This window comes from Vigna umbellata, chromosome 1 (genome assembly GCF_029865625.1).
Source record: "Vigna umbellata cultivar VRB3 chromosome 1, Vumbellata_1.0, whole genome shotgun sequence".
NCBI classification, from domain to species: Eukaryota; Viridiplantae; Streptophyta; class Magnoliopsida; order Fabales; family Fabaceae; genus Vigna; species Vigna umbellata.
The window spans coordinates 93846426-93917297 of NC_142165.1; the positions used below are offsets into that span (position 1 = coordinate 93846426).

General features: G+C 31.0%; 7 protein-coding genes and 1 long non-coding RNA gene across 12 annotated transcripts in view; 4 read left to right on the forward strand and 4 right to left on the reverse strand.

Moving 5' to 3' along the window:
- Positions 1 to 4886: 4886 nt before the first annotated feature.
- Positions 4887 to 7061, forward strand: LOC124821907 (large ribosomal subunit protein eL15z). Its single transcript, XM_088104823.1, has 4 exons — positions 4887 to 5011; positions 5575 to 5741; positions 6332 to 6529; positions 6618 to 7061. Exons 1-4 carry the CDS (start codon positions 5008 to 5010, stop codon positions 6861 to 6863), a joined length of 615 nt encoding a protein of 204 aa, XP_087960949.1. The 5' UTR covers positions 4887 to 5007; the 3' UTR covers positions 6864 to 7061.
- A 1243-nt stretch (positions 7062 to 8304) lies between these two features.
- Positions 8305 to 11533, reverse strand: LOC124837862 (Oxidoreductase family protein). 2 transcript variants are annotated; one of them, XM_047313323.2, is made up of 7 exons: positions 11216 to 11533; positions 10573 to 10743; positions 10056 to 10220; positions 9813 to 9977; positions 9193 to 9327; positions 8985 to 9082; positions 8305 to 8879 (listed from the first exon to the last, which is right to left on the reverse strand). In XM_047313323.2, the coding sequence occupies exons 1-7, from the start codon at positions 11393 to 11395 to the stop codon at positions 8678 to 8680; spliced, it is 1116 nt and encodes a 371-aa protein (XP_047169279.1). In that variant the 5' UTR covers positions 11396 to 11533; the 3' UTR covers positions 8305 to 8677. The 2 variants fall into 2 exon arrangements, with proteins under 2 accessions (XP_047169279.1, XP_087960950.1); XM_088104824.1 differs by having other exon boundaries at positions 10573 to 10753; positions 11216 to 11431.
- A 5678-nt stretch (positions 11534 to 17211) lies between these two features.
- Positions 17212 to 18058, reverse strand: LOC124837858 (uncharacterized). Of its 3 annotated transcripts, XR_015783765.1 has the most exons (3): positions 17918 to 18058; positions 17671 to 17823; positions 17212 to 17550 (listed from the first exon to the last, which is right to left on the reverse strand). XR_015783765.1 is itself a non-coding variant. In XM_047313315.2 (2 exons), exons 1-2 carry the CDS (start codon positions 17827 to 17829, stop codon positions 17485 to 17487), a joined length of 174 nt encoding a protein of 57 aa, XP_047169271.1. In that variant the 3' UTR covers positions 17212 to 17484. The 3 variants fall into 3 exon arrangements, 2 of the variants coding, with proteins under 2 accessions (XP_047169271.1, XP_047169272.1); XM_047313315.2 differs by lacking the exon at positions 17918 to 18058 and having other exon boundaries at positions 17212 to 17503; positions 17675 to 17829; XM_047313316.2 differs by lacking the exon at positions 17918 to 18058 and having other exon boundaries at positions 17212 to 17503; positions 17671 to 17829.
- A 10578-nt stretch (positions 18059 to 28636) lies between these two features.
- Positions 28637 to 31814, forward strand: LOC124822047 (VAN3-binding protein-like). Of its 2 annotated transcripts, none has more exons than XM_088114987.1 (7): positions 28637 to 28966; positions 29166 to 29712; positions 30019 to 30397; positions 30665 to 30844; positions 30972 to 31021; positions 31123 to 31180; positions 31402 to 31814. In XM_088114987.1, exons 2-7 carry the CDS (start codon positions 29440 to 29442, stop codon positions 31638 to 31640), a joined length of 1179 nt encoding a protein of 392 aa, XP_087971113.1. In that variant the 5' UTR covers positions 28637 to 28966; positions 29166 to 29439; the 3' UTR covers positions 31641 to 31814. The 2 variants fall into 2 exon arrangements, with proteins under 2 accessions (XP_087971113.1, XP_087971117.1); XM_088114991.1 differs by having other exon boundaries at positions 28637 to 28945.
- Positions 31815 to 36665: 4851 nt separating this feature from the next.
- LOC124822048 (formyltetrahydrofolate deformylase 1, mitochondrial-like) lies at positions 36666 to 39907 on the reverse strand. Its single transcript, XM_047294008.2, has 8 exons — positions 39643 to 39907; positions 39429 to 39541; positions 38755 to 38905; positions 38577 to 38650; positions 38324 to 38483; positions 37984 to 38082; positions 37779 to 37865; positions 36666 to 37019 (listed from the first exon to the last, which is right to left on the reverse strand). Exons 1-8 carry the CDS (start codon positions 39763 to 39765, stop codon positions 36873 to 36875), a joined length of 954 nt encoding a protein of 317 aa, XP_047149964.2. The 5' UTR covers positions 39766 to 39907; the 3' UTR covers positions 36666 to 36872.
- A 6013-nt stretch (positions 39908 to 45920) lies between these two features.
- On the forward strand, positions 45921 to 48104 carry LOC148206837 (uncharacterized). Its single transcript, XR_015786946.1, has 3 exons — positions 45921 to 46089; positions 46239 to 46310; positions 47948 to 48104. It is a non-coding gene; the product is annotated as an uncharacterized LOC148206837 (long non-coding RNA).
- Positions 48105 to 50596: 2492 nt separating this feature from the next.
- On the forward strand, positions 50597 to 58073 carry LOC124824724 (uncharacterized). The gene is made up of 12 exons (XM_047297228.2): positions 50597 to 50847; positions 50913 to 51198; positions 51807 to 51882; positions 52043 to 52153; positions 52614 to 52730; positions 53707 to 54054; positions 55189 to 55511; positions 55821 to 55920; positions 56026 to 56085; positions 56424 to 56510; positions 57036 to 57176; positions 57485 to 58073. Exons 2-12 carry the CDS (start codon positions 51032 to 51034, stop codon positions 57812 to 57814), a joined length of 1860 nt encoding a protein of 619 aa, XP_047153184.2. The 5' UTR covers positions 50597 to 50847; positions 50913 to 51031; the 3' UTR covers positions 57815 to 58073.
- Positions 58074 to 69093: 11020 nt separating this feature from the next.
- LOC148206838 (uncharacterized) overlaps positions 69094 to 70872 on the reverse strand; it is a 2735-nt gene continuing 956 nt past the window's right edge. Inside the window, exons 1-4 of the mRNA XM_088108916.1 lie at positions 70670 to 70872; positions 70098 to 70555; positions 69438 to 69497; positions 69094 to 69312 (exon numbers count right to left, since the gene is read on the reverse strand). The exon at positions 70670 to 70872 is cut by the window's right edge and continues 956 nt beyond it. Of these exons, the coding sequence (XP_087965042.1) occupies positions 69094 to 69312; positions 69438 to 69497; positions 70098 to 70555; positions 70670 to 70872 (940 nt within the window). The remainder of the gene's footprint in view (positions 69313 to 69437; positions 69498 to 70097; positions 70556 to 70669) is intronic.

A 70872-nucleotide genomic window follows, 5' to 3' on the forward strand; every position in this document is an offset into this window, starting at 1 on the left:
GAAAGACAAAAAGGTTCCCAAGTAGTAAGTAGAAAAAGAAAACAAAAGCAAAGAAAACCTAAAACTTGCCTTTAAGCTCGCCATAGCACTGACCTGATGTAGTTCTTTCAAAGTTATTCATCTATTTAAATTGTCGCCACCCAGATGCAGCTCCCAGCTTGGTTTATGTTTTTCTTTTTATTCAGAACTCCATACCAAATTGTTGCTTTTCCTTTGTCAGATACACTTGATGAGCCAACACTGCCAGTGTCCCGGGGAAGTCAAAGAAATCCAATTTTTGAAATCTTCAAGATTCTGGTAAGCATATTAACAAAAGCCGAGACATATTCTATGGAGTTTCAGTCATGGATGCATTTAAAAAGGATACACAATTCAAAACCTGAAAAAAATTCTAAACTCAAGATTCAATCAAAATATCATAACAATTTCAAGAAGTTTAGAACAAAAACTGTGGGGTTGGGAACAAAATGCGAGTGGACTCGTCTTGACAAAATGAATTATGTATATGAATGTGAGATAAGAAATGTTATTGAGATAAGAAATGCACCGCTCAGTCTCGATCATGCACCGCTCGGTCTCGGTCATGCCTCCGCTCGGTTGCCAGGACTCAATCCATCCACCGCTTCACCGACCACTCGGTCTCGATCATGCCTTCGCTCGGTCTCGATCATGCCTCACTTGAAATGCATCCTAATAGTAAAAGCTTCATTTAGGATGAACAACTCAATGCAATTGAAGTTTTCAAAATCAATAAGACAACAGGTAGTCTCACTGAACTGAACCCAGACCCTCTTCCACAAACCCCTAATAAACAAATCTCAAAGAAGAAAAATAGCGGCACCAAGAGACCCCTAATTGTTGAAGTTGCTGGTGCAGTTTCTGGTGTCGTTTTCCTCTCCCTTATCACCGTTTTATTCCTCATCAAACGTAAAAAGAACGTCTCTGTCAAAAGGACCTGCCGAGAAACCTCCAATTAACCTCCAATGGAAGTCCCGTTCACCATCTCATCGAATAGGTTTCTTCCTTCTCCTCCCGTTTTTCCTCGCTTTATTCCCTCACCGTTTCTTGATCTGTTAATTGCGTCAGTTGGTTGTTATTGCGAATGTATCACTCCATTGATTACTGGCTCTGGGCGGATCTCATCGCAAGAACCTCAATCTCGAAGAGGCTCTTGAACAGTGTCATCAGGATTCACCAAGAGGAGGCAATCACTTTTCCCTAATTAAAGAATAAAATAAATTAAAAACCCTAATATGATTTCAGAAACCAAAACGTCATTGCATAGTAACTTGCATCAAACATGGCTCGCCGTTTGCCACGTCAAAGAAAATTTAATGTCGTTCAATTTTAAGGACTAAATATAAGAGTTTCAAAACTAAGAGGACTAAAAGGAACAAAACTTTCGAATAGAGACTAAACCCAAAATCGCGTGATAGTTTAAGGACTAAAAACATATTTAGCCCTTTGAATTAATCATTCTTTTTTCACATTAAAGGGCATTTTGGTATTTTATTAAAGTTTGTAAATATCATAAAATAAAGATAGTTTTACTTACTTAAAAAGGGTTACATCTCCTAAAAGATAGAGCAAAAGTTAAGTTTTTGAAAAGATAGAAAAATAGTGTAATTAACGGCACGAGACTTTCTAATTGATAATTTTCATATCAATAAAAAGTCATTTAAAATAATAGAAAACATTGATTAAGAGAACTTTTAATGAATCCAAATAAATTTTTTTCCTTCATCATTATGATAATCATAAAATTTAAGATTATGTATGTTTTCATTTAATTGAAATTATAGAAATTTCTTACAAGTGTTATCAAGTTTCTAAGTTTTATGATTTTTCACTAATAGTGTTTTTTCCAAATTACATAAACCCTAATTTGAACTTATGGTATTTAGGGTTCTTCATTTTTGGAATTTAATTGATTTCCGTTGCACTATGTGAATTGTAATATGCAATATTTTAATATCGTATGCCTTAGATTTCTTATGTGCATTGAATTAAAGTTTTCATAGTTAAACTTGGCACAATTGGGTTGGCTAGACAATTCCCCTTGTTATGACATTCATGGATGAAATTGAATTTTTGGATCCACAACGAGAAAGTACACCCTTTACTAAACACAATTTCTTCAATCTATAAATACTCACAAACACAACACGTATACTTTCGTTTTCATATAAAAAATAGTTATTAGTAAGTAATAGGAAGCACGAAAAGAAGAGCATAGTGCATGATATTTATGTTTTATATTAGTGTTACGAGTGCTTTGAAGATAATTAATTTGAAATTCTTTTAGTGTGTCTGGACAATGTGTATTATAATGTGGTATAATTCCAAAGTGAAGTTGTATCATGGCAATTACTCATAATAATATAAAGACGTTAAATAATGAATATATTAATTAGTTTATGGGTTAATTTAAAGTTATTTTTATAAAGTTTTTATGAATTACTTAAAGGTGAAGTATTGCTTATAATTAATGATATTAAAGTGAAATTTATGATATATTTAGTAAATAAGTTTATATATTCAAAGATAACATAAATATAAACTTAAGCATCACTATAAATTGTATGAACTTTGTAAGTTTAAACATTACTTAAAGGTGAACTTAAATGAGTAACTTATATAATTATCTATCCGTTTAAGTAAGGTGAACTTAAATGCATGACTAATGTAGTTATTTTGTTTGAATCCATTGATTTTATCAAAACATTAATGTATGAGATTATATATTGTTTCCAATTTTCATGAATTTATTATGTTTGAGCAACAACGTGGTCAGATTTAATGGCCCAAATTATATTAGTTAAAACAAATTTAGTTCCAATTGGGTGTGTTAGACTTGGATATGACTATTATTATGGTTGAAATACCCGCAACCATTACAAAGACCTGTACAAGTGATGAAAATTCACTTTATGAGGCTTGACATAAGTCTAATAAGTTGACCTTAAACTTGATGTGGATGTCCATAGCAGAGAATATAAAGCCTTCTATGCCTAAAACGGAAAATGGAAAGAAATTCATAAAAATGATTAAGGAGTACTCACACTCAAACATAACTAAAAAGTCTATTATAGGAACTTTTATGAGTAAGCTGAAAACTAAAAAGTTTGACGGGTCACAACCCATCAATGATCTTGTAACTGAAATAGCTAATATAATGGCAACGTTGAAGTCAATGTGAATGGAAGTGAATGAGTCTTTTCTAGTACATTTTATCATGAACTCTATTCTTCCTGAATTTGACAAGTTTTAGGTGAATTATCACACTCTTAAGGATAAATGAAACTTTCAAGAAATCAAAACCATGTTGGTATAAAAGGAAGGGAGGTTGAAGAAAATGAAAGATCATTCTATCCATTTCACAACTTATGAAGGTGCTAGCTTCAGCAAAACAATTCACGAAAAAAGAACAAGAAGGACAAAGCCCCAATAAAAGTGTATAAGGACAATATCCAAAAGGACCATAAATGTTTATTTTACAAGAAAGTGTGTCACTTCAAGAAAGATTGTCCGAAAATAAAATCTTGATTCGAAAAGATATTTAGGATTGAAAACAATATTTTTCATTTCTACAAACTTCCATACTATTGTGGTTTTGGTACTTTATTGGATGATTTATATTGTTTAAATCTTGATGTTAATTTTTCTAAATTCTTATTTAATGTTAAACATGTTATCGGTAGTAAATGTAGTGTATAAAATGAATATTTTACTTTGTTATGATATAAAAAATTGGGATACCAAAGTTAAGTAAGTCATTCAGTGAAATTTTTCTTCTATTTTTGTTTACTTCATTTCATATTCTACTTTATTGTATTTATTTTATCGTTAGGATTCGCTTTCCATTCTTCTTATTTATCTACGAAAACAAGTGAAATGCAAAGTGTTGATAAAAAAATGTGCAAATTTTTTGAAGCTCACAAGGAAACAAGCAAAAAAGAATACCCTATTTTCTCTTTTTGTTAAATTCATCATCCCATTCACAATTTGTGATTTTGAATATGCATCGTTCTAAAATAAACAACCCTACACTCTCATAATCATTGTGGATTTTTAAATTTTGGTGTGGTTGCAAAAGATGATTTCCCAACATTAGGAAACATTTTACGCTGATGTTTCTAAGGAATTTCTACATATAAAAAAATTCACTTATAAAAATACACAAATATAATCATAGTATCCAAAGCTACAATAAGTTGTGAGAGGATGAGAGTCATGTTAAAGTAAAAAAGTACGAGAACACATTGATAATAGTTAAACAATAGAACGTAAATTAAAAATACAAGGAATAATGTTAAAAAGGATTCAACATAAGAGAAAATACAGATAACACTAAAATAATAATTTGTAATGTTGTAAAAGTGGTGAAATAAAGCCTATGTAAATTGCATAAATTATTCAACCATTTGATCGTTTTTAATTATAAATTTTTTAATTAAATTTAAATTTTCTTTGCATACATAATATATATAGAAATTTATATTTATTTAAAATTGTTTGATTACTTATTTAAGTAAACGAAATATATTTTTTCAAGATATATTATAATATGAATCACTCAATTATATTTTTTTTAATACAATTTGACATACAATCAATATATTGTTAAAATTCAACGTTTATATTAATTTAAATGACATTCTACATAAAGTTATTGAATAATGTAATAATAGATATGGTTTATATTAATAATTTTTTAAAAAATATTACACAATTCAGTGATTATTTAATATATTAGAATAATAATATTTTTCAGAATATATATTAAAATATGAATCTTCATAAAGAAAAAGGGGGTGAGGAAAGAAAAAACTGGATGATAGAAGCCCTTTTAAGTGGTTTAATTTTACGGGCTCGACCCGTTCTAATGCACTTAGGTCATAGATATTTAACGGACGGCTGAGATCTGTCTCATTGGCTTAAGGAGGTGGTGTCTATAAAAGTTATACGAGGAACCCAAACCCTAGCACTTTGCTACTGCGCGCTTCGATGGGTATTTTTTTCTTCCTATCTGTTTTCTCCCTTTGTTACCACCATTCGGATTGGTTTCCTGATGAATGTGTCCGTTCGATGTGCTGTTTTCAATGTGAATCTCTGTTCATAGTTTTCACTGTGACGGTCGTGTATGGGAAAGTGAAAATGGCCCTTGTCTCATTCCTTCTTGGAAGTTTTGCGGATATGATAGGAATGCGCTATTTTTTTTGGGGTTACGAATGCTTGTGTTTCCTTTTCATTTTTGGTTTGGTTTGGTGTTGATATAATTTTGATTAATTGGACTGACTAGATTTTATATTCTATGATGCTATACATTGGTGATAATTGACAATTTTAGACTTAACTTTTCCGTTATCGACCTCGATGGAATGAATGATTAATAATGTGTGTTTGGTTCATGTTTTTGTGTGGAGATTTGCTTTCTGTTCTTATTTGGTTCTTTAAGGCTTATGTTTGTGGGTTATGCTGGATTAGCTTGTTCTCATAGCATTTGGTAGACAGGTGCGTTTCCGCTTTTGGCGTGTTCCAATTGTTGAGTTGTGTTCTTTTATGTTGCAATAGGTGCCTACAAGTATGTCTCCGAGCTTTGGCGCAAGAAGCAGTCTGATGTTATGAGATTCTTGCAGCGGGTGAGGTGTTGGGAATACCGCCAACAACCATCAATTGTGCGTCTGACAAGGCCTACTCGCCCAGACAAGGCTCGCCGCTTGGGTTATAAGGCCAAGCAGGTGGGGAAATCTGTATATGTTTTCTTTCCGTTCATTTTTTCATTGGGAAACTTGGAATCGTTTATCAATAAATAAACGACATTTTTAACTGGATGGATACAAAATTGTGGAACTTCTTTGTAATTCCTTTAGGTCGTTTTCTTATTTAGATGTTCTTGGAAAATGTGAATAGCATAGTTATGTGTAGTTAGGTTAGTTATATTTCGAACTACGATGAAACAACATTTTGAATAATAGATAGCGTAGTTTGGTAAATTTCGAAGAAGTTATAGAACACGATGTGCCTATATTGAAAAGTTTGTCTGGATGAATTTATATTTTTTGTTGTTGAACTGCCATATTTACCAATGATCTGATGCATATTTACCAATGCCATATTTTTTTGGTCATCTGACGCTGTTGTTTTTCTTCTTGCCAATTGTAGTTTTCGTTTTTTACATTAATTGTTACTTAAATAGTACATAGATTTTTTCTACCGTGCGGCACAAACCTTTTTCATTACTATCATCTAGGCCAGTCCATTTAGTGGAGCTGCCTCAGCATGCTTCGCTTGAATTGTGATTGTGATTATAGTATTGGTGTTATTCCAGGGTTATGTGGTTTACCGTGTGCGTGTTAGGAGGGGTGGCAGGAAGAGACCAGTTCCCAAAGGTATTGTTTACGGTAAGCCAACCAACCAAGGTGTTACTCAATTGAAGTTTCAACGCAGCAAGAGGTCCGTTGCTGAAGAGCGAGCTGGAAGGAAGTTGGGTGGCCTCAGGGTCCTCAATTCTTACTGGGTGAATGAGGTTAGTTAACATATTATTCCATTCGTGTAAAGTGGAAGCTGCTTATAGGTTGCTGATTGGTTATTGTGATGTTGTTCCTGTGTTACAGGACTCAACCTACAAATATTTTGAGATCATTCTGGTGGATGTTGCCCACAGTGCTGTAAGAAATGATCCAAGAATTAACTGGCTCTGCAATCCAGTCCATAAGCACAGGGAACTTCGTGGCCTCACTTCTGCTGGGAAAAGTAACAGGGGTTTACGTGGCAGAGGACATCTATACCACAAGAACCGTCCATCACGCAGGGCAACCTGGAAGCGAAACAACACCCTTTCTCTTCGTCGTTACCGCTGATTTTATTACTGTATTGTTATCTTGCTTCATTTTCTGAAAATTTGGAGTGCATTATAAGACTATAGGAAATTATCAGTTTTGAACGCCTCATCCTTTTTTCAACCCCGAATCCCGTTTTAGTAGCTAAACTGGAGAGATTAATGATGTCAGATTTTTGCTATTTGTTGGTATTGTTTGTTATTGATTTTGTGGTACCTACATCTTTGCAGTTCTCGTGCTGTGATTACTTTTGGAGTTCGTTTATGTTTTTGTTTGGTGTTGGCAATTTTACCGTGAGCTATGACCGAGATGAAAAAAAATAAAATCATAACCGTGGAACGCTTTTTTTTCTGAGTTGGAAAATCTTATGTTTTAACGTATTTGTCTGCTATTGATTCCTGTACTCTTGCAATAGTTATAACCTGTAAATGCGCTATTTTTTAAAGCATACTTTTTTGAGTTATTAATTATTAATAATAGTGTCATTGATAGGATATAGCTTCGGAATATATTTAATACAAATTTTAATTTTGATAGGATTGTCTATAATCCATGTAATTTCAGTTTATATACTTTGTATCTTTACTCCGATTTTAATGTTTTAGATTTTTATGAAACGATTGTGTTGAGTTTATCTGTGTATGCTAAATTTTCATTACGGTATTATTTATATGTTTATATTTTCAATAGATAGTCATATTTCTAAATAATTTAAAAGATTATACCTTATGTTTTTCGAGTTCTATTCATTTTTCTTATTTTATTCGAAATAAATTTTAATTTTCTTAAAAGATTAGATTTATATTTGTGCTTTAGTTTTTCAATTATTTACTCTTTCTTTTTATGATTTTTGTAAATTACATGTCTTTTTTGTACTCCTGTAAAATGATATTTATTTCTTATTTAAAAATATCATGTTTACAATAATATAAAAAAAAATTACGAAATAAGAAAATGAAATTTAAAGTAAATATTTTTCTATAAATAAAACTAAGAAAATAATTTATAAATAATATAAACATCTTTAATGTGATTTTATTACAACTATAAAAAAGGCGAGGCTTTTAAAAAAATTAGGAGTATATGTTATTTAGTATGTAATATAGTAATTATTGACGCATTTATTGATATATAATTTAACAATATTCTTAATATTATATTACACTCTCAAGTGAATATGATTTATTTTATTATTATATTATTATAGGTGGAGTGTTTCATGGAGTATGATTTAAAACAAAGTGTGGTCAATTTTGGTCTCCATTTTGGAAGATGTTTAGTACTACCGTCAAGGAGCTGCACTTGATTACTAACAGTGTGAGTTTTGCAAGTGTTGGATATGATTTTTTGGAAGAAACCCGATGTGGATCCCCAATGTCTTTTTACAAATACCTCTTCACAGTTTGCACACATTTAAGAGAGAACATCAAATTGGATTTTCTTTACTACATGGACAATGAAATGATCATTACCGAATAAGATTTAATTGCTCTTTTCTTCATACCGACAGAAAATGCACTTGTTTAGTTAATACATCAGAGTGTCGGTTTAAACATGTAATGTAGTGCATCACATCTCCTTCCTATGGAAAGATTCCAGCATGTTTATTTGGCTAAAACTTTGAGCTTTCACTCATTACATTCTACTGTTTCACTTCACAGAAAATGAGCTGTAGAAAGAAAAAAAGTTGAAGACACCAATTGGCTAAGATGGAAGCAATATAACTTCCACAAACCACTTAGCACTTTTTCATGAGATAGTGATAACAGATACATCATCCCTATATCAGAACACAACAGCAGAGACGCCATTACTTCACTTCCAAGTGTTCCAACTTAAATTCTGAGTTCATTCATAACTTCCTCAATAGTAACAAATCGACCATATTCTATAGAGAGCTGTGCTGCAACTCCAATAGCAACAGATACTAATCCATCTTGGAGATCTACACTTGGAGCCTTTTCTCCTTTGGCTCTGATTGCAGAAAAGAAGTTAAGGTGTTCCAGATAGCTAGATCCATGGTGTAACCCATCATACCTGTAGAGTCCACAAGGATTTCATAAAACAAGAGCCACTTTCATTTCATTTCACCATCTCAAAGCTTAGCTAATTGATGACATTTAACAGAGAGAAGCTACCTACTTTATTCGATGATCCTCAGCTTTCAAAGTCTGGACACCATTTCTCCCCCCCTCTCGTGTACCAAACCGCACAACACTCTCAGGAACAAAGGCTTCTCCCTGTGTGCCGAATGATTTGTTAAGTTGAGATGCTAACATCTTGACAACATATACTCAGGAAAGAAACTCATGCAACAAAGTTTTAAAACAAAGTTTTATCATGGTTTTACCTTTCCAATATCACCTACAACAGATATTTCTTGCTCATTTTTACTTCCTTCGGCAAACATACAAAGGTCAAGCATTCCTCGAGAACCATTGTCAAATTCAACAATAACATACGCATTGTCAATGATATCGGGCACCTGCCGAAGTAACCAGTGAATAGCAATAACAATACCAAAGCTTAGAGAAAAATTTTGCGCCAATTAAGGCTGCTACACAGAAGAACATATATGATTTATTCCACTTAGAACTGGCAGAATACGAACTCAAAGTCCTTAATTTTGAACATTGAAAAACAGAATAGACCATAATTTTCAGATATGAAAAAGTCATAATCTTTATTTCTTCATCAGACAAGGACAAACACCAGTGAGTCTCGACTATCTCTTACCTAATATTGCAAACAATCACATGAAATTCTAAAATTCTTCCTAGCCCCGGAAACAAGTAGCCGTTTAAACTTTATTGGACACACGAAACCAAAATACGTGCATGTTTCCTTTCTTGGATTAAGGAACACCATACGCAGATTATAATCAGTATTAATTAAGGCAGCATACAGACCAACACAAAGATTAGTGCTTCAAGCTTGGTTATTGCAACTGAAATACGGCATTTAATCTACCTTTCCATCGTATATTTCATCCTTGTGATTAACATCAATAGCTCCAGAAGCCATCACACGAACAGGATTTGCACCAACAAACAGCCTCATCAGATCAAAGAAGTGGCAACACTTCTCTACTAGGGTACCACCTGAGTTAATATTGAACCGATTCCAATTGTTCACCTATGATCAGTATCACTTTTCAGCTAGCTCAGTATGAGAACCCAAAAACATGTAATTTCAAATTGTATAACGTCTAACCTTAACCAAAAATGGAAACCGGTGCTCCCGAATTGATACCATTCTGATTCGTCCGAGGTTTCCTCCCTGAACTATTTCTATCAGCTTTGCAACAGGTGGCATGTATCTATATTCCAATCCAACTTGTACCAAAATATCTGGTCTCTTTCTAGCAGCATCGACAACCTAATCCAACGTAGACACAAGAACATCAAATTAGTTATTAGTTCATCAAATACTTATTAGAGGATAAAAATGGCATAAAGCAATACCCAACTACAAGATCAAGACTTCGAATAATAGTTTTTTCTATTCTTTAGGACACGTTTAGTCTAGTATAATATAAAAAAATTCTTTGTCATATGATAACAGTAAAGGAAATGACACAAGCATAGTTGACGTCCCCATCCCGATGGAAAACAGCACAATCAAAGAGACAAAACTTTTTCTATCAAGATCAGTCATTGGTCGGCAATAAAATTACATTCTAACAGTTAAGCCCTAATAAGCAACCGATTGTATGAAAGGAAAGAGAAACCTCTTTGCAGTGAGAGATTGTGGTGCACAAGGGCTTTTCTACCAGTACGTGATGGGGTTTGGAATGATTGATTATGTCCATAAGAATCCTATGATGGGTCATGTTAGGAGTGGATACCACCAGAACATCACAAAGTCCACTGTCCAACAGCTCCTGGTGACCTGAAAAAACCTTCACAACTCTTGAACTCATGGTCATTCATTCATTCAATCATTCAATTCAACTCAACAGACTATACAGAGTGGCCAACTTAATTTAATGAAAAAAAAATCTCCAATTCCATCCTTGAAGTACTATTACCTTCACTCCTATATGATACTTAAAAAACTAAAAATAGCAATATAGGTAATCCCTAATCCTCCGAACTTTTCAAGTATCGAAAAACCCTTCAAATTACTCGCGGGATTACCTATATAGCTTTATCAATTCTGGGACTACTTAGTAGAAAGGATAATCCTTGGAATCCCAAATTGTTGGTTTATTATTCTTAATTAAACTATCAGCATAGTACAACTACTGCCAAGATAATTGCAGATCAATAATAGCATTTCTAGATCCAAGTCACAATAATGAAACAACGATATATCCAGAAAAAATTGTTATATTAAACAGAAAATAAAAAGCAGAGTGATACTCATAATACCTTGAGAGGCCAACTGAAGGAGTGTGCCAATTGAAGAGCGAGTTGTTGGGAGGGAACATGAGGGTCAGCAAAAGCGACAACCGCCACGCCTTCAGTGCGAAGATGGTACAAATTCACAAGATGCTCTCTACCCATCATTCCAACTCCTATGATTCCGTACTTCAAAACACCACTTCCCATGGATTCTCAATTCTGATTCTTCAACACACGCTTCTCAGGTTTCTACCAAATCTGCTATTTAGAGTTATACGACAAATTTCATCCATTCCTTATCCGACAAAATCATCTATGTCAGTTCACATCCTTTTGCCATTGGCTTTTCTTTTTCTTAATTTCATTCTTTATTCTTTTCCACTTTCCTACATAATTAATTACAATACAACTTTCCTGATTCTAATCCAATCGCAAATTTAGAAAATAATTTCAAAGTGGACAATATTGCAAAAGATTTTTTTTGTATTAATATTTTACTATAAACTCAAAGAATTTCACATCACTTTTGGTTATTTAGAAACTAATTTAATTCTTATTTTTTATCTCATACAAAGTGACACATCAATCATATTTAACATACATTTTGATTACAAGGTATGACGTACGTGTTTTATAATTTAAAATTTCTTAATTCCTTTTATGATTTTTTTAGGCAATAATTTTCTTTACATTCTCGACTAATTGACGAAAATAAATTGTAGTACAAGTTTTCAAATTAACACTTTTGTAGCAATTTTAATTTTTACCAAATTCAACTACATCAACCATGTATATTTTTATTTAGTATCACGTTTATAATTTGTTTGCTATCATTACAAAATCTCGTAAGAGTGAAAAATCCAAAACATGATCTTTATTATTAGTTAAAATGTATTAAAAAAAATAGATAATGAAATTTGAGATTCGTCATATTAAAAGGGAGACCTATTTGATTTATTATTTTCAATACATTTTTACCAATAGAAATACTTTTTTTAGAAAAATATGTTAGCATTTTCCAAAAATAATCTCAAATGATCACTAATTTTTTTGTTTCTTCGGAAATGATTCCATGCCATTGTAAAAACGTTAGACAGAGGAAGAGTTACAAAATATTACTTTGAATCCAGACAACATTATCTTCTCCTTTAGTATCATGCCTTTCTTCATTCCATTATGTATAAATTGAAAAAAAAGAATTTATATTGTAATTGCTAATTTTTCTTTCAAAAATATGTAATAAAAATATAAAGGAAACAATCAATACACAATAATATTGATTACATAGTTAAACTAAAATAGTTAAGTAACATAAACTAATAAATGGATTTAAAGTGGTCAATTCAGCTGCCAATGCATTTGTCATCCTATGTTTATTTTAAGGAGGAAAAAAGTTATTCAATTTAACTGCATCTCTAGTGTTAGAGTCAGAGGTTATGAAAATTTCAAAGCTTTGGATTGGATCATAAAAATAAAAAACAAAAAATTTGTTAAACATATATTTTTGTCAACAAATAAATAAATAATTAAAATAAATCTTATAATTCTCTTCCATTAAACATAAAAAAAAATGTTAACACTAATATAGCCAAGTAAAAACGATAGAAAGTAACTAAATAAGGCAGAATAAGGTAGCGTAATAAACTATTAAATTTAATGAAGTTGAACCCTTTTCACACAATATTTACGAAAGGTGAAGCTTGAATAATGGTTTACAACTATTCGGATTGCACAAAAAGAAATAATCCAGAATTACTTAAACTTACAAATAACCGGTAATGAAAATGATAACAACCATTTCGCTAACTGGTAGAAAAGAACTTCATTTTTCAAATAATATAAACAATTAATTCTATACCATGAAGAATTTTAAGGAGCTACTCAAATTTTGAACCAAACAAAGACATGGAGAGGCAAAACTTTGCTCTCTACAAACCATCAGGTTTTGTTAAGAGACTGCATAGATTGGATTCAAATGGGATAGAAAAGAAAATAAAATAAAAAATAAAAACTGTTTGGATTGAAAATGGAAATAAAAATGAATGAAAAATTGTAATATATTTCATTGTTGTTACATTAAAAAAAGTTAACTCTTCAATATGTACAATTATAATATTGCATATAAATTTAAATTAAAAGATAAATACTTATAAAGCAATTAATTTATAAAATAAAAATAATATTAAAAATTATTTAATTTTTGAAATTATATAAATAGTTAACTATAAATGATGGTTTTTTTTTTCTCACGGGTAAACATGTAATACAATAAATTCTAAAATATCTAATGAGATTTGCATATTAATTTTAAGCATATAAAAAATAGTACTACGTCAAGAATGTAATATATCAAATTTTAATAAGGCATAAAAAGTTAGTTATGTTCATTACAATAATCGAAATAAAATAATACATTACACTAAAAAATAATAACACTTAAATAAAACACAAAATTACTCAATATTATCTGAGTTATTGAATTTTATCTTCAATTCCATCAATTCCTTTAATAAACACGTTTCACACCTTGTTGCAGTCTATGATTACCACCTCATATTTGGTTTAATATTACCATTCATAAAAGATGAAGTTGTTGTCCTTGAACCCCCCACATCTTCATCTACGCTCCCAGGATTTTCTTCATGAGGGTCACGTACAATTTATATTGACCAAAGTTGTCTTATTTAGGAATTTTGACCACTCTCTAAACGCATATCAAAATCGGTATGCAAAAGAATACGAGTTATTAGATCGACAAGAGCATGTCGCTGCTCTTGCATTTTCACATATGTTGAATGAGATGGTGTGACCAGTAAATGGAATATTATGTAGCATGACTCATCCTTAAGAAATCATATTGTAGGACCTGTGCATCGTTACTATCCCGAGAAATTAGAATATGATTGTAAATGCAATGCAATAATCTATTTTCGACACTCAAGCTACCAAAATTCCTGCAAATTGTATGTGAGGGCCAGATTTGATCATTTCAGCCAAAGCGACATCCTTCACATAGTTAACTATTCAAGGATGTCGGTAAGATCAAACCCCTACCTCTCATATTTCGAGTTGGTCTCATTAACCCAATTATCATGTTTAATTATAGTTTTCTACTGCAACACCCCAGTCACAAAATCTTTTGTGCCAAAGAGTTTAAGATTTGCATTTTCTATGTACCTAGCTTTTTTTCAGTCACGAACTTGTAAGAGTGTTATACACAAATCTTAACCTCCTAGACAAAAAAGATTTTGTGACTAAGGTGTTTGTAGAAAAATATTATAATCAAAGTTAAGTATTGGATCAATGTGGCCAACTGGAAATATGAGGGACAAAAGTTTGATCTGACAGACATCCCTGGAGACCTTAACTATGACAGGGATGTCAGCTAAAAATATGACATTGGGACCTCATGAACATCCTTGTAGGAAAGCCAATAATCCCACCTCGTGCAAGATGATGTCTTCATGATATGGACCATGAAACATAATATTCTCATTAATTGACCATACCATATCATTTAACATATGCAAAAATACAAGTACAATAACATATATCCCTACTTTATGATCTTCTAATAACTCAATATTCTCTTGCATACTAAACTTAATGTGTGTTTAGAGAGTGGAACTACCCTACGGTAGTTATATCTCTTAAATGAGAGATATCTCAAAAAATTAGATGTAATCAACGTAAACTATGTTTGGCAGGGGTATCCATGGCGAACAACATAACCCTAATAAAGATAATTCTGAAAGCGAAAATGAGTATTCAATAACAACAATCTCATTTTTATCAAGATGCTAATATGTTAAACCAAATATAGATTGATATCTAGGGCATGGAAAAGGTAGGCCCACTAGGTTTAAACACCTTACCCTTAAATATTCATCATGATGTAAAACATATCTATCAAGCATTAATGGAGCCTTAAATCTTCATCATGGTGTAAAACATATCTATCAAAGCATTAATGGAATTGAAGATAAGGTTCAAGAGCTTAAAAATTTGATGTACTTTTTTCCCTGCGATCATTGTAATGAACATAAAAAAATTTCATGTCTTATTAAATTAGTTGTTGGTATATTAAATCCATTGTCATAATATTATTATTTTTTTCATATGTTTAAATTTAACATGAAAGTCTCATTTTTTTTATTTAATAAATTTCGTATTACACTTTTTTCCTATTAAATTTGTATGTGAGAAAAGATTGACCATCATTTGCAATTAGTTATTTATAAATATTCAATTTAAAAAATTTAATAATTTTATAATATTATTTCCATTTCATAAATTAATTACTTCATATTAAAATTCAATCGATATTAATTTTATAATATTAATTTTATAATAGTATTTTGTAATTGTATATATTACACAAACACTCTCTTTATTTCACACAAAATTTTCACACTTGCTCTCTCTCCCTCAATAACAATTTCCGTTTCCACTCTAATTCCTTTCATTTCTTTCTTTTTTATTACCTCCACAACAATCCAAACAAAGGCTTATAGTACCTTGTTTAATCAAACAAGGTTACAAATCCCCTAGGGTCAAAAGTCCATAAACTGTTCCAGAAAATTTGATCCAAACCTTTACTAGTTCTAAATTCTAATGCTGTTGGGGACAACAGTGATAGAGCAGTTGGCCGTATCAGTGGCTGCAAGGGTTCTTTCAGATAGTGTAAAGATGAATATTATAACGTCATGAGAAAAGAAAGAAATAAAAGTGTCAAACAGGTGTTTGTGAAGTGTCCACAAAATGTTACCCCTTCCCAATATAATATTATAATGTCATTGGCCAATGGAGTTATTTTTTTCAGAGTAAGCACCACTCTTTTTGGACATGGTTCTTATTACTAATTTAAATTTATTTGAATTTATAAGTTACTAACCCCAAGTGTTAATCTGCTTGGATCATTTTAGACAAAGTTTATTGTCATTGGCAGACACCAATAATCCTTTCGATAATTCTTTTGTCAAATGAGGATTTCCTCTCCGTATTTGTTTACCCTATAATATTGATATATAACATATGATGATAGCATATATTAATTCATTACACTGTCATGAACTCTTCCGCATCTCTGTCACATAATCCACATTAACGTCATGAATTCTTTTTGCCTAAAATTTATTAAAAAAATTCATGTTCATAACCAAGATGTGCCCACAATACAAAAATCGTGGCAACGCTTCTTAGGTACCATATGCACACAGCAAGATTCTTTAGCTGTTCGGCGGACTGGGATGGTTATGTTTCAGAGCTCCAGCATTAGGAGTGGTCTCTCTACAAGAGACATTTAATATATCATATACTGTATTAGTGAAATAATGATCGACGGGGGGAATGTTCATAAACTACTGAGCAAGGGTACTTACTAAAGGATTTAACCTCTTACTGAAAAAGTTCTCTATTACCACCTCGAAAGCCATGACCCAAGAGGTACATGCTTTCCACTTTCATATCTTTTACAGCTTCTCAATGTATGAGTTTTATCGGGGGGATTTGATCAATTTAGATGAGAGCATTATAAGCCATATAAAATATGATCCTACTAAAATTATCATAACTATTCTTGTTATGCCACAATCAATGCAATAGCGGTCTCTACACAAATAAAAAAATTACTAGCCGTATCAGACTATAAATATTACTAACAATTCTAACCAAAGACATTAGTTAATCTTTCAACTAACAAGAATTACCAGTATCTGATATCATGCAAATGCCATGTTTGGATAGGCATCGATTGATCTGGAATTCACATCAAATCACAAAAATGACGCAGAAGCTAATACTAGCTACTCTATTTTAAAAGGAATCGAATGTTGTCGAATTAGAAACCAAAGACACATGAACATTTGAAACATGACAGCCTAACTTCAAGTTCCTAATCCCAAAACCAACATAAACTCAAAAAACTCGAGTATCCTCACAGAACAAGATCAAATAAACAAAAGTACTCAAAGCCAGCATCAACAATCCCGTCTTTCTTTCTGCTTAAAAGGAACACAAATAGATAAATAAATGAAAGCAAAACAAGTTCATTGAAATTTTGTTGAGCTACAATATTGAATACAAGATAGAGTATCTTAACGGAAAGACAAGCAGCATGTATTCGTGTTCAGAATCAAGTGAACAAACACTTAGAAGATTAGGATGACAAAATGCATTTACAACAGAACAGATGGTAGATCTGTTGAAGCCTCTAAGTTAACTCAATCACCCCCTCCAAACAAATTCAAATCCACTAAACCGGAGGCTTCTCACATCATAACCACCATTTCTCTATATCAAATCAAAACCTTGTTCCTGAAATACCAATCATGATTGATTAGTTCCCACCCAAAACCTGCTTCCTACACTTGCAAAATTAAACCCTCATTTTTACATCTAACTGACCACATTGTAAGCGAACTCCATGGTGAGAGAGTAAATAAGAATAGGAGTAGGAGGAATTGAAAAAAGAAAGGGCACACCTACGTCTGTTTGGAGTAGGAGGAAGAGGAGGGAACGCGCTTGTTACGGAACATCATGTAACCGACGGGTAACACCACTCCGATCATCATAACGGCGGCGCCGATCAAGTATCTGAGTGGACTTGGTGACTCCACCTCTACGAAGCTCCTAATCTGCATCGCAACGTTACGATCCCAATCCGATCCAAACTTCAGAACCCCAATTAAATAATAATTAATTAATTAATAAAGATTTATATCTACTTACAGGCATCTCCACCAAAAGCAAAATCTTCACACTCGCTGTTCTGTCGTTTGCTCCACTGTCAATCCACAACCTTCTCGTCTGTAACGGAATAAATGAACCATCAATTTTATTTTACACGCACTTTTTCCGTATATTATAGTAACAAACCTCGATGCATACGGATTCGGGTTAGAATACAGATAGACGTATACAAATTTGTATTGGGCCTTACTTTCCTAACCCAAATGTAGAGTGCTTCATCCTACACCTCCAACATCTCATCCTGCACCTCCAAAAATTCCATTTTTAACCTTCTGACACCCTGCACCTCCAATTTTTAACTTTCTTCTCTTTCTTATTAAAGATATTTTAATAACTATCTTTTCATTTTCTTCTCTTTTTTTATTAAAGACACTTTGCACCACCTTAAAATTAATTCTAATTTAATTTAAAATTTAAATATTATTTAATATAATTTTATATTTTAATAATTATTAAAATATGATTTATATTATAATAATAGCTATATTAAAAAAATAAAAAATAAAATAATTAAAATAAAAATAAAAATAAAATAATAATAATAATATAAAATTTGACTTAATATATTCAAATATATTAAATTATATTAAAATATTAAAATATTAAAATAAATTAAATAATTATTAAATTGTAAATAAAAACAAAAATTTTTAAACATTTGTTATCAAAAATCAGTTTTGTTTTTTATTTAAAATTTAATCAATATTTAATTTAATTAAAGTTATAGTATTATTTATTATATTTTTATATTTTAATAATTATTAAAATATGATTTATATTTTTATAATAGTTTTATCAAAAAATAAAAATAATAATAACTAAAATAAGAGTAAAAATAATAAAAATAAAAATTATATTAAAAATCACATTTAATATATTTAAATATATTAAATTATATCAAAATATTAAATAAATTAAATAATTATTAAAATTTAAATAAAAAGTAAAATTTTAGAAACGTTAGTCGGATATTGACGTCCGATAAATTTATAATCGGATATGGATATCCGATAAATAAATTTTTCTAAAATTTTGATTTTTATTTTAATTTTAATAATTATTTAATTTAGTTTAATATTTTAATATATTTAAATATATTTAAATATATTAAATGTGATTTTTAATATTATTTTAGTTATTTTAATTTTTAATTTTTAATTTTTAATTTTTAATAAAACTATTATAAAAATATAAATTATATTTTAATAATTATTAAAATATAAAAATATAATAAATAATGCTATAATATTTAGTTAAAATAAATATTGATTAAATTTTAAATAAAAAAACAAAACTGATTATCGATAACAAGTTTTTAAAATTTTTTGTTTTTATTTACAATTTAATAATTGTTTAATTTATTTTAATATTTTAATATAATTTAATATATTTGAATATATTAAGTCAAATTTTATATTATTATTATTATTTTATTTTTATTTTTATTTTAATTATTTTATTTTTATTTTTTTAGTATAGTTATTATTATAATATAAATCATATTTTAATAATTATTAAAATATAAAATTATATTAAATAATATTTAAATTTTAAATTAAATTAGAATTATCATTGAGGTGGTGTAGAGTGTCTTTAAAAGAAAAAGAGAAGAAAATAAAATTTCTTTAATTAGAAAGAGAAGAAAGTTAAAAATGAAATTTTTAAAAAGGTTGGAGGTGCAGGATGTCAGAAGGTTAAAAATGGAATTTTTGGAGGTGCAGGATGAGATGTTGGAGGTGTAGGATGAAACACTCCCAAATGTATAGCATCATGATTTTGCTACATACCATTTAGGCCCATTTAACATTTTTGTCTCATTAAATTCAATTTACCAGCTAGAATTTTTGGTCGTCTTTAAATATTATTTTCAGCTATGTTCGACTGTATCATATGAAAACAATATACGAAATATTACTTTTAGAATTTCCTTTTCCATTGACAATAATAGTCAAAAGGAACAGTAACAATGCCTTTAATTAGTACTGTCCAAATAAATTTCTATCAATATAGTTTTTACAAGAATAATCTGAACATAAATCACATTATTGTAAATTCATTTTTCTTAACAAATTTGAGTTTATCGTGATATATTTTTCATTCAAAATGTTTATAAACTTTAAACTAATGTGTATTTAGTTTTCTGAATACTCGTGTTATCGTATTATAATTAATCGTTCTTCATATATAATTGTCAAGTAGATATCTATAAGAAAATAAAAAAAAATGTATAAAAGTATTGTCATATATCATTCATGTTTGTCCAATTTGTTGCTGTTAAGGCTGACTTGGAAAATTAATTAGTTATGATTATTAGAATTGATGATTACATTCAAATGCATTTTAAATGTTCAAATAATAATTAAGGGATTAGATCAAAATCTTTATATTTCACATAATTTAAAAATGACTTGAGAATTATATGAATATGTTTAAATAGGTAAGAGGTGAAGGAGGAAATAAGTATGAGATGAAGAAATACTTGAATATGTTGAAATAAAGTAAGATGATTTGAGATATAATTTCAATAAAAAATATTTAAGGTTGCATATTTGAAAAAATATTAGCAGATGTTTAATTCATAAAGATTAAAAAACCAGTAATATATAGAGCACTACAACATACTTTAAAAATATCAAAAAAGTATGTTATGAAATAAAAGAATGTTTGACAAAGTAAAGAATGACTTTAATGAAAATAAATAATAATAATAATAATAATAATAATAATTATTATTATTATTATTATTATTATTCAAATATCATCACATATAAAAATAATAATTATTTTTAGAAAAATATACAAGATGAAGAAGAACAATTATTTGAACAAAAATATATATATGTAAATATTATAAGAAAATCACTAAAGATAATGGAGAATTATCAAATTAATATGTCATTGTTAGAAAACAAAATATTATGTGTTGATGTAATGATGATTTTTATGATGCTTGTATTTTTTTTTATGAGTCAAATTTTAAGATAATCTTAAACATTTTTGCATTTTGGAAAGTGGTTTTTCTATCTTTCTTAACATTTAACCTAATAATGGATCATGCTGAATTTATAAGTTAGAACAAACCTAATTTTTATCCAGTTTTACAGAGGATGAATAATGAATAATCCAGTTTTACCTAATTTCTATATTTAGTTGACGTCATCTAAATATAAATGTTTGCTTTTATAAATAGATAATTATGACTAATGAAAATTTGATTATTTCGAGTAGGGGTGAAATAGTTAATACACGTAACTTATCTTCTTATTTTAAATTTTTATTTATAGATTTTATAGTAGATTTTTATTAATCTAATTATAATTAATTATATCTTATTTTTAGGTAAACTATTTTAAGGTTAATTTATTTTCATACTATTTATTTTAATAAGTGTAATTTAAGGTTGATCTAATTTAAGGTTGATCTAATGATAAATTATGTTGGGTTAAATATGTTTTTAGTCCCTAAACTATTGGCCGTTTCTGGTTTTCGTCCCTCTTCCAAACTAAGGTACGATTTGGTCCTCAATCTTTAAAAAACGTTTGTTTTAGTCGAAAAAACGAACGTTTTGAGGACGGACTAAAACGAGGACTAAAAACAAAATTTTGAGGACTAAAACGAACGTTTTTTGAAAGAATGAGGACCAAATCGTACCTTACTTTGAAAGAGGGACGAAAACCAGAAACGGCCAATAGTTTAGGGACTAAAAACATATTTAACCCAATTATGTTTGACTTTTTTTTTTTTAGAAAACTAAATGTTTTAAAAATAATTAATTAATTTAATTAAAGTTATCTTGAAGTATGAAAAAACAAATGAATTAATCATCTTTAATAATAATTGATTATGCTTCAAAACTTCTTTAAAAAGAAAATTTTTCTTTCTTTTTAAAGCATAATTTCATATTTTTTCGTATCAAGAAAGCTTATTTAGAAATATTTCTGAAAATTACTTTTATATATTTCGTTTTGTAATAAATATTATGCAACGTTTATCATGAAAAATTATCACACTATACAATAACCCTATTTAAAATTGTCACACATAAGTGATATATTTCTTTGTTTTTCTTGTAATATTTTAATTTAAACTTTCGTGCATTAGTGTTTGATGTGCTATAGGTAACTGACTATTCTCATTACTTTTATAAATCTTCTTGAAAACATTTCAAAAAGAGTGATTTATATATCTTATCTAGTTACATGGTATTTTTTTGTAACTGGACAATTTGAGATTATTATAGAAAATATAACTCAAGTTACACGGATTAACTCAATGTAGATTCTAGAAGAATCAAATTAGTATAAAAAATTATTTCTGTCCATGAATTTTAATTTTGCTTATTATCTTAAATCTTTATTGTTTTTTATTCTCGTTAACTACACTAAAATTCTCTTATATAATCAACAATTTTAAGCAAAATTTTCTTTAGAAATCTCGTATAAAACTTCTATAAATACATCAATGTGTAAAAACAAATGAGTTTTTAACACCTACAAAAATTTATGCACACTCACTTATAAGGTTCATTATAACATTACCATCTTATATAAAATTGTATATTGTTGTTCATTTTTTACTTTTATTTTTCTCTTATTTATAACTTCTTATTTATAATTCTTTTTAAATGTGGTTTATTATTCTGTTTTAGATACTTAAGTATTTTTTTCAATATGTTGTTAGTGATTTACAGTGAAAGAGTTCGCTCATGAATTGGTTCAGCTTATTTAACGAGAATCTCATGTCAATAGCTTGTCCGAACATGGTTAAGTAGTGTAATTTCCTTTCTTCAACTATAAATTATTTACCGGTTATTATAAATGTTGGGTAAGACGAAACATTTTCTTTATTGAATTTTCTTATAATGTTTTTTATGAGTGTTCCAAGTACATATTAATTGTGTCTCTTTGAACTTTTATACTTATTTAAGAAGTAGTGTAAGGTGACCAAAATCCTTAGGTGGAAACACAATATTGAATTATTGATGAAGACTCCAAAATTTTAGTGTTGTGTCTAATAAAAATTATATTATCCAAATTTTGTACCTTTTAAAAATATATATTAATACGGATATGAAAATAGGATAATGACAAAATATATATTAATACGGATATGAAAATAAAGACAAGACATGTAAAAAAAGGCATATTTAGTAGCTGGAAGACTACGAACAAGGCATAATGAACCACTCAAGTCCCTCCCATATTCGCAACGAATATTTCCAAAAACATTCATAGAAATTACATGATATTAATAAAATGAATGTTGTATACCTCGAATTTAAAATAGCAAGACATTCAATTTGGCATAAATGAAGATATTGTTTTTTTTATAATAGTTGGTATATATATATATATAGGATAATGATACTTTGACAACATTTTTTTGACAACATTTTAACACTGTTTACGTGTCATTCTGTGATTGATCTATGTTAGTGTTTATGATTATTATTATTGATTGTAGAATAATTTTGGACCAATCACAAAATGACACTTAAACAATGTTAAAATGTTGTCAAAGTATCATTATTCATGTATGTATATATATATACATGCACCGGTTGTGATTTGGTTGGAAGAAAATGGTGAGTTGATGCATGGAAAATGATATCAGTAATTTGTTCCACCTGACATGGAAGATTGAAAGTTTTTTCCCAGATGAGTATATATTTTGTAGCATGAGATGTATACATGCATGCGTGAAATCATGGGCAATTCCATAGTCTGGTTGAATAATGCATGGGGCCGCTTCTGCTTTTTTGTTGTGTCAGAAATGGAAAGTGGGGATGTCTTGAGATTATGAGGTTGAAGTTTATGGACGGATGTAAGGTTGGTTATGAGTAACCTTCAATTTTTGGTATGAGATATGTGTCGTGGACATGCAACTGTTCCCAATACAAAGACACACTCACATGATCTATTATGTATCTGCCTAATTGCTAGCTGCCTTTTCCAAAGCTTATATATGCAAAACAACCCACACCTCTATGTATATCACTCCAGGTTACTCATGTAATTCACTATTTTAGATCTTTTTATTTACTTATTTCATCTTACTTTCTGTATAGTATGAATTCTCGAATATAGACAAATCAGACGCTTAAATATTACTAAGATAAAATTAATTGAGTTATTTGTGAGATAAAGAAATTATCTCCTGATGATTATTTTTAATTGAATTGTAATTAAGTTGTTACTGATAAATACTCCTATTAAAATTTATAAATATAAATATGAGATAAGGTGATAAGTGATTTTGTGTTTATTCTATTATTATTATCGGAACCTGAAACGTAAAGAACTAAGGATAATAATAAATAATACTCTAAAAACAAACATTTAGAACATTTTACATCCTATACGACAGATTTTCAACCAAAAATCATTTAAAATAAGTTTTTCAACCCATCTTATTAAAGAGAATGTATAATTCATGCTAAAAAAACACTGTACATCTTAGAATAATTTTTGCCTGACAGAGTAAAGGGGAAAATTCATAGAGTTAAATTAGATGTAAAGGAAGAATTGTGATTTAAATTTATATTTAACATTCTTTATCCCATTTATAGATTTGAGAATTAATTTATTTTATAAAATAATTATTATGTTGTAAAAGGTAAACAAATATTATTTATAAGAAATATGAATATTTATTTATAATTATATTAATATATTAATATAATTAAAATTAAAAGAATATCTTTTATTTACAATTAGACTCATCAATCGGTTTTAGAGAAAATTATATAATCATTTCCAGCTAACATGGTACTCTGTCTATTTCTAGAATCAAAATATGTATTGTTTTATTAATAACAAAATCTTAAAGATAAAGAAATAAGAGAATACTGATATAATTTAATTAATAAAATAAATTTAAATAAATACAAATCTTTTAATACTCAATTTATAAAAAAAAAATTATGAAAATTTAATTTGTAAAGAACTAAAAGAAAGTGTATTTTAGAAATCATGGTAGTTTAAAAACAGTAAAACTCAATTATTTTAATATTAAAATATTTTAATATAAATAGTTTTGTTATGAACGAGTTTCATTATTTTAAAATACACAATTTTTCTATAAAAAATTCTTCTATAAACAATTCTTCTGGAGTTGCTTGACTTTTTTTCTAAAGGTTATTCTTCTCTTCGTTTGATTCAAAGAAGAAAAACTGTTACGGTAGGATTGATCCTTACATTAAGTTTTTCAATTTGGACTCATCGATTTCTTTGTTCATGTAAGTTGAGTTTCAACTCTTTTTCTTTGTTTGTGTCTTTTTTTCTTGCATGTGAATCTTTTTGGCTCGCATGTAATGTTTGAGTTTTCTATACGAGTCTCTACTGATCGGTGATTTTAATAGTGTGTCCTGATCATGTTTTTCTAGCTATAGATAGGACATCATGTGAGTTGGAAGGTATTTGGAATTTCTTAGAGCAAATTCATTTATCTCTTGAGTAAGGGAAACTAATTGCACTATTTTAAGTTATGTATACCTTGAAATATAGAATTATATGATTGTATGGTGAATTGATTGGATGATTGAATTATTTGTTGAGTATGACTTGTTGAATTGTAGTTAAGCTCATAAATTGCATGATTTTGTTGTATGATGAACTTTGAAAAATTGACAATTTTGGTTAGAATGCTTAGTTTGTGAACCTGTTGGTTTGGATTTGATTTTGTATGTTTAAGAGAGTTATAATTTAAGTAATTCGTCAAATGGTACGAGTTTTAATATTTAAAATTGTTTTAAACTAATTCACTAAGAAAATAGTAACAATTTGATCAATTGAACAAGTATATGTTCTCTTAAAAAGTACAAAATATAGGTATGATATCTTATATAGCACCGAGTGATGCCAGGGTGATGTTGAGCGTTCTACGTTTACAGATGGGATAACGTTGAACGGTGCCAGGGTGGCACTGAGTGTCTAATTCTACAAATGGTTTGGTGTTAAGTGGTGTTAAGGTGTCACTGAGCACCATCCTTGTACTACAGGTATGGAGCATTTTACTCCAATACATTAAGCACTATAAATTTTCGTTGAGCACAACTTTTCGCAAAAAGAATGGTGTTGAGGGTCATGACTGTCGTTGAGCATCACTTTTTGTGAGAGGTCTGACGTTGAGCGCCAATGTTTATGTTTGAATTATCTTTTTCTTTGACTGTTTGAAATGAATTCGCAATGGACTTTATGTATGTTTAACATTATTATGTTTTATGCAGGTATGATGTGAAAGTTGAAATAATTGTTGATTTATGAAGTTATTATGGAAATGATCGATAGATTTATGGATAGACATGCATGCGAATAATGATGTATGAAATGGAGATGATTATGTGTTTGTTAATGGATATGAGCCTTCTATCTGTGTGGCGTAATTCTAAGAATCTTGTAGGGGGATTATACGGTGACGTTTCTTTAGTGTATGTATTGATATATGAATTCAATATTAAGAATTCTCTTGTCGCTCTAATAACCATCCATTTTCAAATAATAAGAAGAGTGAAATATGTGGTGAGAGGTGTAAGAGGTCCTAGTTCAGGGGCTTTACCTTGGTCAATGATGTTAATGGATTAACCTTGTTTTTGGTAAGGTGAAACTTATTGGCAATGACTCTGCAAAATAGTAAACATCAAAACAAATGCATAACTCGTTAGAGTTTTTATCAGTACATGTATCTAGATAATTGAGTCTAGTAAATCATATGTGATATGGTTGTTTTTATGAATGATTGATATATGATAATATTTATATGTTTGTTTTTTTTTTTAACTCTTTTTACATATTAGCTTACCATTTTTTTTTGTACGTTTTGTCTTTGTGTTTCTTTCTTTTACAATAATCATCATATTCGTATGAGTAAAGGATGAGTAAGTGTTGAAGCATATTTGATGGAGGACGACGAGGATATTCTCCTTAATTATAGCCTAGCATTTTTTTTAACTACTTTAGATATATTTTATTATTATAATTATTTTTTTAGATATATATATATATATATCTGACAATTTTCTTTGTCTGTCAATTTATAATATCTTATTTTTCAATAATAAGTTGTTAAAATTAGAATATTACAAAATAAAAAATACCTAAGAAATTTAAATTAAGAGATTTGATAAAATATTCAATAGCTAGGACATTTTATCATAACTGTATCATAGTATAACTCACTTTTGGTATATTGTAAGTTGTTTAAAAATCTTAGCTAATTTATGTCTATTTTCTCATATATGGTTTTTTCATGTCCTTGATCTGAATTGAAATATAGTCTAAAATCTGAATAGCAAACTTGAAATCAATTATTTCTTTTTCAAACGGCAAAATAGAAAAAAAAAATCATCTTTTCTTATCTCTCCATTTCTTTGTGATTTACCATTGCAAGACTACCACGTATTCATGAACTCCTGTTATATCTATCTCTAATAATCGAATGTACATGAATATAATTTTTTTGATGGGGATATGATATTATTTTATATTATTGTTTTATTGTTATATTATATTATTATTATTATTATTATTATTATTATTATTATTATTATTATTATGTTTTAGTTATTCAGACTCTTAGATCTCTCCTAATAATAAAAATTCTTAATACCATAATTCAATATAATAATAGAAGTCAAAGAAATAGAAGGACAATATACACAACATATTATTGTACTTCAATATTGTAGCACTTTTGTTAAGACATGCACTGAAACATAATTAAAAATTAGAAAATAAAGTCCTTAACATTAACATTACTTTTAAAACATAAAATGATACAGTAATATATCTAATAGAGGACTTGTCTAATAACCAATTATTCAATAGCATCCTCACCACTAAGGCAGTTTTCAACTGGATAAATTTTATATGAATGAAATTATTTTTTTCTTTATTTTCTCCTCATCTCTCGTTTTCTTGAACTCTTCATATTCTGCCTTTTATGTACATTATTTTGTAACTTATCGAAGTTTAATGGTTAGAGAAATTTAAAGAATTTAATTTTTATTTATTGTGAATATGTCATTACTCCGGGTAAAACTGAGCTCAAATCACTTAAACAAAATCTCAGAATTTGAATTTTATAAATAAAAAAATATCATAATTAAAAGAAAACATCTTATTATAAAAAATTAGTCAATATTTTCAACAAACATTAGCCACATTAATACACAAAATTTTAATATGAAAATGAAAAATCTTACACATCCAAGTAGAGAGAGTTGAAAGAGATAACATGGTACAAAATAAAAGAAGTATATATAAGCTTTGAAGGTAAGATTAATCTAAAGATGGTGGACCACCTATCCATAGACTTCATGTTAAAATGATTTCTGGAAAGAGTTTTTTCCCTCATTTATGGAAAATTAAATAATCTGGTAGAATTAAAAAAATGTGCAGTGACCTAATTTATAAAAGTCTTTCTTTCTTTATTTTGTACACTGCTCCCGTACCTTAATAATTTTAAAGTGATAATGAAAGGAATAATCTAAAAACAGAAATTTGGATATATCATATGGTATTAATATTTAAAGTAATTTCATCTGGTAAGTAATTGCAAAGGTTACTGTGAAGCCCCACTCACCCCGGTCTAGGCTAAGGTCCATGGAGTGTCATCATATTCATAGACTCTGCTCCTGCGCTGCAACCACTTTATTCCTATTTTCAACAACACATCTTAATATTCCTTCTATCACCAAATCTTATGTGACAATACTCTAAAATAATATTAATAAATAATATTACCAATCAAAATGTGTTCTCATCGACAACAGGGTTGTGCATGGCTCCTACGAACCAATGTCCGGTTATTCGGGAATATGTCTTGTTAAATTTATAGTGTGCTTTGTTTTTGAGCTTCGTGAATACCGGTTTGTCCCCGATTCTTTAATCAACTTCGACCTGAATTCATGGTGGTACAAAGCACAAGGCTCGTATTAGTGTTCATGTAATCTATTCAGACTCAACTTGGTCGCAAAAGCTTGGTCAAAACTCAAAAGCTGCTGTTAAGGTTGCAACCTCTGTAAAGCGGGTACTTGTTTTTTTAAATTACTTTAAGAAATCGGATTATTATATATTCTGGGTTCAGCCTTTTGAAGTTTCTGAGGGACTTAATTGGGTTTTCTTTTTCGTTTTGTGTCTTCCAAAGTTTGAAGCTTGTTAGAATGTTTTGTTGTGGTCTTTCTCTTCTTTTCGTTGATCAATATTCATTGATGGGTTTGGAACATCAGGCACGGTCTGCAAAGGATGTTGGAAGTACTTCTCAGCGGTCGTTTCCATAAGCAACTTCTCAGCGGGTTCTTTCAAATCACACCAAACTTTTACCTTTACCTTTTTCAGCTCTCAGGGAACCCCAATACATGTGTGTCAATCATAAGTTCGAACTAACCTTCTTTTATGTGCTTTTCGGGTCGTGTGTTAGTTAGTTATCTGCCTATGTAATCCAAGTTCTTGAGTTTGACATTCAGAACTAAAGGTAGATTGATAAAAAAAGTAGAAACGAAAATGGATGGTGCTTATTTTCCACCTTGCAAAATTGCTTCATGGCATGGGTTAGAATTAGAGGATGTGCAAGAAAATGATGAACTCAAACTGGTCCCATCGTTACCATCCATACCTCAGCCACCTACCCCACATGAGCCCATGGAGTTCTTATCCAGGTCATGGAGTCTCTCTGCTGCAGAAATTTCAAAGGCTCTTCTGGAAAAACAGAAGCACTCATTCCATGAAGAGAATCAAACCACCTTGCCAGAAGTTATTTTCGCACCTCAATTAATAGTAAGTCATACCTCTTCACATGCATCATGCTATACCCATTTTCCATTAATTCTTCATGAATCTCATAATCTGATAAAACTCTGAATGATAGTTGTTTAATACAAAAAATTATGTTTTCAAAACTACCTACTATCTCTGATTATACGTTCACATACACCGAGAACATGTGGATCAATCAGTGGAAGAAAATTTTGTCGCTCCTAACAATTATGTTTGTCTTCTGAAGTGTGTGAAAAAATGTACTGTACTGTGTTTTGGCCGGCCTATTCTGTACAAGCTCTAATTTTTCTACTCTTACTTTTGCAGACAGGTAAGATCATACCTTCTCCTAGAAAGATGGGAACCATAGGAAAATGGTTTCATCAGAGACATCATGGGAACACTAATGTTGCTGTAAAGAAGAAAGATCGAGCACGGTTAGAAAATGCCCGTTTGCATTCTGCCGTGTCCATTGCTGGGTTAGCTTCGGCCTTGGCTGCTGTTGCTGCAGCAGAAAACTCTAATGGCTCTCACTCAAAGTTGAACCTTGCTCTGGCTTCCGCCACACAACTCATGGCATCACATTGCATTGAAATGGCTGAACAAGCTGGAGCTGATCATGATCATGTGGCTTCTACTGTAAAATCTGCTGTTGATATTCAAACCCCTGGTGATCTTATGACTCTTACAGCTGCAGCTGCAACAGGTATTTGCTTAATTCGTACTGGGTTTAAACTTATTTTGCAAAAGGATTTTTCTTTTTAAATTTTATCAGCCTTACGAGAAATTTGAGTCTTCCAGTGTTTATCAAGCGGTTCTGGTCTTTGAATATGTGAAAATATGAACAGTCTCTGAATCATCCCAACATTGGGGTGTTCATCTTTATTCTTACCAATTTTGGAAAGTGATTTTTAAGATTTGTACGAGCTGTTGATCATTGATTACCAGCATTTTTTTTCTTTGCAAAAAAAAGCTTTGAGAGGAGAAGCAGCTCTAAGAGCAAGAATGCCAAACGAAGCAAAAAGGACTGCATCTATAAGTCCCTATGACAGAGTACTTCTACCACAACCTCATTGGTTTCATTCTTTTGATGGTCAAATGTGTGAACATCATCCTCCATGCGAGGGAGATTTGTTGCAGCTCACACGGAAAGGTGATAACAACAAAGACACTCTACATTATAGTCAAATTCTGACAATAAAGAGCCAAAAGTACAAACCAATAAATAACAGGAAATTGCTTATCACTATTTTTAAGGCTGCTTTGATTAACTCTTTCAGGTGTATTACGATGGAAGCATGTTTCTGTCTACATCAACAAGAAGTGTCAGGTATACCGAATTAAAATTCCTGCTTAAACAAATATTCATGTGATGAAGTTTTCAGACACAATACTGATACTAAAGACGGAATTTTTGATTCTTTTACTCAGGTCAAAATCAAGATCAAGAGCAAGCACGTTGGAGGAGCCTTCTCCAAAAAGAATAAATGTAAGCATTAGTTAAAAACTCTGGCATGTGCATACCCACCACCTGAATCCAAACATCTATTGGCATTACGAAACTTGTTTACTTTTTGTATTCATTTGGACATAAAAAGTTCTATTTTTTACGCAGTTGTCTCTGTTTTTGGAGTTAAAAATTCTATTTTTTACCCAGTTGTCTCTGTTTTTGGAGTTAGTCTAACTTTGATTGCATACATTATTATATAGGTGTGGTTTATGGAATTTGTGACAAAGATGGAGCGTGGCCATACAGAAAAGAAAGGAGAAGCTCAGAAGAGTTCTACTTTGGCCTGAAAACTGCACAAGGTCTTCTAGAGTTTAAGTGTGACGGGAAATTCCACAAGCAAAAATGGGTTGATGGGATTGGGTGTCTGCTTCGTCGAGTTAATTCTGTTGAGACAACAAAACTTTCTTTAGATCTTTTAAGTATTAACAGCGACACGTGACTGATTTGAATTGTATTGTATCACCAAGAGAAAATTTTAAGAGTTGAAAAAATAACTGAAAATCAAAAGTAGTGTATGAAATCACCTAAGTTTTTGGGACATGTAGATGGGTGAAGAAAAGGATTGTAATGGCATTTCAAAAAGATATTAGTTGAAATCAAGGTTGTAAAATAATTTCTTTGATGTGTAATCGTATTATGTATGGTCAAAAGAATGTTGTAAAAAAACCTTTTTTAAAATGGAGAAGAATTTTTTTTTAGAAGGGACTTTAAATTGTGACTTGATGAACGAGAGAAGTGTCATGTTAATTTTTTTAATTTTTTATTTATAAGGTCCATAAAGTTTTAGTATGATCAATGACTTTTATCACCTAAATGATAACTTGCGTAATATAAAGTGTTACTCAAGAAAGAAAGTTCTTATTTAGAATTAATTAATTTTTTCTATTTATGAATGTCGTTCAATTAATCACTCAAGCTGGCATAAAAGTAACTTTTATGTATGTTTTGGTCAAACGGCCTACTTATTATATATGTTTAGATATGTGCTTTGTGGGTAGATGTTTAATGATGTAATTGTTTTATCTTGAAATTTACATTTTAAATATGTGAATGGATTGAATTGAATATGCTACATTTGACTTAAATGAAATGAGTTAGGTGCCTAATATGATCTGTTCCATGCTTTCTAGTTTTAATTACATAAATAATAGAAAATACATTTGCTTGACTACTAGTTTAAATAACAAAAACTAAATATATACAACAGAGGAAAAGTCAAGAGAGATTTTTGCACCACTTTACTCAATAAGTTCAAAATAGCATATAATTAAAATAGTAATTAAATACTTTTACCATAAATAATAAATTTGTTTAAAAGTAAAATATAGTTATTATTAATTAGATAAATCCTTAAACATATTATATATATATATATATATATATATATATATATTACTTTAATTATTTTTATAAAATAAGTAAATTATAAATCCTTAAGCATATAATAGTTATAAATAACAATAAGAACAAAAATATATGTTATTATTACAAGAGTTAAATATGTTTTCATCCCTTAATTTTTTATGAAAATAGGATTTAGTCTCTTTTCAAAAATTTGATTCAATTTAGTTTTTCATCTTTGTAAATGTATGAATTTAGTCATTTTCACCAAATTTTGTTAAATTTATTTCTAACATTAAAAAAAAAAAAATGTCAAATAATGTAAAAAACCTTAAATAAACTTTTTAGCTAAAATCACTAAATTCACATTATTTTAAAAATGAAGGACTAAATTAGTCTAAAATTTCAAAAAAAAACTAATTCTAAATTTTACTTAAAATTAAGATTCTAAAAACATATTTAACTTTTATTTCTCAAAGTAAAATATTTTTTAAACTATTTGAGAAAACAATATATATATATATATATATATATATATATATAATAATAATAATAATAAGCATAAAATATATAACTTTAACTTTAAATAATTAGGGTGTGAAAGTCATTTAACTATAATTAATTCTTTATAAATTAAGTTAAAAATTACTCAACTCAATCTAACTTACTTATAAGTGAACATAAATGGTGTAATCCAACCTAGTCCACTAAATACTAGTGAGTTAGTAAATTGAAGCATATTTTATTCTTTTAATTTGAATTGACTCAATTCATCTATTTATAACCCTTAAAATTGAAGTTCACTTATTTTATAAAGTCCACAAAGTTTTAAATGATCAATGACACCTAAATGATAACTTTCGTAATATAAATTGTTGCTCAAGAAACAAAGTTCTTGTTTAAGTGATCTAGAATTAATTAATTTTTTCTATTTATGAATGTCGTTCAATTCATCACTCAAGTGGCATAAAAGTAACTTTTATGTATGTTTTGGTCAAACGGCATACTTGTTAGATGTGTTTAGATATGTGCTTTGTGAGTAGATGTTTAATGATCTGTTCCATGCTTTCTAGTATTAATTACATAAATAATAGAAAATACAATTACTTGACTACTGGTTTAAATAACAAAAACTAAATAGACATTACATAGGGAAAAGTTAAGAGAGATATTTACACCACTTTTACTCAATAAATTCAAAATAGTATATAATTAAAATAGTAATTAAATACTTTGACCATAAATAATAAATTTATTTAAAAGTAAAATATATGTTACTATTAATTAGATAAATCCTTAAACACAACATAATATGATATATATATATATATATATATATATATATATATATTACTTTAATAATTTTTATAAAATAATTAAGTTATATAAATCCTTCAACATATAATTATTATAAATAACAATAAGAACAAAAATATATGTTAAATATGTTTCCTCCCTTAATTTTTGACAAAAATAAAATTTAATCTCTTTTCAAAACTTTGATTCAATTTAGTTTTTCATCTTTATAAATATGTGGATTTAGTCATTTTTATAAAACTTTGTTAAGTTTATTTCTAATATTGAAGAAAAAAATATGTCAAATAGTGTAAAAAATCTTAAATAAATTTTTAGTTAAAATGATTAAATTCACGTTGTTTTAAAGATGACAGACTATATTAGTATAAATTTTCAAAAAGGGACTAATTTTAATTTACTGAAAATTAAGACTCTAAAAAATATTTAACTTTTCTTTCTCAAAATATATTTTTTTTAAAACTATTTGAAAAAATAATATATATATATATATAAATTAATATTTTTTATAAAATAGTTAAATTGTATAATTCCTTAAACATATAATAATTATAAATAATAATAAGAATAAAAATATATAACTTTAAATAATTAGAGTGTCAAAGCCATTTAACTATAGTTAATTCTTTGTAGATTAAGTTAAAAATTAGTAAACTCAATCTAACTTACTTATTGGTGTACCATAAATGATGTAATCCAACCTGGTCCACTAGATTCTAGTGAGTTAGTAAATTGAATCACTTAAAGCATATTTTGTTTTTCTAATTTGAATTGACTCAATCCATTTATTTATAACCCTTAAAATTGAAGTTCACTTATTTTATAATGTATTATTATATAGATAGTAAGTGAAAATTAAAGTGTTTGGCTTATATAATTCAACAAACATATCAACTAAATATCTAAATCATTTAAATACTAGTAAAATTTCCATAATTAGAAGCAATTAACACTCATAATATTAAAAATAATAAAAGTCGGTTGCATGTGAATCCACTTCTAACCCTACTCAAATCCATTTAATATGAAAGTATAATTTAACTTCACATTAAAAAAAATTATATCTTTTTGATAATCAGTCATATTGACTCATGAATATTCATTTTTACACTTTTAGAAATAACTCACTAAAATTTTTAAAAGTTATATAATTAAAATAAATATTTTAAAAATAAATAAGTTTACTATTTTAAAACAATTTAAATATATATTTATTCAATAAAAATCACACTAATTCAAAAAATTAAATTATACGTCATAATAAACATATTTACAACGATTAATTAAAAAAAATAAAAAATCAATACACGTTAAAATAATATCAATAATAATAATTATTTTAAATAATTATGTTGTCATATTTGCTATTTTTTAATTTATATAGTTACATACATATTTTATTACTTTTATTACTTAAAAAGTAAAAATATTAATAAATTTAAGTAACTTTTTAAATATTTTGTAAAATAAAAATACAGTTAACCATATTTCTTTTACTTTTAACTAGCAAAAGCAGGCACAAAATTGAATTGAATTATTATTAAATATTATAATTAAAAATTATAAAAAAAATAAAAATAAAAAATCTTAAAATATGTTTTTATTTGTCTTCTCTATTTACTTGATATATAAGATACTGGAAAATTATAGTTTATGTGTTCTATACGAAAAGAAAATATCCATACATAATATATATATATATATATATATATATATATATATATATATATATATATATTAATTATGGATGTAATTATGTTTAAATTATTATTTAAAAATTAGAAAAAGTTATATATTTTATAAAAACTAAGAAATTTAAAAGATACAAAATATATAATTCAAATAAATTCAAGCTTTAAATTTAGTTCTTGTGTCATTTTTTTATTGATATGGATTAGTATATGATATTAAAAATTTAAATGATAGTATTTTATTAAAATCGGTTGAATTTTGGTCGATCATGTCTTTAAGTGAAAAAGAATTTATTGATTCACCAATCTTTAAGTGAAAAAAATGTGAGTAAAGAAATCTCATATCAAATAACTTATGTTGATGCTTATTTTTCATGTTATATTTTCTTAAAGAAAACATCTTAGAAGTTTTTTTTATATTGTTTTAGTGTTTGAGAGAAAAATTAAAAATAAAACTACTTTATCTTTTAAGATTATCCTTATAATTGTTTTTTTTTTCTATTTTCAAAATAGAATATTATTGTTTTATCCTGGAAAATAGAGAAAAGTATGTAAATTTCATTCCTTTAATAAAATTACAGCCTAAATACAACTAATAACTAAGTTTCTAAAAGAAATCTTTCCAAATCAGAATTTTTATTTATCAAGGGGAAAACAAAATTCTGATTTTATTAAACAATTTAGAAGGGCTATTTGATCCTAAATTCCTGATTTGAAATAAAGTTATTTTGTCCTATCATATTTTTACCATCCTTTTAAAAATACATACTTTTCCTCAAAGTATCCATGATAATAATATTTTCACAACATCTTTTTTATAACATTTTAACACTATCTACGTATCATTATCTGATTAGTCCAAAATTATTTCATAATCAATAATAATAATTATAAACACCAACATAAACCAATCACAAAATAATACGTAGATGGTGTTAAAATGTTGTCAAAAAAATATTATCAAAGTATCATTATCGATCGGGGCCATTTTAAGTATTTGTCTGTTTCCCTCAATTATGCGCGTCACTGTGTAATGGTTGCAAATGAAAGCTGTTCTCTTCCCTTTAAGGTTAGAATGACGTGAGAAAGCATTCAGTAATTAGAAGTGACGATCAGGGTAACGAAGCCAAGCAAGTTGCAGAATTTATTTCACGGAATTAGCAAAGCTACAAGGACCCAAAGAATCAAGTTCAATCTTCTTCTTAAGCTCATATTTTACAACTAAAGTCAGAAATTGATTGAATTTTCCAACAAAATGATTGAATAAAAATACAAAAGCTCCCCATTTTGGTGCGCATGTATATTTTGGTTATTTGCTGTTTTCTTTAAAATACAACAGTCTTATTTTCTTCATAAGGTAACACTCGAAGTTCACAATAAGATCTGATAGCCTTGGAAAGGCATTGCTTCTCTAGGTTTTCTGATTTCTGCACAAAGCTCTGCAAGTTATCTCTATGGGAAACCCTCTCAACCTGCAAATGAAATTAAACCATTTTACCCACAGATAAATAGTATCGACCGTACTTGAGGCTGCGCATTAAATATACGTTGAACTATACTTGTGCACAGTTCAAGCGTGCTTGATTTACAGTCTGGCAGATGACACGGCAAAATAGTTACAGTGAAAAGTAAGATTCATATGTATCTGGGAAATCTGGCCTGCCCATAATGTAACTGAAACAGAAACCTAAAGAATTTCATGCCGCTGGCATTCTTCTGCGGCAGTATCAATTGACTATTTGGACTAACTAACCACAAATTGGACACCTCAAAAGTGGGGGTGCCCTGGTTGCTATTATTTTAGAACACAAGAAAACAACATAAATGTCGATTAAAATCTAAGGAAATGCACCCTCAAAAAACACAAATCTTGCATGGTAACTGAAGGTAGCCTTGCAATTTGATCACCTTATTAATGGCACATATACCATGCTAATTGCACCTACGTTTTTGTTCACTCTATGTTATTGTCTCATCTAACTCTAGGAGGTTCCGGACTGGGGTCTCATGGATGATGGATCAGAATTTCAGAAAGCAGATGCAGAAATATTACTGTGTAAGTCTCCAGCACAAAGTGTAACAAAAAAAAACACCACAAATAAATGGCACTAAACATGCTAATGTTCATTGTCACAAATAGTCAATTCAGATCAACATTAGTGTTAAAATATTATTATAAAGTAATGAAATGTGAACAGCGGCGAAACAAGTATGAAAGATTGTATGTTCACCATTTGTTCAATTATAGGTCCGGCATCAAGTTCTTCAGTTACAAAGTGACTAGTTGCACCAATTAATTTAACACCTGCCTCAAAGGCCTGCCAAAATACTCAAGCCTATTAAACATGTATACAAATGAAGAAAGAAACCAGAAAGAGCATAACACATGGTTAAAAGTGGTAACAATTTAACCTATAAAAGTGCAGGTAAACCAACCTGTTTAGATGGACTGCCACCTTTGAACGATGGCAACAGGCCATGGTGAATGTTAATTATATCGTTCCCGTAGCTCCTTAAAAAGTTTCCAGACAATATCTTTGCATATAAATCAATGCTGTAAGTATTAATAGTTCAATACTATCAAATATGAACATTGATTTATTATCCAAAATAATTATAAACTACTCTCAGATTTCATAACAAGCATACGCAGAGAAGAGCCAGTTCTTCCCAGAAGCACCCAAATTTCAAGAATAATCCCAATCATCAAAATCTCTATCAAATAATAGAAATATAATAGATACACTGAGAACATGAATTGTGTAAAATTCTTTACCTGCATATACCTCGCAAGTACTAAAAAATCAGTATTCTGAACCAGCTGCAACATCTCCCCTTCTCTTTTATTTTCATTCGTTGTGCATAAATAATGATACGGAATATCATGTCTTTCAAGAAAACGAATCACATGGGTGTTTGAACCTCTATAATGGTTACTGGTCATTGCATCAGGTAAGAAAATAAATAAAAATATAAGACTAGGAGAAAAAATATAAATCAATATACTGGTGTAATTACTGAAATTTCACCTTATTACACAAGTAATATCTACTGGAAATCTTCCGTCCTGCCATCCATGTAATAAGTCAACAAGGCAGTGGTCCTGCAGAAAAGTAACAATAACTTCAAAATATATTTATATTCACCATTCTATAGATCTCTTTTGAAAACTGAACGGAAAAAGATAAAAACAGTGATAATGCCCACCTGCTTTGATGCCAGAACTGCTATCTTATATTTAGGATCCAGGGCTGGCACTCTTACAACAGATCTTATTGCACTGAATGTTTGTGAAAGCTTTAGGAAGTCCTCCTCCATTTGCACACGTGGCCACTTAACAGGATCAAAAACAAAATCACTGCAATAATTAACACAAATTATTGAAGCTGCAATCCTTCTAAAAAATTCCTTCATATAAGTGAAATAAGATTGGAAGAATTTCAATAGTAAGCAGAGTCAGTGTTAGCAAAAGTAGAGATATTCCTTTTATCCGAAAAGCTTAAAGACAGAAATAATATTGGCAAGGATAAACCTTAGATGCTTTTAGTGTTGTTCTCAAGCCAAAATTGGCATTGCGTCTATTAACCATTGCTTTCATCTAAAATTATCAATATCTAAAATTGTCAAGGATACTGAATTTGATTACAGACAACGACTATTGGATTATATTTAAGTTTTGTTTTATCAATGACCCAATGATTCGTGCATGCAAATCATACTCAGCTCACAGGACAACATGGGTTTATAAAGGTATGTTCCTTCAGAGTCAAAATCTTATTCGATATATGGTTAGACAACAATATAAAGATATATATCACAAAGGATTCGAACACTGTTATGAGTGCGTTAAAAGCATGATGGAAATTAGAGAAGGAGTGTACCTTCTCGAGTAGAAGACTTGTTTATTTTCTGGAACAAAAACATCAGCAGCGAGAATGTTTCCCCCTCTAGAAGCAATACATTCCGATAGCTTGGCAACAATTCCAACCGCGTCCTATTCACAAAAACCGATTTCAATTTCCTTTCGAATGATAACACAGTAAAAAAATTCACAAACCAAAGCATAACCTAAAAAAATCATAGAATGTTGGTTACAGGGCAATGAAAGATGTGGATTCCATGGGTGAGGGAGGAAGGGGGATCCAAAGATTTGAAGGAGATGTTCCGGTTCCTGCACATTTTGGCTAATCCCATAACGCGAGGGAATCTTCGGGCCATTGGCTACTCTCTGTCTGAATCGCTAAGTCGAGGATCAAGCATCAACCACCAACTTTCCACATCTTCAACCAACACCGCACTCTCTCAATCCACCACTAACCTCCGCACTCTCTCAATCCACCACTAACCTTTCGCTTGTCGTCTCCTATGTTCTTATAAACGACATGCCGTTTTGTCTTTTTTTACGCGGTCTGCAAGTTGGAAGAATCTTTTGAATATATAATTTACAATCATATATAATATAATTATTGTACAAATTTACAAATTAGTTTCGCTTAATGAAGGTATTGATAGTTTTAAAGTCTAATTTATAAAAAAAAATTAAAAATAGATAAATAAAATATTTAAATTACACTTAATATCGATTTTTAAATTATCTAAAATTATTAGATGTAATAGAAACAGTTAATATTTTATACTTACTCATTTAATTAAATGGTGTGATGTGCAAGTGAAATATTGAATTCATTTCTAGAAGAAAAAAATTCAACCTATCCATTTTTATTGAATCAGCTTCCTCAAAATTTTCTTACAATTCAAACCAAATAAACTCAGTCAACAAAACCACTGTTAGGCATGCAATTTTGTTTTGAGAAAAAAACATTGTGATTTTATTTAAAAATGTATACATAATCCTTATGCTAAAACATATAAACAACGCACTTTTGTGTGAAAAACTCACGCGATACAAATTGTAAAAAAAAATTCAATGTAACAATAATTTAAATTGTGAAATAAAAAAACCAATAAATAAATAATAATTAAAAAACTTGTTCAGATAAAATGACTTGTTGAAATAAAAATACATATATGTCTGAGTAATTTAATAACGGTTAGGTTTGCTTTATATGGACATGTTTTATTATTTTCATGATTATTACGTTCGTTTTACAATTTCTTTTAACGTTTTAAATTGAGTTATTAATGAGCACTTCACATTATACAATGATGGGAAGATCAACATTACCAAATTTCATAATATATGTTAATAAAAATTAAGGAAGGAAGTTGTTAAAGGGTAGTAAAAAGATGAGTAAATATAGATGTTAGCTTTGCATATATATTTAATAGTGATTCAATTCTCGATATACCTATTTTTTTAATCTATTTTTAAAACATTTTATTTTTGTCTCATTAAAATATGGTTTACAATAATTAATATTAAGATTAATTATATAGGAATTGTTAATTTTTCACTTTTCGTGTAACAACATTGACACATTTAGAATGTTAAATAATCAATGACATTTAACATTAATATATTTAGAATGCTCTAAATAATCAATGACACTTACTAATGTTTTTTCAAACCATGAGTGATCATCCCTTTGTGCTTTCTTCTCTAGGTCATTTTACAACATAAACATTTTAATACAAATTTCAAAAATATGTAACTAAACATTCAAATATAATTTACGATACAAATTACTTATAATGCACTTTTTTATATTTTAGTTTTTTCAAATGTGTAATTCACTAATGATATTTGGTGAATTCTTTTTTATTTACTATAGTAGAAAAAAATAGTTATTGTTTTCCGTATGGGTTGAAATCTCTTACTCAAAACGTTCAAAGTTGTCCTGAAGACTGAATGAACTTTCTGATTATTCTTAAAAAGCACTTCAGACGCTCAAATCAATGATTTAGTCAAAATTTTTGTAATAAGGATGACTAACCAGAGTTAAATTACCTTTCATCTCATTTAGACGTATATTTATAAATATTATAATAAGTTTATCATTATATTTGACCCATTAATTACCAATATTATTTCTATTAATTTTCAACCAGTGACTATTATTCTCCTTAATTGTCCATTAATAATTATTATTGTTTAAAATAATTATCAATTAATGACTTGATCGTTAGGGATCTCAACCCATACCCAAAAAAGTTACAATACTCGAATTTAAGTCGAGATCAGATGATGAAAAATGTTTATTTTATTATATCTTGTTCTAACTTATCATAATCGCTATAAAATAATATATGGGTTTAAATTCATTTTGTCTAATTATACGAGATTGATTTTGTTCTCTTCAACTCATACCTGATGAGTTTCACAATAAATATTAATTTATATATGTGACATCCCAATTATATAGAAAGCATATATAGTAAAGACGTCACATGCATAATATAGGAAAACAGTTGTTGTCTCCAAAGGAACCTCCTCGCCATCTGCTCTCATCCAAATGGATGATCATCGCAAGAAGAAACATACACAAGCAATACAAACGAGCAAGGGTGAGCTAGATATAAAAATCATGTTATTCAATCACACACGACATGCAAAAGTCACTCAAACATGGTACATTGACATCACAAGACTCATTGCTTTATAGACCGACACGTCCGGACCAGAATGATTGTCGAGCTATGGCGGGTTATGCACTCGTGGTGGCCTCTACTGCTTTGCAAAGTCATTGTCAATGGGTTCCACCCTACCACACTCACGAGGTTAATCCGTTCCGCGCCCTGGAGCATACTGGAAGCCTCCAAGACTAGGACCTCCTGCTACTCCTCACCACATGGATCAATCCTCTCTACTTGAAAATGAAAGACCATTGGAGCGTCAAGAAAACCCCAAGGCTGAGCTACCATGCAATCATTCTACACTAAGGATCTCACCAAGAGATCCTACACAAATGAAACTTGATTTACAACTTGGATCATACTTTCATCACTTTGTAATCATGTACTTTCTGCCACAATCAACATATACACAATCTCAACAATATACATTACTCACCACTCACAAATTATAAAAATAACATCTCCACAATTGAATCTAAGTTAATCAATACCAAGAACCAAACAACTCCAACTAACCCATAACAGCTCATAAAATGCATCAATTTATACATACCTACAAGTAATATAATTATTAATTAACATTTCAATATAAGAAACAATTATCCTTACTTCATTATATATATATATATATATATATGATACGTACATTATCTTATAATTATATATATGGATCCTTACTTTGAATTCCAAACATACAGTGACTGATTTTCTAAAATTATAATTAACTAGAAATTAACACATGATAACTTTATGCATCTACAATTAATTTGTTTTATTTTATTTTCATCCTAGTAGAGATCTTTCTTTACCCAATTGGTCATCGGAGAGGATCCAGATGTCTGAACGCATCAAACTCACCTTCGACGCCAGCACATATGACTAGTCACAACTGACTTGATCAGGCCAGGGCTGCTCTATTATCAGGGATGTGCCAACTCAGGTTTTTAAGGTTCATCTATCCTACCAACAAAGAAAGGCTCTCAATAATTAACAATTAATTTATTTAAATTATCTACCTTGTTCTCTTATGCTCTAAATCTGAAATGCCTAATTTTAATATTTTCCCTTCCTCTCACAGCAACCTCAAACAGTACCTGTACATCTATTTAATATCCATATACATGCTATTACAGAACCCATACTCCCGACCTTCCAAATTTCAGCCAACAAACTCATTCAAAACAAATTAAATTCATCACATCACAACATGCACAATTTCACAGTTTCAATTATAACACCCAATACAATAAAAGTCATAAAACAGTTTCACAAGAGCACACCAGTTCAACATTCATATGCATATAATTTTATAAAATAAATTCATACAAAGAATAATTAACTCCCCTTACCTGGAAGTCAAACAGTATATTCACCTAGAGTGCCTTAACCGTGCCTTCACAGCGAAAACCCAAACAGTGCCCTACAATCACCTAAATGGTGATGAAAACAGCTCTTAGAGCTAGAACCGACAGAGAATCAAAAGGAAATACTACCCAGCTGCATGCAACCAGTAAAGTTGCATGCCATAGATTCAAGAAAATGGAAAAATCGACTTACCCGTCCAAATCAGAATTTCAATCGGATGAATAGGAAGCTCTCAACTCCGTGAACGAAAGCACCCCACCTATTTGAAATTCCAACGGTGTAAAGTGGTGGAAAGGTAGAGAGAAGTTAGAGCAGGAAGAAGAAAATGAAGATGAGCTTAGAGAGAGAAAGGGGAACTGAAAATTGGTTCAGAGTTGGGAAAATGAAGAACCTCTTCCAAGGTCATGGTCCCTGTGGCCCTTTGGGCCTGACTGCCTCAGAAAATAGGGTCCCCTGGCCCATACAGTTTTTCAGGACCTTACAATATATATGATATGAATTATATATATTTATGATAAATTTAAATTAGTTAAAACTTCATATCATAATGTTTTGCTAAATTTGGTTCCTCACTGTACGATGGAATGGTCTTGGTCATTGAAAACAATATTAATCTTAATTTTACTAAGCAAGGTCATATAATCAGGGAATATTATGTTGTATTTTATCATCACTTAGTATGCACATCAAATTTAATTGACAATCGCTTATTAATATTGTAGTTGATAGTCAATTCTTTCAACTTAGCTTTTACAGTTATCCTCTTTATGAGTATGGGGTTAACTCGTGTCCTCACCTTATGAACGAGAAGGAGTACCAAATATATCATACATATATTTGTTTAAATTATTAAATTGTAAATGAAGTTTTCTAATTAAATATAAAATCATTGTGTTATAAAGTATACAAATAAAATAATTGTATACATTTTCAAGTTGGAGCTTCTCCCATATATTATTGCACGTGGCATGCACATGGTTGATAATGTCAATTGTCATCCATTTTATTAGCCATTTTACATTAATAAAATTAATTTCCCTTTAACTTCTAACTTACTTTTGATTCTTATACTTTGCTCTTCCTTTTGTACTTCCATCTCTTTCCATTATTTACCTTTTCTTTTTGTGTTTTTTTCACTTAAAGAACCACTGATCATCTTTTGTTAGCATGTTAATATGATTAGTGACACATAAAACACTTCTATGTTATGATCACTCTTTGATATAACCTACCTTTATAGGTTAACCAAGACAAAATCCACATCATTGATCATTTACAAAATAACTCTCATTAAATATTTTTTATATTGACAAATATAAGAAAAAAAATTTAAAACTATTTAAACATAAAACAAAAGCTCCAAATAAATATACTTCTGAAGGAAAAACTACTTAAAAAAAATAAAATAGATTTACGATTATATGTTTCATTTAAACAATACAAAAATTGAAAATAATCAAAAGCAATAAAATTAACTAATACTTACTCCTAGGACAAGAAAAAAATATAAAAAACATTACATCGAATTTTAAAAAAAAATCTTAAATCTGTCTATTTTTTATGCGTTTTAATCTGATTCTTATTTTGAAAATTTTGATGTAACTCTTTTTTTTATCAGTGTCACATGTCAAAGTGTGTCACATGTCACTATTAGATGTCATATCATAACATTAACAATATTTTTTTTTTAATTAAGTCTTAATTTTTTTAAAATTAAATAATTTGATCATTTTTAAATTGAAACAAAATTTATTTTTTATATAAATATTATGAACATATTTTTATTAAATATTTACAACAATTTTAAGTTTATTTATATTTATATTTCACGTTGAATTTTATTTAGAAATGTTTTAAAGTTTTTAATATAACATAATGTTAATAAAAAAAATTTAAAATTAATTTTGAACTAAAAAATATGTTAAAGTCATCTATAAATTACATTTCATAAAATAAATAAAATTATCAACTTTTCAATTCTTTTAAATAATTATATATTTTTAAAATGTGTAAAATTAAATAATTTGTATACAAATGTTACAGTTGGTTTATAAAATACTATTTTTCAAATTCAAATATAATTTTCAAAATAATTTTATAACAATTTAAAACAAATAAATTTAAAATTTGAAAATAATTTTAAATAATGTTCAATATAAAAAATAAATATAAATAAAATTAATCTTGTTAAAAATATTTAATAAAAATATCAATTTTAATAAAAGAATTTGTATAACATTTATGAAAAAAAAATAGATTTCATTTTAGTTTGGGGAGAGACCAAAGTGTTTCAATTTAAAACAAAATGAATTGAGACAAAATAAAAATAAATGACTAAATTGATATTAAGACAATAACTGTAATAGTGTGAAGATTTTATAAAGTCATTGGACCCTAATTTGACAAGCCAGACCCATTGACCCAAGGACACTTGAACCTTGGGATGGGCTCTTTCCTTGCAAGTCAGATTTCATTTTACATATTCCTCTCTCTCTATAACAGAAACCTTGTCCTAACTCAAGTGCTCTGACTCCTCTCTAGGTTTCCAGCCATTTCCACCGATTGAATCCTAATTTGGTGGTGTTTTCTTGTTCCTGGAGTCAAGAGCTACGAAACCATCCGATTGGTTTTGCGTTCCAGCGGGTAAGTAGATTTTCCCTCTTTCCCTTCACTGTTCTTGTCCTAGGTTGTACCATTTTCTGATTTCCTGTGCCCTGTGTGATTTTGTCTTTCATTCTCGGTTTATTTTGACTCAAAGAGCTAAAGGCTAGCACCTATTTGGTGATTTATAGGTTCTGTACAGTTTCGCACGGTGTAGGGGGTATTGTTAGAGCATCTGTGAACTGTGTTGAGCAACCCACCAGGTGAGGGGAGCTAATTATTTTTCTCTGAATTTATTGCTTGAATCTGATTTGTAAATGTATGCATGTTGAATTTTGGACTGTCGTGCGATTTTGTACGGTATTTTGAATTTTTAGTATATAGGATGGTTTGAATTGAACTGGTGTACTCTTGTGAAACTGTGTTATAACTTTTATTGTATTGGGTGTTATAATTGAAACTGTGGAATGGTGTATGTTGTGATATGATTATTTTAATCTGTTTCGAATGAGTTGGTTGGCTGAAATTGTTTTTGAGGGTTTTGAGTAAGATTCTGTAATGGCATTGATATGGGTAGTAAGTAGGTATACAGACATTGTTTTAGATTACCGTGAGAGGAAATAATATATATACATATATATATATATATAAAAAAATTGGCAATTGAGGTTTAGAGCACAACAGATTAGTTTAGGTAACTTAAATAAATTAATTAAAAATTGGTTGAGAGCCTTTCTTTGTTGGTAGGATAGAGGGGACTTAAAAACCTGAGTTGGCACATCCCTGATCATAGAGCAGCCCTGGCCTGGTCCAGTCAGTTGTGACTAGTCATATGTGCTAGCGCCGAAGGTGAGTCTGATGCGTTCAGACATCTGAACCCTCTCCGGTGACCAATTGGATAGCGATGTGAAGTGGAGAACAAGTATTTTGTGGTAATAAAAAATTTAGCAAGCAGTTTCATAATTAAGGGAACATTGTAAGTTAGTTAGAGACAATACGTATGATATTATATTATATTATTAATGTATAGATTATATATATATATATATATATATATATATATATATATATATTATATTTTTATGAATCTATCAAAAAGAATAAGATGCAAGCTGTTTTCTTTTTTTTTTTATTATTTCATTCAGTATATTAAATTTGCAGTGATAAAATTGTTTTAGTTTTGAGAAATTATGCTATTATTATTTTTACATATAATCCATAATTTTTATCTTACTGTTTGGTATATAGTACTGTTTGGTAATAACATGACAATATCGTCTATTAGAGATTATTGAAATTGGTTGTGGAGCATGTTCTGTTATATATGATTTGATATTTAAGGCTTAAATATGCGGTTTGATTATAATTCAAAGGTGTGTGAATTGGGAAAGACTGAAACAGGATTTCATGGTTGCTTATGGTAGTTTCAAATGTAGAATCTCTTGGTGAGATTCTTAGTGTTTTAAAATGAAAAGTAGGGGCTCAGCCTTGGGAGTCATTCTGACGCTCCAATGGTCAATCATACTCACTTAGAGAGATTGAACCATGTGGTGAGGAGTAGCAGGAGGTCCTTAGTCTTGGGGGCTCCCAGTATGCCTCAAGGCGCGGAACGGACTAACCTCGTGAGTGTGGCAGGGTGGGGAACCCAAGTTTCATAAGTCACCACGGGTGCAAGACTCGCCATAGCCCGACTATCATTTTAAAGTCCGGACGAGTCAAGTCTAGAAATTAACATGCTTAGGTTGTATTTCTGAAATTAATTGGTGTGAGTTATTTCTTGTATGTATATGCTTAAATTGAGTTGCATGATTTTATATAATTAGCTCACGCTTGCTTGTTTGTGGTTGTGTTTGTTGCATGCTTTTTCTTTTGCAATGATCATCCACTTGGATGTGAGCAGAGGAGAATGAGGCCTCAGTGGAGAATGTCCTGGAGGGGAATGAGGAAGCAACTTCTTAGTCTCTCTAGGAATTTCATAGCTTTCCATGTATCTGAACAATTTCAGTTCTTGTATTTTGAAGTACTTTAGTATTCCACGTTTTAAAATTTTTTCTACATTCCGGATTACTGTAATCCTTAAATTTTAATTTCTTAGAATCTTATTTGCTATTTTATTATTCTAACTGTTTTCTATTATCATCTATGTTGACGTCTTAATTTTATACCTGCATGAAGTATAATATTGGGATGTCACAATAACACCTATTATGCTAGTGACAGATGACATTATAGTTGTTTTACATCACACTCTTATTATCATATCAAACGACATCAGTTTAATACCTGATAAATTTTTATTTAAAAAAATAATTAAAAAAGCCACAAATTATCGGTTCTTTAAATATGTTAGTGTATTACGTAACTACATCAACATTTTAAAAACAAAAACCAAATTAAGATATGTAAAAAGGAACCGATTTGAAGTTAAAAAAAAAAAACAAATGAAATGGTTTAACCTTAAATTAAATAATATAATACATTATAATATAATGTAATATATTGCATTATATTTACATAACTATGTTTTATTTCACATTGTATTATAAAAAAAAAACAATATAAAATACATTACATTAAATCATGTTTTTAGAGTAGCCTATGTTAGATATGAATTAGTATGGAGTCCACTATACTGTAATTCCTTTATTATCTCCACTGGTTGGATTATTGTAGTAGACATTAATTAAGATATGTTGGGTGGTAATAGGGTGAGAGACCCCGCTAGAGGATGAAGCTACGTTGGGTGGTATAGGGTGAGAAACCAGCTACTCCAGGAAATGATTCCACTGAATCATAGGCATTTCAATTTCACTCACAACACACCTATTCATAGATGTTGCAAGTAGGTTCGGTAACAAAGTTTCTTCATAATCATTAAATTATTGCTTATATATATATAATCACAAACCACAATTTCATAATTATTATAGAATACAATAATAAATGTACATTACAAATTTCATATTAAGTAAAAATAATAAAAATTTGGAAAGTATAATCAATTTTCATTTTTTAAGTTCATTTTGTAAAATTGAGTTTTAATTTTATTCTAATAAAATTTACTATTTAATAAATTTATCATATCACATATTATTAAATTATTATCAGATAATCTATTTATATATAAATAGACACAAATTTTATCTTAAAAAATACTTTTATAAATGTTTATTAAATAAATAAATGTATACATAAACATAAAAAATTAAACACCGACAATTAATTGATAACTAAAACATAAACTGCCGCAATAGTTAACATTTACGTTACCAACAATGAAAGTGCAGAAGTTTAAATTGAATAAAGTTTTAAATTATAGTTTCCATTTCCATGGATAAATTTATCTGAAGTTTTAACATTCATAGATAAAACTTATTCATTTAACTTTTGGAGAAAAAAAGAATCATTAGTAATTGATATATTTTAATTTGAGTTATAATAAGCTTAATTTAATAGAAACAAGAAGTTGGTCTAATTTTACTCATCAATTAAAATATGTAAATGTCAACTTAAAAATCTTCAGTCAATAGAAGGACAAATTTTACGTTGATTTATCTCTGCGAACATTGTATTTTAATATATAAAGTGAGAAAGTTTGGGTAAACAATTTTCTTCAAAAAAATAACTAAGATTACTTTTGAAAATACACGTTAAATAAACAAATAAATTAGTAAAGATAAATAATTAAATATCGATAATTAACATTCTTCTTTTAGAATAATAATTTTAATAAAAAAATATTCTTTTTTTATCTGTTATTTTAAAATTTTAAAATAGCATCTTTTTCCAATCATATAGAGAGTAATGAAAAATGAGCATTTTATATAGAAAACTATATAATAATTTGATTTTTATATTTATAAAATTGTATTAGTTACATTTAAAAATATCACGTGTTGAATATAAAAGATACAAAAAAACTCAAAAAACTTTTTTAAATTGGTTGATTTAATAGGGGGACGAAATTGATTTTATTTGAAATATATTAACATTTAAATTATTAAAAAAATAGTTAAAAATATAAGAACTAACTTATTAATTAAGTTTAAACAAAATAAAGAAATAATATAAGAGACGCATGGAAAATTCAAAATTAAAATATATAAAATTTTGAATATTAATAAAAAATTATATTAATAGGGGACCTGAAACTTACACTAAAAAACTTAACTAAAACATTTAATTAATAAAGCAACGAAATTAAATAGCAATAATGAAGTGGATTTGTAATTACAAAAATAAGAAAGAAAACAGAAAGTTGGAGAAAATCATTTCCCGCGAGTGTCTCTCTGAGTCCCTCTCTCTTTCTGTGCACATCCTCCTGCTGTCTCTCCAGCTGGATTTTTTCTACAGCAGAACCTGTGTGAGGCTATTGATCACATTCTCTCATTGTCAACTACCACCGAATCAGCTAATGAATGGTCCAGATTTACAGGACCGTGACCGTAAATAAAATTGACTTTAGAGGATCAAGTACGAGTCGTATTGTCTACGTTTCAGTTTTTTAAACTTTAAAGTATCGCAGCGGGTAAATGTCAACACAGTAACACACATTGCTGTGAATCAATAAAGTATGATGCATTGATTGAATGATTCAACCTCAAAATCGAAAGCAAAACCCAACCGAAACCGAGTCAAACCAACACTCACTCAGTAACTCAGTCTTCCTTGGTGTTAAGTTCGTGGTTGAAATCACTGTGGAGGTTGATCAACGATCATTGAATGCGCTCAACCACCCAAAACCCTTCCAATTCAATACCGGGGACACAACCTATCTTGTCTCGTTGCCGCACTGATTCGGTAACCTATCTCGCCATTTTTATTTTACACTTCGCATTCACATTCACGTTCTTCTCTTTTTTCAGATTCCATTCAATTCAATTATTCTTCCTGTGGAACCTTCTTCTCTTCCCATTCAATTCACCCAGGCCCACACACTTTCTTTCTTCCACTCCTGCGCCTTAGATATTTGTACTTCACATTTATGATTTTGCATCCGCTTCAAACTTCGCCTCTCCAAACCAACAACTCTCCATGCGCATTCTCACAATTAACAATGACCGAGTTCCGCGTGTTTCAAAAACACACCCACGCACACGAGGATCACCGAGATTATCGCTACGCCGGAACTCGACACAAACGATCTAAGAGGTGTTTTTCTTTATTTTTTAATTATTTGTTGCGAAATGAATAATGACGGCATTGCCAAATACTAATTTCTTTTTTTACTGCTTTGAGTAATGTGTGGATGTCGGTGAAATTTTGTCGGTGGACATTTACGGTTTGCTTTCGTTTCAAATGTAAAAAATAAATAAAAAACAAAGTGCAAAAAATGACGAAGAGTGTCAGAGGAAAGTTTTGCAATGTTTAGAGAAGTGATTTGGATACTGGGAGCTGCATTTCCTAGTAAATATGTTTTATGAGAAAACTGAGATCGAGATTTTTGGTTTTTTGGGCTTCAATTTGCCTCGTTTGTATACCTTGCATGGTTCCTTTTTCTTCCTTTCAAGTAACTGGTTTGGTTTGGCCAATGGAATTTTAGTTTTATTTGTTGGCTGGCTGGCTGGCTCGGGTTCAATGTGTAAATGAAATTTTAGTTTTCCTGAGAATTGGAAAATATGGTGTGAGCTGGATTATGTCATGGAAAAATGTTGACCTTGTTTCTTTAGATACACTATTTTATGCTCGTTGACTTATTTTCTTCAGCTGATTCATTTTTGTGTCACGGTATTTTTTTTTTTTACTTTTACTTTTTTCAGTGCTTCTGAAAGGAATCTGAAGAACGAAAGAGGTGGAGCCTTGCATCCAGTTGAGAAGGACCGCAAGGAATCCTTTGTGAGACCGAAATTTTAATTTGATGTTTAAACTTTTCAAATCGTTTCATTCGTCTGAACAAACAATTATTGCATTGCAGTTGCTCAGTATAGTCGTTTTGTACCTTGATTTTGAATTTGACTCGGAAGATAATTCACTGGTTTTACCATGATTTGAACAGGTTTCGCCACCTTCAGTGAGTGCTTCTAGGTTACGGAGTCCTTCGCATGACAATCTCTCTTCTGTAAACAATAATACATTTTCAAATCATAGAGCAAACTTAGAAAAAGATGTAAGCTCTTCTCTCCTATTTTTCCGTATATCTGGACCTGTAGGTTCTTCACCTTATTTTCAACCATTCTGTCTGGTTGTGTAATCTGATTTTTTTCCTCTTTTAGTCAATACGCATAACAAAGTTTAAATTGAGAAGTAGGGAAAAAGGAATAAAGGGGTCAAAGACAATTCACTGGATGTAGAGCTCGGGAGGCATCTTTAAAACGGCGAAAAGAAAATCATCATGGAACTTTTTTTTTTTTTAAATAAAAAAACTTATTTCTAGAATAAATTTAGCATAATTTCTTCAGTCTTCAAAGTGAAAAAAATAAAAAAACTATCGAAGTCCTTTGTTGGGGAATTACATATGCAAGTAGATTTTTGGAATCATCTTGTGTCCAAAAATGTCCAACGGAAAACGAACGCTTGGGTATATGAAGATAGGCAAAGTTTGGGTCCCTCATTCTAATGATTTGCAGGTTGAGCAACTACAGTTACGCCTACAACAGGAGAGGTCTATGCGCATTCTGCTTGAGAGGGCGATGGGTCGAGCCTCGAGCACTCTATCTCCTGGACACAGGCACTTTACTGCCCAGGTAATTTGTCATTCATGACTTTGTTCAGGTGGCTTTTCAAGATTTATTCAATAGGTTCCTTTCCTTTTGCTGTTTAACTTCAAATGTGACTAGAGATCATGTCAAGGATTCATATAACTAAGGTAATATCCACACTGCGTTATGAACAATCCTGATGATCTCTGTAAAAGATACCATACATGAACCTGGCCGCTTTCAAATTCTAAAAATTTCCTAATTATACCATAAATTGTTTCGTAATTCCCTCCTTGGCTTAACTACTTTAAAGATGCAACTCATTTTATGCCTCTACCTAACACATTAACCTTTCAGGATGATTTTGCTTATAAGATATTATAGGAATTCTATACCAAAAGATCATCAATTTTATAATTGCTCTGTCAGTCTTCTAATCTATTAAATTATGAATTGGTATAAGATTTTATTGGTCCTGTGCTTTTCGTACAGTTTAAACTATAAAGGTCAGTCAGTGCCTGTACAGATAAAACCTTTCTTGGCCATGATCTTCTACTTAACTTGTCTAACTTTCGGGAAACCGAGGTATGCAGTTTTTCTGTATGTTATATCCTTTGAGAAATCTGACACGCAGCTTATATATTTATGTTCAATGGATAGGAATCAACGTGATTTCTGTGAAAGGAGCCTCGTCAAAGGGTTATTTTAGGAATCCTTTGAGTGGGTTGACTTCTTCTCCCCGATAATTCCACTCACAAAATATATGAGAGAGAAATTGGCTCTCGTGTAAAGGATCATACTTAGATGATAAATAACTAAAATGGAATCAGTGGACTGTTCACTTTCACTTAACGGGTAGATTGTATAATTTGATTTTAATGTGAATCATGAAGGTTCCTGCTTGATATCATTTTTAAATTTATTTTATACTTTTTGAAATGGCTCATCTAACACATGGCCAGAAGTGTATGTTTAACGGAATATAAATAACTATTTTTCCATTTTCCCTCCTTTTCCTTAGACAAAAGACTTGATTGCTGAAATTGAGTTACTTGAAGAAGAGGTTACAAGCCGCGAGCAGCAAGTACTTTCACTTTACAGAAATATTTTTGAACAGTGTGTTAGTCGGCCACCTTCTGAACAAAGTTCTGCTGTTGCTTCACCTGCTCATATAAGGCAAGGATCTAGGAAGCATCCGAGTATAATTTCAAGCGCATTCTGTTCATCAAAAAAATTCCCTCTACGACCACTCCAAGCTCTAGTTTCCAGCAACGACTTGAGGAATAGAATCTTTGGATCTAATCACACTCCTTTTTCACGTGGTAAAGACAACAATTATTTTAAAAAGACTAGTTCTGATTCCACCAAGGTATGATACGTTGATATTGATTTTCTGTTATTCATATGCACTTTGATTTTTCTTTGCTTTTGCCATTAATAATTTTCCATTTTCTAAAATATAATTTTTTGTTAAAAGATGTTCGGTGTAAATAGTATTGTTTACTGAACCAAAAAGTACACTGATACGTATTCAGAGTTATCGGTTTGTTTGTCATTGAATAATGGTCAAACCGAAATTTTAAAATCAATATTTTCAAGAGAAAACTGGTTAAGAATGTGTTTTTATTCTGTCAGTTTTCTTTGCCTTATTTTCATGGTTTCAATTGCTGTATAGAATTTTTAAATTGTTACATATACCTTGAAAATGGTTATTTCTTTTTTTTTTTATCATCCACATTGAACTTTATCTCTTATTGGAAAACATATTTTTTTTTCTTAATCTATGTTTAAAAATTAAGTCTAAGATTACCTTTTACATCTATAAAGTGTTTATGATTTGGTAATGTTAAGATATGGCATTATTGAGAAGTATAACATATTTAAAACTATTATTGTAAAGTACAAGTGGTAATTGCTCTAGTTTCTTATTAGGAGTTGAATTTAGATAGTAGAAGCTCAATTCTGGATGACAAAAGGGATTGATATGTTTCCAGCTTTCTAGGTCACCTCCACTGGCATAGCTAGTTAATTAAATGCCAGAATTGACATCAAGGTTATGTGGCATATTCATAATGTCCCACGACACCACTGCTGGGACATGTAGTGGCCTGGTTCTCTAAGTTATTGCCATAACTGAATTATTTAGTCCATTTCATACTGGTTTATGAAAAAAGAAACTGTTTTCAAGAGAGAATTGAATAGGACACGTGGGCTGTGGCCAGTTCGCGTACTGGTCCAATCCCAATGTCCAGTTCTAATGACCCCGCATTTAGAACACCAGAAGGAATCAGCCATTTCTTTACACTTTATAAGTTTGGCATGTTTGGTTATATGATTATAAACCCAGTGTTTTAATAACCGAAGCACTACAGTACATTTTGCCCAATCAAATCCGGAATGAATTCTAACAAAGGAAAAATAATTCCCACATGGATTCATGCATTCAATTTATGTGATATCTGTACTGAACATTTTCGTTTAAATCGTTTAAATCATATGTCAGGCACATGAAAAGTTTTCTTCAATTGAGAAAAGTCCAATTTTGCGTACTTTGAAAGACCACCTGTATCAGTGTCCAATCAAGCTTTCTGAGGAAATGGTGAGATGCATGGCCACTGTATATTGCTGGCTTCGTAGTGCAACCTCTGTAAATGCTGAAAATGGTAGATCACCATTATTGTCAAGGTCATCCACTAATGCTATACAGCCTCGACATGGTATTGGAGACGATCGTGACTGGTCTTGCAAATCATCAGTTGAAATTTCATGGATATCTACTCACAAACGTCATTCTTCTCACGCTTCTTATGCCATCAGCAATTACAGGTAGGTCCCATAAGTATGACAATTTCAATTGAAATATTAAAATGGCAGTAAATAATTTAAAGGCCGTGATGAACCTTCAACTTATTTCCTTGCTTGGTTCATGGAGTAGGCGTTCTTAGATAATTATAGCAAGAGTTATTAACAATTACCATATCTTTATTGGGAATCTGAGACGTGTGTACATTTTTTAACACACGATTAATTAGGTACCTTAGTTGTTTATTTAAACTGTAATACTATGTTCTTGCACCGAATTTCTTATTGAATTGGTGATCTGACTTGTTTTTTCCCCTCCCCGTTTATATTCAGAGTTCTAGTTGAACAACTAGAAAAAGTCAAAGTCAGTCAACTGGATGGCGATGCACAAATTGCGTTCTGGATCAATGTGCATAATGCTCTTGTTATGCATGTAATATTCATATGACGAAACAATGATTTTTATTTAAAAATATTTCAAGCATACGTAATTTTATTCTGGAAGTCAGCTTGCATAACTCTGATCTCCTGTTGTCAGGCATATTTAGCATACGGAATTCCCCAGGGCTCTCTCAGGAGGCTAGCCTTGTTTCACAAGGTAGCTCACTTTTTTTTATTTAATTTCATTTGTTGTTCAGTTAGAAGCGCATTGTATTTATGAGTTCAGGGAGAATATTTTTCAGATAACGAACATTTGGAAGGTTTGTGTTTTCTTCAAATTATTCTTCTGGCGAAGCTCAGGCCAGTAACAACCAAATAACTTGTTTATTTCTCATAACCAACTTGGGAAATCAAAATAAGTAGAAAGAAAATAAAGCTCTCTAATTGCCTTCAAAGTAGCATTGGTATATGAATTTTCTCCGTTGACAACATATTCTTTTGATTTACTATAAATCATACTCGTTGTCAATTGATGAGTACAATTGTATAGTGCAGGCTGCTTACAACATTGGCGGTCATATCGTAAGTGCAAATGCCATAGAACAAATAATATTTTGCTTCCGGACGCCTAGGATTGGACGGGTACTCTCTTTAACGCCATCTTTGACTTTAAAAAGCTCTTAATATATGTTGTCTTGGTATGTTTAAGGATTAATCCTGTCAAACGTGTCCGACTATTAAACCTCCTCCCTGGCCAGTAGAGGTTTACAAATCATTGACTCTTTTTATGATTTGCATCCGCTGCCGCCAGTCCTATGTTATTTTAGAAACACGTCAATGTTTTTAATTTTGAATCTATGTGGCATCATAAATTGGTAAGCACAGCTATGATTCAATAGTCACCCATGCCCTTGTAAACTTGTCTAGATTTTGCTTTTTCACTGGAATTAGAATAATGCAAGTAATCAACTTTATTCTTTTTCGCAAGTGACGAAATGCTTAGGCAGTTATTTTAACCTCTATATTGTTTTCAGATATTGTTTTGCTATGTTTCAAAAGAAAATTTCAAAATAAAATTTTCTAACACCTAAATTGGCGCCTAATTACGACAAAATAAAAAACTTTCACGAAATTATTCTTTTTTGTCTGTTATTTTATCAATTACAGTGGCTTGAAAGCATTGTGTCTGCTGCCTTGAGGAAGAAAAGTGGTGAAGAAAGACAACTTCTCAGTTCCAAATTGTGTCTTACTAAATCCCAACCCCTTGTCTGCTTTGCCCTTTGTACTGGCGCCTTGTCAGATCCTGTGGTAATTTTCCTCTCACAAGCATATTGCTATAAAAATATATTTGGATATAAATGGGAAAACTTTTCTCGGGAGCCTTGCCCGGTGGTAAAAAAGACTTACCAGGAGTTAAATTTTTTTTTTTTTCTCTGCTAAACTAATTGAACTTCTAGTTTTTGGCTTATGAAGAATGTATTTGATCATCTTCTACACTAATGATGCATAACTCTGATAGTAATTTCACTTTTCATCTATAATACTCCTTGCACTCTGTTACCCTGAATTTAAAGAGTTGATTAAGAATTTTATATTTAAAAATTACAATGTTGCAGTTAAAGGTTTATTCAGCAACAAATATAAGTGAAGAACTAAATATTGCCAAGAGGGAGTTTCTCCAAGCAAATGTAATTGTGAAAAGGTCAAGAAAAGTATTTCTGCCAAAACTGTTAGAAAGGTTTTCTAGAGAAGCATCAATAAGCATAGATGATCTGTTTGGATGGGTCATGGAGAGTGTTGACAAGAAGCTGCGTGATTCAATGCAGAAGTGCCTTGATCCTAAATCCATCAAAAAGCCATCTCAGATCATAGAATGGTTACCTTTTAGTTCAAGGTTTCGGTACGTGTTCTCCAAGGATGTCATAGACAAGCCTTGGTGGGTATGACATCTAACTGCTTGTTAAAGATTACTGTATGATTAGTGGAGCCTAATTGGTTTGAGAAAGTGAGAAATTTCATTTTAGGTGCTTCAAATTTCGTGCACACTGTAACACGATGCCACAAATGCTTGCCTTAGATACCGTATTCTTACAAGAATATTGTAAATTCTGATAGAATTACTCGAATACTCTCTAACAAGTGTATAACTTCTAAACATTAATCATAGTAATTGTTTTAAACAAAGTTTACAATGATTATGTTGTATCATGGTTATTTTGGAAAGGTGAGAATTCTCTTATTTTTACACAGGCATGTCTAAAAGATATATTTATATATACTTCTCTTAATAAACAATACATAGATCTCACGTGTTTGTTAGAAGCAAATATTAATGGATCTCAGGCACAACAAAAATAAACAACGTAGAAGAAGGAACACAGCACAAATTCAACTTGAAATGCTTTGACGGGAAAAAAGGAGATGTAATTCGTTATATAAAAAATTGGTATAAGAAAGATATAAATAGATGACTGTAGCATTACTATATTTGTTAATAAATTATTCAATAAGGTCTAATAAGATTGGTAGGTATATGGTAAGATGTTTAAATCTTAATAATGAAGAAAACTTTGTACTCACTGTGTTTGTTTGGGTAATTTCCTGATGATGACCGTGCATTTGAAAGAAAGTGCAAAAAATAGAACGGAAAATAAAAAAATATTAAACATCAAACTTTCCATACCACTTACGCGAAGGAGTTCGAAGCGTAAAAAAACCAAAAAAAGCTTTCCATAATACGAAAGGTTAATTTATGATAATAAGTAGAATAAAAACATTAAAGTAATAATAAAATAAAATCGTTTGATATTTTATTAATACATATGTTTTTATACTATAATAAAATAAAAATAGTAAACAAAATTAGAATAATTACTCTAAATTTTGATATTTTCTAACTAATTTATTTTAATATATTGCTTTTTGAAATATAATTTTTTATAATACATTTTAAAGTCACATAGATGATGGGAAAATGTAATCTCATTGTAACATCCCAGATTATATAGAAGCATATAATATAGCAAGTCCATATTCTTAATAAAAGAGAACAGTTAGAGTAGACAGTACATAAAGTTGATAAGTTTACAGTCATGTCAAAATGAGTCAGAATTTAAAACTTAAACATACTAGAGTGTTTTAAAAGATAAGAAACCACTTAAAGTCCTAATGAAACTAAGCAGCAACATTGTCTTCCTCCAAAGTCTGCTCTAGAGACACCTCATCCATCTCTGCTCACATCCAAGTGGATGATCGTTGCAAACGAAAAGCATACTCAACATACAACATAGAAGCAAGGGTGAGCTAGATATAAAAATCATGTTATAGCAGTCACAGGCAACATGCAAGTAAAGACAGATACACTACACTACACACACATGACTTGTTGCACTTAAACTTGACTCGTCCGAACTTAGAATGATAATCGAGTTATGACGGGTCGTGCACTCGTGGTGGCCTCTGCTGTTTTGCAAAGCCATTGCCAATGAGTTTCACCCTACCACACTCACGAGGTTAGTCTGTTATCACTCACCTTGGGCCGCACTTGAAGCACCCAAGACTAGGACCTCCTGCTACTCCTCACCACATGGATCAATCCTCTCTACTTGAGAATGAAAGACCATTGGAGCGTCAGGAAAACCCCCAAGACTGAGTTACCATGCGAATCATTCTAAACACTAAGGGCACCACCATGAATCTTCTCCTTGAAGATCATGAAATTACGTCCAACACTATAGGGCACCACCATGTAACCTCCTTAGAGATCCATGGAATTACGTCCATCAACCATACTTTTAAAACCACATACTTTCAATCACTAAACATGTCTCATACATCCACATACCTTTAGTTCAATAATATTGCTATCATCATCATATGCATCAAATAGGGTTCGCACAGCGCACCCTGTTCGCAAGGCGAATTAACTCGCTGAGGTGTTGCACCTCATGTCCCTCGCATAATGCACCCACTTAATTCGTTAGGCGAATTAACTCGTTGAGGTTACAGGCCTCAATTCTTCTCGCATAGCGAACCCAGGTCGCCATGCGAGAGCCTAGACAGAGAGCACATCCTTAAACCCTTTCGCTTTGCGCCCCTCTCGCTCTTCGAATTAAAGGGGCAGTGGTTCCAGACCACTACCAGTCGCATAGCGACAGGATTCGCCAAGCAAATCCACAAACAGAGAGCAACACCCTCTAATCATTCGCACAGCGCACCAGCTCGCACAACGAATTACCCAGATAGTGAGCACCCTCTACAAGGTCTCGTTATGCGAGACAGCTTGCATAGCGACTCTACATCATCTGCAGAACGCGAATTCTACAAAATCACACACTCACACCCGCCCTTACCACTTCTAGGCCTCATGGCCAACTTCTAAGACTTCTAATTCATGTTGTATACTTAGTTAGACTTGCCTAGCTGATTAAAAACGTTACTACTACAATTTTAAAGTGATTTAGACTCAATTTCTACTATAGAACTCCAAAATTAACAACTTAGGGACCTAAATCCAATTCTACTAATTTGCACCTGTTTTAAACCAGTTTCAATGTCCTAACAAGTTACAAATGACTTGCCTAAAATATCCCAACAGCCCAAATGTGCCCAGAACCCCTGCTCCCCAAAATCATTACATCACTTCCCCTAAATTGACCTAAACTACTACCAATTACTCAAAACAGTGCATACTTACCTTACCTTCCACTTGATCACCCATTCAACATAATACATACATCAAACATACTCAATTTCAGATATCCACTTCATGCAAACAACTACACAGTCATTAATTCCAGCATCACAGATTATACGGTTAGGTTCATATAACGCGTCGTACTCAAGCAAGTGAAATACCAATCCAAACAACATACCAAGTCAGAATATAACATACATATGCCTCATACAAACAATGAAAAAAATGTATTTCTAGCTCCCCTTACCTTGGAGTTGAGCAGTACAACCCACTAGAATTCTCTAATAGTTCCTCACACAACAAGGACCCGACCAAACCCTATAAGACACCACATTGGTGACAGAAACAACTCTTAGACCTAGAATGAACAGAGGAAAAACGTAAAGAGGGGTACACTAAGCACATGCAACTTGCCCTAGGTCCCAAACAGCGGAGAACAGTGAAGAGCTACTTACCCGCTGAAGAATGAAAATCTATTCGGATGGTTGCGAAGGTCTCTACGCCGCGGTCACTTGAGCACCACCTAATCCAACATGCAACGATTGAATGTGAGAGAATGGTAGAGAGAAGGCAGAGAGAAACTGAGGAACAAGCTTTTTAGAGAGAGAATGAGAATATGAGATAATGAACTTAGATCTGAAAGTCCTTTCTAAGGTCATAGTGCCCTTAATTTTACGGGTCTGGCTGTCTCAACATAAGGCCCAAAAGCCTTATATTTTTCAGGCCCTTACACCCATTGTGCTAGAAAACTGAACCATAATATACTTTCAGTGTGATAATGCATAACCCATATGTGTTTTGTGTGTGTTCCTCTTTTAATTCAAACAAAATTAAATTAAATAATTTGAGAGAGAGAGAAATGTGAAAGATAAGATAAAGAGTGAAATTGTTTTGTTGAAGTTAAAGGAGAAAATGAATGGGAGAACGTAAATAATGATGTGTTTGGTTTGAAAAAAAAAATAGAGAGAGAAAGGAAAAAGAGGGATAATATGATAAATAAATTATAAATTTGGTCTTATATTTCTTTTTTATTTAGAAAAATAAAATAAAAATTGAATTGAGGGGAGCCTTTGACTGGTAGAGAGAAAACTGAGATACGCATAATGGATAAAGGAAAAATAGTAAGCCATTGTGCATGAAAATTGAACTCAAATATACGTTAATTGATAATGCATAATCGATTATTAAATAAATAGATTACGTAACAGTATGTGGAAAAAACTCCAAAGTGTACCAACTTTTCTCAATCATATCTATGATCACCCAACTGCTAAGGTAGGGACCACCACTATTTATCTGCACATCCATTTTTCTCCCAAATTTAGTTTCAAGTTGACTTCTGCGAAAAAATAAAAAATAAAGCAAAACCTGAGTCAGATTATAGAGTCTGCAACTCTTTATTACTTTACATAATTGCTTCTTCTTTTTTTTCTTGGTCAATATAGCACACATAATTATTCAAGACCTTCTTTCTTAAAAAATAATATAAACTAGTTCAAAAAATCATTTTATATTATTTTTAAACAAGGACAATTTTATAATTTTTTTTCTATCTATTAAAACATTTTTTTATTCCTCATGTAAGTTAAATTGCTTACAAACTTTCAAAAAGTTTATTCCAAATATATTCACTTTCACCTTCAAATTTTTTAAAAGAACAACACTAAATCCATCCAAATTTATATACTAACTATTTCCCAAATTCATCTATATCCTAAATGATAAAAGTAATGATATTTAGTATTAGGCCAATAGGCTGAAGAACTTTATTACATAGTGAAATTTAAAATGTTTCTTCACTAAATTGTTTGCATGGTGAGATTTTTCAAGTTACATTGATAATTTTGGATCATAAAGTTTGTAAAACATAATTTTTTTTATTATTTTAAAATTTAGCAAAAAAAATCCTATATCAACAAAGAAATGTTGGGTGTGTGAGAATTTGCACTAATATTTTATGAGTGGTTGTAGTTTTTGTTTTCTTCAAAATGACATGTTTATTAAAAGCTTAAATTCCCTTTTGATTTTTTTAAGTTGCATATGTATAGTGTAAGAGAGATAGGAAAAGGAGGTAGAAAATCATAATAATAAATATGTCTAAAGAAGAAAAAATTGATAAAAGATTACAATAAATGATATTTGCAATCTACTGTATAGTTATTTAATCTCTCAACACACTTAATGCATTTTTATTTCAATTCAATGTCATTTTGTAAAGGCCAATAAAAAAAGTATTGACATAATGGTATTTTTATTTTAATAAGTGTTGAGTCACAAAACTCACTATGACAAACAACTAAATCAATACAAAATCACCGCTTGAACATTAAACAAAGATTAGACACAGATCAAAGCATAAATCATAATTATGTCGTGCTTGAGCCTTCTTTAATCATTTGAACAGTGAAAGTCCAATGAAAAATAATATAAGTAAGTTAATATCCAAGGTTAAAAGGTGTTGTGAAAACCATGTTTCAGAACTTGTGGTAGAAAATTCCAATCAAGGGTATCAAAAACCTTTTTAATGTCAATTTTGAAAGTCACATTACCCTTTTTAGCTTCTTGGATAGCATGTTTATGGCTTCTTAAGCAAAACAAGTACATAATTTGATATTTCTGCCATAAACAAAATCATACTGATCAGCAGAAACAATTTTATTAGCAACAGTAGCCAACCTATCACTGAGGATTTTAGATATAATTTTAAACTTGAAATTTGTCCCAACATAGGTCTAAAATTTTTTATAAAACCAACTTCGTTAAACTTAAGAATAAGGAAGACAACATTTGAATTTAAGAGGAGCCAATTTTGAAGAAAAATTTGCTTACAGCGATACAATTTATCGATCCCAACAACAATAATAAAAGAAACCACCAAATTTCCATATGGTCAAAGTGAACTATCAACTTTATTTCCTCCTAATGAAAACACCTATTTGACATTACATTATTTAACGATCAAAATTCTTATATTTTTCAATTGAGGTATTCCTGTTTAATTTAAGCAATATATTGTGTATTGTGTGTTTGTTATCGAACCTTCCTTCAACATGTATGGACTAATCAATAAATACTTCAAATAAGGTTGTTTAGTATATATGAATATTATATATTCATTTGGTAAATTTTATCAATGATTTTTTTAATATATTAATAATTATTGATGATTAAAATCCGTTTATAAATACTAAATATTTGTTAGTAATTATTGATGAATTTTAATTATAGATAAAATTCATTGACAAACTTTATTGATAATTCAAATTCATTAATAAATTTATTTTTATCAGTAAATTTTTTTGTATTTTTTTTATAATGGTCTATTGTTTGTTAGTGTAACTTTTCTTTAGCGTTTCATTTAAATGTTGTAAGCATATATTAAATTATATATAAATAAGATGGAGAGAGTGAGCAATCCACAAATTTAATTGTATTGTGAGTTTCATTTTGTGCATTTAGTTGAGTACAAGGGTGTAGTTCATTTGAAAAATTATTTGAAATTGATATTACTTGCTAAATGCATGGTTAATTGAAAATTTTGAAAGTGTTATATTTACATTCATTATTTGTTTGTGTGACATTGTAAAAATTGTTACTATTGTTATTAATCCAATGACTGAAAAATCACCTAGCAAATCTCAACTCGAAAACAATAAGTTAATTTCTTATTTTTAGTATTATTGGATTACAATAAATTTAATATGAATAGTCATAATAATGTAAATTTTTAATTCAGTGATTGAAGTGCTAAAGTTTATTGTTATATACAATAACTAACTACGAATATAATATTTTATATAACATATATAGAAATCAGTAAAAAAACACTTCATAATAACAAAATTAATAATAACAGTTACATAACAAATTAGATAATTAGCTATAATCACTTATAGTACTTGGATATTTTTTAATTTAAAATAAAATATAAATATTAAATATATATATTCTTTGTATATTTATAGATTTTTTAATCATAAAATATAATTAAGAATGAAAGAATGTAAAGTATACACAAAAAGAAAAGTATTTATATATTGTTATAGATAGTATAATTTGACAATATAATTCATCTTCTAAACGAAAATTTCATAATTTAAATAAATAAAAGGAAATAAATAGAAAAAATGTAACATCCCAGAAATATACAGTCATCAACTATATACTTAGAATAATCACATTAATCAATATGGCAAAACAGTTTAATAATACAGTAAGCAGATTGAATAAATGGCCGAACGGCCTTTCATTTAAAACAACGAGCGTTTACAAAACAAGGAGGACGAACGGTTTACAAGAATTGACCGAACGTTCCAATATATATATACAGCAACAAAAGAGCGCTCGCTCACAGACGCTCGCTACTCTAATCAAACTAACTAAATAACCGAACGCCTCACTGTTCGGCCTTCACCTCAACTTCTACTAAATTTTCTTCAGTAACGAGTTCCTCTTCAAGAGTTTGCTCCAGAGACGCATCTCCCTCTGCTCACATCCACACGGATGATCATTGCATTTGACAAGACGGATATACATAGACAAGACAACACGAAGGAAATGCAAGGGTAAGCTTATTGAATTTAATTCAAGTCAAACATACAATTTATACTTATCAATCATATCAAATACATCACAACACATGCATCCAATACATACATTAACTCAAATCAAACTTCCTGATACTAGACAGACTGTCCGGACTGTATGAAACCTGTGTAGCTAAGGCGTCCATGCACTCAGGTGGGGTAACTGGAATGCTCATCAGTATCCACCTGAGGTTAGTCTTTTTGCCAAGTTACAGTTATGGTCTAGACCTCCTGCCATTCCCACGCATGACCTACTCCTCTCTACTTGAGAACGAGCACTCACGGAATATCAGGATGGATCACCATCTAAGCTTACCACGTTCATACTACAAATATCCATATCCAGTCAAGAGTCGTTCCACCCTGGAACGCTCGTTCAAATTCCAAAATCATAATATCATATCATATATGGTTCGCACAATTTATACTTCCCTCAACATCACATTTTCATTCTTAATTACACTTCCATAAAAAGACGAACGTTATTTCACTGTTTGGACGAACGCTATTTAAGATCAGAACGAACGCTATTTAAAGACCAACGCTCGACAGAAGACGAACGCTATTAAGGATGTACGCTCGACAAGGGTCGAACACTATCAAATACAAACGCTCGACAAAAGAACGAGCGCTATCACGAACGGACGCTCGACATAAGGTCGAACGCTACCACAGGCGAACGCTCGACATAAGAACGAACGCTATCAAGAACGGACGTTCGACATAAGGTCGAACGCCACCAAAGACGAACGCTCGACAAAAGAAAGAGCGCTACTAATCGTTTGCCTTTTTGAACGAACGTTCGGTCTAAGACCGAACGCCACTTAGGACGTACGTTTTTAGATCGAGACTCTTGGCTGAATTCAAAATCATAGAAATTGGGATTTATATAAGATGAGATATTTAAAGTTTATGTTTCAATAATTTGACTAAAAGTTCACGGGGATATTATCAAAATTCTCAATTCTCACACAACACTCGTGATGTTTACGTCTGGCCGAAAGCACAACGTAAAAATATATTAGAGGGCGTTCGTTCTCAAAGGGAGTCCTTTCCAAATGAAAGGGTCCGACTAATACAAGAATTTACTGATAATACCGAACGGTCAATGACCGTATCAATACGAACGTTCAAATTCATGCACTTTTCATATAATTCTTCTTTTACAGTAACTCATTTTCCAGTATAAACTTTCATGCATTAAATCAATCTTAACATAGTATTTTTCCATACTTCTCATGCTTTTAATCAACATCATATACTAACATTCAAATATCAAAATCATCCACGTACAACGTCACAGACCATTCATACACTCAGCATATAATTCCCAGTACATACATGCAACATTTTCATATATCATCTCAGAATCATAATCCTAAACTCCAAAGTCAAATATCATAAATCATACTTTCAAACATTACGTAACGCGCATGCAGTACAGAGATCATGTGAATTAAATTCTAACAAGCTTCCCTTACCTGGATTGGAAACGTGCTTTCGTTCTTTAAAAGAAAACCAGATCCCAGTATCAACTCTTCTACCCTTTTTCGTTCAAAAACCCAAAAACTCTTCAACTAAAAATTCAGAAAACCAATACTGGTTCAGAGAAGGTGCATGCAGATTTAAAACGAGCTTGCATGTGGAAAATGAAGAGTGGTTGAGGACGTGAAACTTACCCGTTTCAGAATCCAAAAACCAATCGGTTTGATGGAAAGCTCACGGTGCAGTGCTGATTATCACGGTGCTGAAACGTGAACGGAGAAAAGGAGGGTGAGTTGCAGAAGAGGGAAGACGGAGAGTTCTAGAGAGAAGGAGGAGAAAAATGAGGGTTTGGTTTTCTGAGGAAGATGAAAGAGCACGCAGAGAAGGGAAGAGTGTTTCAGAAAATTAGTTTCTCTTCCCAAGTCAAACGGACATTCTCTCCTGCGCTGCCACTTGGCTTCCACTATCAAACTCAGAACCTTCCAATTTGACACCTGGCGGTGGCATGCAGAGTGAGGGCGTGTGCTTCTTTAATGGCACAGAACACGTGTCACACGTATTAATGGAAGCAGGGAGGTGACTAAGCAGAATAATTAATGGGGCGTGACAATCCCCCTAACTAAAAAAAATTTTCGTCCTCGAAAATGGAAGACTTACCAGGGAAATAGATGAGGGTATAGGTCCTTCATGGCATCCTCAACTTCCCAAGTAGAATCACCAGTTTTGTCGTCCCACAACACTTTCACCAAACGAACATCCTTCCCTTTGTATAGCCTGGTGCGTTCGTCTTCAATGCGAATTGGCTTCATTTCAAACGTTCGATCTTGGCGAAGTTGAATGTTTTCCAGCTCCAATATGTGCGAGGGATCAGCTACGTACTTCCGAAGTTGCGAGACGTGAAACACTGGATGAAGGTTGGACAACTGTGGAGGTAAAGCCATCTCGTATGCAACTGGTCCAATCTTCCTTGTGATCTGGTACGGCCCTACGAACTTGGGAGATAATTTCTTTGATCTCAATGCTCTTCCTACTCCAGTAGTTGGATGCAGCCTCAAGAAAACGTGATCACCAGCTTTGAACTCCAAAGGTCGTCTCCTCTTATCTGCGTATGATTTCTGCCTGCTTCTGGACGTCCTCAATCTGTCTTGAATTAATTTCACCTTCTCAGTTGTTTGTTGAACAAGCTCCGGTCCTGTTAATATGTTCTCTCCTTCTTGGAACCAGCAAAGAGGTGTGCGGCATTTGCGTCCGTAAAGCGCTTCAAAGGGAGCCATTCCAATGCTTGACTGGAAACTGTTGTTGTAGGTGAACTCAACTAAAGGCAAGACTTCATCCCAAACGCCCATGTGATCAAGTACGCATGTCCTCAACAAGTCCTCTAACGTCTGGATCGTTCTCTCGGATTGACCGTCCGTTTGAGGGTGGTATGCTGAACTCATTTGGAGTTTGCTGCCAAGTTCATTTTGCAAAGACTGCCAAAACCGAGAGGTGAACCTTGTGTCTCGGTCAGAGATGATGCTGGATGGCACTCCATGTAGACGAACGATCTCTTTAATGTAGAGCTTTGCCAAGTTAGTCAATGACATCTTCAGGTTAATGGGCAGAAAATGAGCACTCTTCGTTAAACGATCCACTATCACCCAAATGGAATCGTGATTCTTGAATGTGCGAGGCAAGTGTGTCACAAAATCCATTGAGATGCTGTCCCACTTCCATTCTGGAATCTCCAAAGGTTGAAGTAGTCCACCTGGTCTTTGATATTCAGCTTTAGCACGCTGACATGTTAGACATGATGTTACAAAACGTGCAACATCATTCTTCATTCCTGGCCACCAGAACGATTGCTTTAAATCATGATACATCTTAGTCATGCCAGGGTGCATGCTAAGACGGCTGTGATGACCTTCGGCTAAGATGATTCGCTTCAATTCTCCATCATTTGGAACGCACGTCCTACCCATATAGCGTAGTAGACCGTCCGTCCCAACATTAAACTCCTTTGCCTGATCTGTGCCGAGCGCGCCTCTTATCTTCACTAATTCCTCATCATCCAGTTGCTTCATTCTGATCCGCTCAAACACATCACTGGATATCTTAAGGTTGCAGCATTTGATGCTGTTCGGTTCTATATTAAACTGCAACTTTAAGTCCCTAAAGCTTTCCACTAAGCTTATCTCACGCACCATCATGGACGAGACATGCACCACTTTTCTGCTTAGAGCGTCTGCCACTACGTTTGCTTTACCAGGATGATAAAGCAACTCAAAGTCATAATCCTTAAGAAATTCCAGCCACCTCCTTTGCCTCATATTCAACTCTTTTTGATCAAAGAGATACTTAAGACTCTTATGATCACTGAAGACTTGGAAAACGGATCCATACAAGTAATGTCTCCAAATCTTCAAGGCAAAAAAAAACGACCGCTGCCAGCTCTAGGTCGTGTGTTGGATAATTCCTCTCATGTATCTTCAATTGCCGAGAGGCGTAAGCCACTGCCTTCTTCTCTTGCATGAGAAACGCACCCCAAACCTTGGTGAGATGCATCACAGTATACTTCAAATGGTTTGGCAGTGTCCGGAATCACCAAAACTGGAGCGCTCGTCAGCTTCTGTTTCAACTCTTGGAAGCTGGATTCACACCTATCGGTCCAAGCAAACGGATGATCCTTCCTGGTCAGCTGTGTTAACGTGCTACTATCTTAGAGAACCCTTCTATGAAACGCCTGTAGTAGCCCGCCAGTCCAACAAAACTCCTCACTTCCGTGACCGAACGTGGGCTTTCCCACTCTAAGACCGCTCGCACTTTAGCAGGATCAACTGAAATTCCACCAGCTGACACAACGTGTCCCAAGAACTGTACTTCCTTCATCCAGAATTCACATTTAGATAGCTTAGCATACAGTTCTTTTTCCCTCAACACTCCAAGTACTAATCTCAAGTGCTCTTCATGTTCTTCACAGCTCTTGGAGTAGATGAGAATATCATCAATAAACACCACTACAAACTTGTCTAAATATGGCCTGAAGATGCGGTTCATGTAGTCCATGAAAACTGCAGGAGCGTTCGTCACACCGAACGGCATGACCACGTACTCATAATGTCCATAACGTGAACGAAAGGCTGTCTTCTGAATGTCTCCCTCCTTAACCCGAATTTGGTGATAGCCTGATCTCAAATCTATCTTTGAGAAGACGTTCGCTCCATGCAATTGATCCAACAGGTCGTCAATGCGAGGCAGTGGGTATTTGTTCTTGATGGTCAGCTTATTCAATTGACGATAGTCAATACATAGCCGTGAGCTGCCATCCTTTTTCTTTACTAACAGTACAGGCGCTCCCCAAGGTGACACACTTGGACGGATGAACTTCTTGTCCATCAATTCTTCAATTTGCTTCTTAAGTTCAACCAATTCAGCAGGTGCCATCCTGTATGGTTGAACGGATATGGGAGCTGCGGTTGTTACCAGATCAATTGTAAACTCAACTTCACGAACGGGTGGTAATCCAGGCACCTCATCAGGGAAAACGTCTAGATATTCACCTACTACTGAACTTGCTTCTCTCCAATTAGACTGCGTTCGTTCAGAACCTTCAGATTCATTATCCACGTGAGTCATGATCAAAAAGCAACTGGCTCCTTCCATTATATCTTCTTTCCACTGGCCGAGTGTCACACCCAACTTCTCTTCATATTCTTCAGGAAAAATCAATTCCTTTGCTCCACAATCAATGAGTATGTGATTGGTAGTAAGCCAATCCATCCCCAGAATCACTTCTAAGTCCTTGAGAGGCAAACATATGAGGTTCACCTTATACCTACGCCCTTCAATCTCAAGAGGACATCTAACACATACGGTAGACGTTCTCACCTCACCAGCAGCTGGTGTAGACACCACCAAATCAAACTGCATCTCGCGCTCCACTATCCCCAACTTATCAACGCACGCCTTCGAGATGAAGGAGTGTGTCGCCCCCGAGTCAAACAACACACAACAATTTATTCCATACAGCAAGCATGTGCCAGTGACGAGCGTACCTGAGCTCGCTGCTTCTGCACCAGTGATCGCATAAACACGCCCAACAGCTTGGGCTCGTCCACCACCTCTAGTCTGATTTCTTCCAGTGTTGGGTGGCCTCATCACTGCACGTCCACCCATATTGCATTCACTCTCTAGATGTCCAGTTCTTCTACACCGATTACAATACTTTCCTCCAACCAATTGCGGGCATGATGATCTG

Coding starts and splice junctions, on each gene's coding strand:
- LOC124821907 (XM_088104823.1), top strand. Junction 5,742..6,331: donor TGGGTTATAAGGCCAAGCAG/GTGGGGAAATCT, acceptor GTGTTATTCCAG/GGTTATGTGGTTTACCGTGT. Junction 6,530..6,617: donor ATTCTTACTGGGTGAATGAG/GTTAGTTAACAT, acceptor CCTGTGTTACAG/GACTCAACCTACAAATATTT.
- LOC124837862 (XM_047313323.2), bottom strand. CDS start 11,395: ATGGGAAGTGGTGTTTTGAAGTACGGAATCATAGGAGTTGGAATGATG. Junction 9,978..10,055: donor GGTTTCCATTTTTGGTTAAG/GTTAGACGTTAT, acceptor TACTGATCATAG/GTGAACAATTGGAATCGGTT. Junction 9,083..9,192: donor TTGTAGGTGATATTGGAAAG/GTAAAACCATGA, acceptor TTCGGCACACAG/GGAGAAGCCTTTGTTCCTGA.
- LOC124837858 (XM_047313315.2), bottom strand. CDS start 17,829: ATGCAGATTAGGAGCTTCGTAGAGGTGGAGTCACCAAGTCCACTCAGA.
- LOC124822047 (XM_088114987.1), top strand. CDS start 29,440: ATGGATGGTGCTTATTTTCCACCTTGCAAAATTGCTTCATGGCATGGG. Junction 30,398..30,664: donor TACAGCTGCAGCTGCAACAG/GTATTTGCTTAA, acceptor TGCAAAAAAAAG/CTTTGAGAGGAGAAGCAGCT. Junction 30,845..30,971: donor GTTGCAGCTCACACGGAAAG/GTGATAACAACA, acceptor TAACTCTTTCAG/GTGTATTACGATGGAAGCAT.
- LOC124822048 (XM_047294008.2), bottom strand. CDS start 39,765: ATGGCCCGAAGATTCCCTCGCGTTATGGGATTAGCCAAAATGTGCAGG. Junction 38,484..38,576: donor GATATTACTTGTGTAATAAG/GTGAAATTTCAG, acceptor TGCAATGACCAG/TAACCATTATAGAGGTTCAA. Junction 37,866..37,983: donor GTGGCAGTCCATCTAAACAG/GTTGGTTTACCT, acceptor GTATTTTGGCAG/GCCTTTGAGGCAGGTGTTAA.
- LOC124824724 (XM_047297228.2), top strand. CDS start 51,032: ATGATTTTGCATCCGCTTCAAACTTCGCCTCTCCAAACCAACAACTCT. Junction 52,154..52,613: donor GAGCAAACTTAGAAAAAGAT/GTAAGCTCTTCT, acceptor AATGATTTGCAG/GTTGAGCAACTACAGTTACG. Junction 56,086..56,423: donor GGCTAGCCTTGTTTCACAAG/GTAGCTCACTTT, acceptor TGTATAGTGCAG/GCTGCTTACAACATTGGCGG.